This window comes from Neophocaena asiaeorientalis, unplaced genomic scaffold (genome assembly GCF_003031525.2).
Source record: "Neophocaena asiaeorientalis asiaeorientalis breed wild unplaced genomic scaffold, Neophocaena_asiaeorientalis_V1.1 scaffold500, whole genome shotgun sequence".
Classification (NCBI taxonomy): Eukaryota; Metazoa; Chordata; class Mammalia; order Artiodactyla; family Phocoenidae; genus Neophocaena; species Neophocaena asiaeorientalis.
This window is the reverse complement of record NW_020171810.1, coordinates 110,693-172,752: the sequence shown is the minus strand read 5'-3', so window position 1 is coordinate 172,752 and position 62,060 is coordinate 110,693. Positions and strand designations below refer to the sequence as shown.

General features: G+C 44.6%; 2 protein-coding genes across 3 annotated transcripts; both read left to right on the top strand.

The window, feature by feature from the left end:
• Positions 1-1,435: 1,435 nt before the first annotated feature.
• On the top strand, positions 1,436-8,563 carry ADPRH (ADP-ribosylarginine hydrolase). The gene is made up of 4 exons (XM_024764321.1): positions 1,436-1,474; positions 2,554-2,879; positions 4,657-5,017; positions 6,370-8,563. Exons 1-4 carry the CDS (start codon positions 1,443-1,445, stop codon positions 6,770-6,772), a joined length of 1,122 nt encoding a protein of 373 aa, XP_024620089.1. The 5' UTR covers positions 1,436-1,442; the 3' UTR covers positions 6,773-8,563.
• A 2,573-nt stretch (positions 8,564-11,136) lies between these two features.
• On the top strand, positions 11,137-49,509 carry PLA1A (phospholipase A1 member A). 2 transcript variants are annotated; one of them, XM_024764478.1, is made up of 12 exons: positions 11,137-11,222; positions 15,953-16,065; positions 23,747-23,948; positions 25,852-26,029; positions 26,555-26,663; positions 27,687-27,788; positions 30,230-30,319; positions 39,292-39,459; positions 41,233-41,322; positions 44,754-44,862; positions 48,229-48,393; positions 49,069-49,509. In XM_024764478.1, the coding sequence occupies exons 2-12, from the start codon at positions 15,993-15,995 to the stop codon at positions 49,151-49,153; spliced, it is 1,371 nt and encodes a 456-aa protein (XP_024620246.1). In that variant the 5' UTR covers positions 11,137-11,222; positions 15,953-15,992; the 3' UTR covers positions 49,154-49,509. The 2 variants fall into 2 exon arrangements, with proteins under 2 accessions (XP_024620246.1, XP_024620327.1); XM_024764559.1 differs by lacking the exons at positions 11,137-11,222; positions 49,069-49,509 and having other exon boundaries at positions 15,822-16,065; positions 44,754-44,866; positions 48,229-48,316.
• Positions 49,510-62,060: the final 12,551 nt, after the last annotated feature.

Below are 62,060 nucleotides of genomic sequence, written 5' to 3'. Positions count from 1 at the left end.
AGAGGGCTGCAGGGAAGCAGCTGTCCAGATCTCAGTTGTGAATTTATAGTTCGGGGATGAGCCTATAAACTGGATAAGTTAGAGGAGTTTAGAGAATATCAGCGTTCTGAGAGCGGGAGGCCAGAGCAGTACGGTGTCAAAGCTAAAGGAAATTTCCCCACGGAACGAGGTGGTCATCGCCCCTAGCCTCACTCAAAACTCATAAAAACACATTCGGGTGGAGCCAGAGGAATTACAGAAAAGAAGCTGAGGACTTTGGAAGAGGGTATAGAGGGTTAAAGATTGGTCTTCAGAAGCCAACTAAGCTTAGACTCTGAAGCACTCAGCGCAGAGACAGGAACCCAGGCTGCCTCGCTAGCTCCCCTCCTGCCCCGCAATCCAATTTACCATGGGAAGGTTGAGATCCAGGATGGGTGGCTTGTCCACAATCACACACCTGATTCTGGGCAGAGCCAGGACTATCAGCCCAGAACGCCAGTTCCTAAGCATCATTTATAAACAATAAAAGATGTAAGTAGGGCTTCCCTGGTGGCGCAGTGGTTGAGAGTCCGCCTGCCGATGCAGGGGACACGGGTTCGTGCCCCGGTCCGGGAAGATCCCACATGCCGCAGAGCGGCTGGCCCCGTGAGCCATGGCCGCTGAGCCTGCGCGTCCGGAGCCTGTGCTCCGCAATGGGAGAGGCCACAGCAGTGAGAGGCCCGAGTACAGCAAAAAATAAATAAATAAAATAAAATGTCAGTAATGTTTTAGAAATAGCCTTTGGGAACCAGTTAACTCAGCATGATCAGTAACTCAGTAATGGTCTGCTCAGTCTGTCATCATTTTTCTCAGGTGCTTGCCAGTCTGTATTTCCTGGCCCATAGCAGTGCAGCTGGAGGAGGACTCTTGGAAGCCCAAGGACTTGAACTTAACCCTGAGTAAATAGATTTTAGGGAAGAGGAGGAGAGGAAGGCATCTTGGATGGGGAAAGAACTTGAGCTGAGGGAGGATGAGCTGGCCCACCAGCGTTTGCAAGTGTTCTCCTGGCCAGGGCAAGTAGAGTGGCTGATAGAGTGGGAGCAGACAGTGGAGGGCTTTGGAGGTGAACGCTACAGGCTATAGGGCACAATGGGGAACTGGAAACGCACCGACAGGGAAACCAGCACTTTACTGGGGATTAGATTCATGGAGAGAGTGTTAGCTGAGACCCCAGGACTCTAGAACTCAATCATTTAGAAGGAAAACAAAATTTAAATATTGCTGTTGAAAGGAAGGTTGTGGGAGAAAGTACAGTCTTCTAGTTCAATTAACAGAAAAATCATTTTCCCTGGTTGTGTATGAATAATAAAAACACTGCTTACTATGTGCGAAGCACTGTTCTAGGTGCTTTATAAAAATTAATTCACTTATTCCTCATAACAAACCCACGAGGTTGTTACTGTTTTTGCCACCACTTTACAGGTATGGAGGGTGAAGCACAAAGAGGTTGCTCGAGGTAAGTAGGTCTGTGCTGAGGCAAGGGCCCAGAATCAGAAGATTTGGGTCCCAGTGCCTCCATTTATTGCTTCTGTGAATTTACCCCCTCTGACCCTGCTTTCTGGGTTTTTTTTTTTTTGGAATTTTATTAATTTTTTTATACAGCAGGTTCTTATTAGTCATCAGTTTTATACACATCAGTGTATACATGTCAATCCCAATCGCCCAATTCATCACACCACCACCACCACACCCCCGCTGCTTTCCCCGCTTGGTGTCCATGCGTTTGTTCAGTACATCTGTGTCTCTATTTCTGCCCTGCAAACTGGTTCATCTGTACCATTTTTCTAGGTTCCACATATATGCGTTAATATACGATATTTGTTTTTCTCTTTCTGACTTACTTCACTCTGTATGACAGTCTCTAGATCCATCCACGTCTCAACAAATGACCCAATTTCTTTCACTTTTATGGCTGAGTAATATTCCATTTTATATATGTGCCACATCTTCTTTATCCATTCGTCTGTCGATGGGCATTTAGGTTGCTTCCATGACCTGGCTACTGTAAACAGTGCTGCAATACCTGTGAAGTGCATACTGTAATCCGGGCCTACTTATGAGGCAGGATGTGCGGGTGCTTTGCAAACAGTGCATTGTGATACCAATGGAAAGTGTTAATATTTAAGTGAAGGAGGGATGCATTCCAAGGCCAAATTCAAACCAAAATGAGAAAATGACAAGCTTGGTTTGACTTGCAGAATTTAATGGGCTTGCCACCCACGGAGAGGCAAAGATGGAATCGTAGTTAAATTGTGGGCTTTGGAGTCAGATGGATCTAAGTTGGAATGCCAGCCCGGCCATTAATTAGCTCTGTGACCTAAGTCACATAACATTTCTGATACTGCATGGCTGATTTACTCATCTGTAAAATGGGCCTATTCCACTCCCCACAGAGCAGTTGTGAGGATTAAATGAGATGTCCTTAATACTGTGCCTGCAAGGTGTGAGTGCTCAGTAGAATGTAGATAGGGCTATTATTTTTTCTGTTTTTTTTTTTTTCCTCCCCATCCTCTGTGTGTCTTTATATTCCCCCAGAGATAGCCTCACCATGAGCGGGGAACTGATCAAGAAGTATGTGGCAGCCATGGTGCTGAGTGCAGCTGGAGATGCCTTGGGGTACTTCAACGGGAAGTGGGAGTTCCTCCGGAATGGGGAAAAGATTCACAGGCAGCTGGCCCAGCTTGGCGGTTTGGATGCCATAGATGTGGAGAGGTGGAGAGTCAGTGATGACACGGTGATGCATCTGGCCACGGCAGACGCTCTCCTGGAAGCCGGCAAAGTCTCGGACTTGGCTCACCTGTATTCCATCCTTGCTAAGCATTACCAAGACTGCATGGGAGACATGAATGGCCGGGCACCAGGTGAGAGCAGCCAGTGGAGGTCCTGGGCAAGTGGAGAATAAACAGGCCCAAGGAAATCATTAAAAATGTTGAATGAGATTTAAATATCAAGGAGACATTAGTTTTTATAGTTGTTTCAGAAATAGAAACAACCTGAATGTTCTGTAATTTATTTAATTATGGTGACACATCTGCAGCCATTTAAATTATGCAGATAACTATTTACCAATATGGAAAGATATTGTATATTAAGTTAAAAAAATTAGGTTACAAAACACTATCTTATGAACCCATTTTCTTTTTTTTTTTTAAACATCTTTATTGGAGTATAATTGCTTTACAATGGTGTATTAGTTTCTGCTTTATAACAAAGTGAATCAGCTATACATATACATATATCCTCATATCTCTTCCCTCTTGCATCTCCCTCCCTCCCACCCTCCCTATCCCACCCCTCTGGGTGGTCACAAAACACAGAGCTGATCTCCCTGTGCTATGTGGCTGCTTCCCACTAGCTATCTGTTTTACATTTGGTAGTGTATATATGTCCATGCCACTCTCTCACTTTGTCCCAGCTTACCCTTCCCCCTCCCCTTGTCCTCAAGTCCATTCTCTAGTAAGTCTGCGTCTTTATTCCCATCCTGCCCCTAGGTTCTTCATAACCTTTTTTTCTTTTTAGATTCCATATATATGTGTTAGCATACGGTATTTGTTTTTTTCTTTCTGACTTCATTTTGTATGACAGACTCTGGGTCCATCCATCTCACTATAAATAACTCAATTTCATTTCTGAACCCATTTTCATTAAAAGTATATATGTATATCTCTGTTGGGAGAGGTCTGGAAGAATATACACAAAGATGTTAATCATTGTATGTGGGTGATAGGGGTATTTATAGTTTCTTATTTTCGTTTTACTTATTTATAGCTTCTGAGTTTTCTTTAATAAAGAAAAATTTTTTTCCTTTTAAAGAAGACTGGAAAAGGTCGTGTAGAGACCCCTTTTCTGGTTCCAGGTTGCTCACAAGTGGTTCCTGCTCACTTTGGGAACTTTTTACAGCCACTTGGGCCACCAGCTGATGTGAATCACCTTTCCCCCAGCTCCTCCTGTATTAGTTAGCTTGACCTGCTGTAACAAAATAACCTCAGACCGGCTGGCTTAAACAACGGACATTTATTTTCTCACTGTTTTGGAAGCCAGAAGCCTGAGATCAAGGTGTCGGTTTCATTTCTTCTGAAGGAGACCTTTCTCTTTGGCTTGCAGACAGTTTCCTTCTAGCTGTGCCCTCTCACAGCACACATTCCTGGTGTCTCTTTGTGTCTCCAAATTTCCTCTGCTTATTAGGACACTGATCAGACTGAATTAGGGCCCACCCTAACATTCTCATTTTAACTTCATCACCTCTGCCCTATCTCCGATTAGGGCCCACCCTAACATTCTCATTTTAACTTCATCACCTCTGCCCTATCTCCAAATACAGTCACATTCCGAAGTACTAGGGGTTAGGGCTTCAACATATGAATTTGGGGGAATACAATTCAGCCAATAACACCTCCTGATGAAAAGCTCCCTGCTCCATAAACCTAGGGGCGTCTAGTATAAGTACTCTGGTGTAAGTAAGGCACAATGTTGCTCTGGGATTTGGGGTTTGGGGTTTGGAGTTTGGGGATATTCATCATCCTACTTTTTCGCTTTCCCTTTCCATCAAGGAAAGCTGGAGATGGGGCTTGGTTCTCTCATCCTGCGGGGGCTTCGCTTTGGGGTACACTGACCCATGCCCTACCGGACTCTCCCCAGGAGGCGCCTCAATGCAGAACGCCATGCTGCTGGAGCCAGACAAAGCCGATGGCTGGAGGATTCCCTTTAACAGCCATGAGGGTGGCTGCGGGGCTGCCGTGCGGGCCATGTGCATCGGTCTCCGGTTCCCTCACCGCAGCCAGCTGGACACCCTGATCCAGGTGAGCGTCGAGAGTGGCCGGATGACCCACCACCATCCCACAGGCTTCCTGGGAGCCCTTGTGTCTGCTCTTTTTACAGCTTATGCTGTGAACGGCAAGCCTCCCCAGCAGTGGGGAAAAGGACTGATGGAGGTGCTACCGGAAGCTAAAAAGTACATGGTCCAATCAGGCTACTTCGTGGAGCAGAATCTTCAACACTGGTAAGTTCGTAGGTGCACGCTCCTGCTAGAAGATGGTTGAACCTGTGTGTGCACATGCGTGCATGTGTATGCCTGAAACTCATAGATCATAGCAACCATCCTGGTTCTCACCATCCAGTTCTGTCGTCCACCGCATCCAGCTGCCTCCCCACCCACCTGCTAAGGATTTCAGGTACAGTCCCAGTGGTGGTGGCCACCAGGTCGCCAAGTGAAGACCTCAGGGAGGTCTTCCCTCATGTGTAGGGATCCTGTTCTCTATAGTTTTTGTGGCTGTTCTTATTTTTTTTTCTGGCCACACCACGTGGCATGCAGAATCTCAGTTCCCTGACCAGGGATTGAACCCATGCACCCTGCAGTGGAAGCACAGAGTCTTAACCACTGGACCACCAGGGAAGTCCCTATGGCTGTTCTTTACTGAGATGAACTTCCCTGTTTATTTCCTGGAACTTGTTTTTTCAGTGTTGTCTTGACACACAATACTGTGAAATCCTTGGCTAAAATTATCTAGAGATAGGTTTTTCCACCAGCTAATTAATAAGTGGTAAGGCCACATCTTCCCCTTTTCTTGAATTCATTTCACATTCCCTTTCTTAGAATAAAAAGGTCCAGGGCTTCCCTGGTGGTGCAGTGGTTGAGAGTCTGCCTGCCGATGCAGGGGACACGGGTTCGTGCCCCGGTCCGGGAAGATCCCACATGCCGCGGAGCGGCTGGGCCCGTGAGCCATGGCCGCTGAGCCTGTGCGTCCGGAGCCTGTGCTCCGCAATGGGAGAGACCACAACAGTGAGAGGCCCGCGTACTGAGGCTTTCTAATGAAATCACCCATGGTCATGATGTTCCAAAGTTCTCTCTTAAAAAAAAATAGTAACCGTATAAGGGGATGATGTGTTAATTAGGTTGATGGTAGTGATCATTTCGTTATGTATATGTATATCAAATCATCATGTCATACAACCTTGAATATGTACAATTTTTGTTAAGAAAATAATATAAAGTAAATAATAAAATAAAATATATAATGACAGGCTAAATACATAAAGTTCACCCTTGAAAGTTGACACTTGCCATGATTCTTAACTCAGGAAAAACAAACCTTTATTTCTCACCTTTAACTTGCTGTATATCTTCTTTATGTAGCAACAGGTATCAATGCCTTATTGACATCATTCCTTAGCAAAAATGTATTGAATGAATGTCACTTAGAGCTCATTTTGATTTTTTTATATCATATGATTTTAGTACCAGAAGTTGAAGTCATCTTGGAGCTTTCCCTGCTCACGCATCTTCTGGTACCTTTCCTAATGGCTTTTGACTTTATTTTTTCAATTGACTGTAGATTTTTTTCCTTCCTACAGGTCTTACTTCCAAGACCAATGGAAAAAGTACCTAAAACTCAGAGGGATTTGGGATGGCAGATCAGCCCCTACCTTCCCCAAGCCTTTTGATGTGAAGGAGAGGGATCAGTTCTACACCTCCGTGAGCTACTCTGGCTGGGGCGGCAGCAGTGGACATGATGCCCCCATGATTGCCTACGATGCCATCCTGGCTGCAGGAGACTCCTGGGAGGAGCTTGCCCACCGAGCCTTTTTCCACGGTGGAGACAGTGATTCTACAGCTGCCATTGCTGGCTGTTGGTGGGGAGCGATGTATGGTTTTAAAGGAGTGAGTCCCTTCAACTATGAGAAGCTAGAATACAGAAACCGGCTGGAAGAGATAGCTAGGGCTTTGTATTCTCTTAGGTCAAAGGAAGATACGTAACTACCCTTTAGGGAGAAGTGACATTCATTTCTGGTGGTTTCTCCTCTTGTGTAGTCCCTTTTCTGCTCAGTTTCACTTTTTTCAAAGTCAAGAGTCTTAACCTTGTACTCAGGGAATTTTGAGATAACAGTCCCTTGGGTACCTGAAGGTCAGTCTTTCCAAACTTATTCTGTCCTCGCCCCCCACCCCAAATCTACCCCTCTTCCTATCCTGAGGAGTCTTTATCTCAGTTCATGGCATCAGCCTCTCCCAAATTAGAAATCTCATAGCCTCATATCGAGTCTTCATTTTTACCATCTGATCTTTCGCTAAGTTTTTTTCTGTTTGCTTTAGGGTGGGTTCCCCAAAGTGGACTCTGAGACAAGGATTTGAGTGCAAGTAGTTTATTTGGGGGGTGATTCCAGGAAGCACTGTTAGGAGAATGGGGAAGTGAGACAGGGAAGGGAGGGGAGCCAGGACAAGGTGCGTTAATGAGCATGTTACCAACGTGGGCAGTTGGGACTCGGTCCGTCTGGGTCCTCTGCGTAAGGCACTCAGAGTTGTCCCACCGACTTCTATCCGATGTTGGTGGAGGACCACTCCCAGGCGTGCTAACTCCCTGGTGCTTCCTGGCCTGCCTCTTGCGCTAGCCAAACGTGAGTGTCCTCAGGTAAAGTCTCAGAGATGTTTGCAGTGGCAAGCTGTATGGCGCATGGGAACAGTGAGGGGTATATGTGGGGTCCCAATAGCATCTGCTGGTTGGTTCTACCTCCTAAATATCCTTCAAATCTGTTATTCTTTTACCTTTTTGCACCAAGTATGTTTCAGCTGGATTTCTGCAATCCAAGCTACTCAAGTCTGAGGAGAGGCTGCTCCTAGCTGCGCCCTCTCATTTCCTGGGCATGGCACTTGACATGGTGCCAGTTTGTTGTTGCCTATTTGCTTGCCTTTATTCTCCTCTAGACAGAACCTAGCCTGGTGCCTGGGCACACAGGAGATACTCAATCAGTATATATTAAATGAATGTTGTTTATTAGCCTCCTATCTGGTGCCTCTAATTCCAGTACTGCCTTCCTCATCGCCCTCCAGAGTGATCTTTACAAAGAACAAATTAATCATGCCGCTCTTCTAATCATGTACAATGAATACTCACCCCCTTTCTTCATTCCTCGGCGCTCTTCCCTCTCCTCTTTCCCTTTCGAGCCCCAGCTCAGGTAGCATCTCCTAGATGAAACCTGCTCTGACCGTTCAGGCTCCTCACTACACCCACAGCCTTCTGTCTCTAGCCCTCTCACCACACTGATCTTGTTGTGTGGTGATTGTGTGTCTTCTGGGGACGATCTCAGGCTACTTGTGAGGGCTTGTGTCTTATTCTTTTTGTGGCCTCCCCGTCTGGCCCATTAGAGAGACTCAGTATTTACTTTGGAAGTTCATCAATTTGTGTTGATGTGAATGCTTTCAACACGCAGTGTCTCATCTGCTTCGGACGCCCTCTGCTTCACGATCGTCAGGAGTGACCTGTGCCGGCCTGAAAGAGATATAGAGGGCTTGATGCTTTAACCAGGCCTGTGTGCTGACTTAAATGAGACAAAGCTCTCAACTCTGTATGTGAAGCAGGACTCCAGCAAAGGCATGAGGTTTATTATTCTTTTATACGTAAAGAAGAAAATTCCAAAGCTCTTTTTCTGGTTCAAAAAACTCTGATGTGAGCCGGGACGAAGTGAGAGAATGGCGTGGACTTATATATACTACCAAATGTAAAATAGATGGCTAGTGGGAAGCAGCCGCATAGCACAGGGAGATCAGCTCCGTGCTTTGTGACCACCTGGAGGGGTGGGATAGGGAGGGTGGGAGGGAGACGCAAGAGGGAGAGGATATGGGGATATATGTATATGTATAGCTGATTCACTTTGTTATACAGCAGAAACTAACACACCATTGTAAAGCAATTATACTCCAAGAAAGATGTTAAAAAAAAAAAAGCTCTGATGTGTATTTATATATTTCAGAAAACAGATGTGTTTTAAATATTACAACTAGGACAGCAGATTCTTCAGCAGGACAATCAGAATTGCAGACTTTAGGGGTGGGGATTTACAATTTACAGAACATGGTAATAACCTCTTAGATTCAGGTGTCTTAAATTCAGATGTAAAAGAAGACTTCTTTGTAGAAATATTTTGAGGACAGTTTCAGAATAATAGAAAGCAGTCAGTACATACATTTTTACACAAGATTCTTGAACAGAAGATTAACATGGAGACTCTCATGACTGTTTAGAATTTCCCACTGGATAAAAACTGACATTATAGTGCAGAATAGTGTGTGCTTTTCTGCAGCTGTAGGAGAAGAGGAAACATCTTTTCCTGGTCTTTCTGGGGTTTCTTTTACCAATAATCAGGAGAGCCTGAAGTTTTAAGGTGGAGAACTAGAATTCAGTTAGCACTGCCCAAACAGCAGAACTGAGATGCTTAAACGTTACAATATAGAAAAGGGAAGAAGAGTATTTTAACAAGTGGATTCTGTAGCATGACGTGTTTTACCTCTGTAACTGGTTTGGTGAATGGTCTGAATTTAGTGAGAAGTAAACATGGAATGATTTTCTTTTTCTCTAGCTACTGCCTTCATACATACTGCATTGAAGCTGCTTTTCCTGCCCCTAGCATCAACTTTTTGGTCTTGGGATGGGGGTGTGGTGGTGGGTATTAAAAACCCAGTCCAGTCCATCCCAGTCTAGCTTTTTAAAATTTCAGCTTTACTGAGGTATAAATGACATGTAAAATTGTAAGATATTTAAAGTGTACATTTGTGGTGATTTAATATACATTGTGAAAGGTTTCCCTTCATCTAGTTAATTAACATATCCATCACCTCACATGTTTATCTTTTTTTGGTGAGAGCATTTAAGTTCTACTCTTAGCAAATTTCAATTTCACAATATAGTGGTATTAACTATAGTCACCATGGTTTACATCAGATCCTCAGACCTTATTCAGCTTATAGCTGAAAGTTCGTACCCTTTTACCAACCTCTCCCTATTTCCCTCACTACCACTGCTTCCCCCAACCAGCCCCTGGCAACCAATTTTCTACTCTGTTTCTATGAGTTTGACTTTTTTTTTTTTTAGCTTCCACGTATAAGTGATATCGTGTAATATCTGTCTTTCTCTGTGGCTTATTTCACTTAGCATAATGCCCTAAGGTCCACTGATGTTGTCACGAATGGCACGATTTCTCATAGCTGAATAGTATTCCATTGTATGTATGTACTACATCTTCTTTATCCATTCATCAGTTGACAACCCCTTGAGTTGTGTCCATATCTTGGCTATCATGAATAATGCTGCGATAAACATGGGACATAGATATCTCTTTGTTACCCTGTTTTCATTTCCTTTGGATATATACCCAGAAGTAGGAATCCCAGTCCAGTGTGATCAATTCTAACACTTTAATGTCATGTCCTCCTTTCCCCCCACCATAGTCAGTCCCGGGCCCAGAGGACTTAGAGGAGAAATGGAGACATGGATGCCTCTTTCATTCCTTGCCTCCCTCTCTTGGGGTTCCCTGTCCCTCTCCAGTGTTGCCCTAGACCACCCTCACCAGTGGAGCCCTGATGGGAAAGGGTCAAGCCAGTCGTCTTCTGAGGGCTCTACTCAACCCAAGGGAAACTCATCCTTCCCGGTCACATCCACCACCGAGATTGCAGGCTGCCCCACCTGCTGCTGTCTACATTTCCCCCATCCATCTCAAATAGGACAGATTAGGAGGACGGATCAGGCTGCCTAGCAGACAGCCGAATTGGTAGCAGATGCCGCCGTCACCTTCATGCAGTCACCCTCACTCTCAGCTGGTAGCCCCCCTCATTTGGCTTTGTTGTGAGGGTGAGGTAGAGCACCACCTTTCCTTCCCTTTCAGGAAGGGATGGGAAACCCCCCCATAGAACTTAGGATTCTTGGGATTTTTTCCTTCAAACGGCTGATTTTCAGCTAGGGGAGGTGGGGAAGGGAGGTCTCCTAGAGCAGTTCTGCTGCCTCCTAGTAAGTCCCACTGGGATTTGTCTTTCCAAGGCCTTCCAGTCTCTTTAGAATGTAGTGGCGGAGGTGTGTGCATGGCGGTGAACGGGGTCCCGGCAGGGTAGGAGGGTGGAGACGTAGCATTTTTTCTTTGCTAGTAGGACTTCAGCTGCAATTGGAGACAAGAGATAGCGTCTTTTTAAGATCCTGTTCTATTTGCTATGCAAATTCTCACTCTTCACAGCAGTCACAATTCAGAAAGAGATCAGACTTTCAGACTCCTTCTTCTCAAACCTCAAAACCTCCTCTCCAAACCTGACTCTCAATTGGCAGCTTTGCTTCCTATTTCTCTGAGAAAATAGAAGCCATCGAAAGAGAACAACTGTCACACCCATCCTCACCTCTGTCTCCACCTACCCGCACCTGGGCTCCTGGGCTCTGCCTTCTCTCCTGACTGTGAGTGCTGGGGTGTGTGTGTGTGTGTGTGTGTGTGCGTGAGAGAGAGAGAGACAGACAGAGAGAGAGAGATACAGAGAGAGAGAGAGAGAGAGAGGAGGGAGGACCAGAATGAACAGAGGAAAGAGACAACAGACTTAATTATATGCATAATGTTAGAGTAAATTTAAAAGATGACCTGAATGACAGTATGAACTTGTTATGCTAATCAAGTTAACATCTGTGCTCTGAAAAACAGAATAGGTCATGAGTAACATTACAGGGATTAATGGTATTTTTTGACCTGCTAAATGATGGTACTTCATTTGCTTTCTTTGGTACCTAAGATTGCTAGATGTTACTAGAAGTCTTGGCAATATATACGTTTTTAAGATCTGCATTGGCCTCATCTGCCCTTCTGCAAGCTTCTTCAACCACACATTCTCCATTTCCTCTTCTGTCTCCACCTCTCCAGGGCAAGTAAATGTGCATCTTTTTAAAACAGCCAGAGCTACTGGGGGTGGTGAGGGAGGGAATGGAGACTCTGATGATTTCACTCACAGTCAACCATCCCAGTGGATCAGCTCCTCAGGGAATGGGGTCTGGTTAAGGACCCAGGGGTCATCTAGGCACGGCAGAGAGGGCAGTCTTGCCATCATTTTCTCATCCCTGGGGTTTCGGTTTGGGGATATTGACACCTAGGGAGTTGGTGAGACTCTCTCCTTTGGGGAAGGAAAGACAAGAGGAGGAAGAAAGAGTTGCTGTGCGTCAGGTAGTTTACTAGAGCTTGTTAACAGGTGAAGAACTGGGGCTCAGAGAAGCTGCCATCCATCTGAAGTCACACGGCTGGGATGACATGGAGCTGGAGTTTAAACCCAGGTCTGCTTGTCTCCAATCCTACCACACTAATTGTTGGCTATAATTAGAAAATGTTTCCTTAGACAAAGCCAAAATGAAACCCAGGAGTGAGATGGTGCTGGCAGCAGCCTGTGGCCTCTCTCCACCTTCCCACAACTATGAGGTGACATCAGAAGGAAAGATGGTGGTGGGTTTGAGATGCACGTTGGGGGCAGGGGTAGGAGTGGGCAGAGCTGAGCCCAGCTGAACCCGTGGAATGGGCAGATGGGTCACTTCCAGCCAGTTTCTTCCACCACTTAGAAGGCACGACAAGGGGACCCCCGGGGTGTCCTCTTCCTTCGAGCTTCTCGGGGAATCGCCCTACAGTACTGCACACCCGGCAACAAGCTCTCAAGGTTCACAAGTCATTTTACTTTGAAGTTAGCAGATCTCAGGGAACAAAAACTAAACCATAGAATTTGGCATTAAACTGTCATTTAAAAGCTGCAATTTTCAGTCTTTCTCAAAATTTGGAGGCCTGGAGACACCTGTGATACATTTTCCTGACAAGTGTAAAGCAAGGGTCTACCTGTTCTTCCAAGGAAAACAGAGACAGAATATAGACAGCTTAAAAATGAAAGCAAAGTTATGTGGTTTGGGGCACAAAGGGCATGAAGTATTCTCTTTACAAGAGTTTAGATGGCCTTACATTCGTGTATTATGGTTTGTTCTGAGAATGGGTGTGTATGTGCGTGCATGCCTGTGCACGCACGTGTATACACATGCAGTACATATAGAACACCAGGAGTGGAGGCTCCAAAATCATGGTCTTCACCTCAAATTGGAAAGGAACCTGGCAAAAGTTCAGACTTCCTGAAAATCGAGTAGGATAGGGGCTTGAGCCATCTTGGGCTGTGCACTAAAATTTCATGAGAAGCTCTAATGGGTTTCTATGCACCCTTAAAAAACAAATGAGGCAGGCGGAAAGAATTTTGTTTAGTGTGAAAAGCAAGGTGCAGAGGGTTTTTGTAGTGGGTCAGCAAGCGTGTAAAAAGTTCAGAAAGGATGGGATAGAATAAACTGGTGAGACTCAGAATTATAATTTCCTAAGATTATTTTATATTAGTTAGTATGTTAGTTTATATTCCCCCCACTCCCAACCCCACCCCTAAACTGAAGGCCGTGCTTCTATACATGTGTGCATGCACTCATGCACACACACATAAAAGCTTATTCATTTATGGAACTGTCAGCCCGGGATCCTGAAGGAAGGTGAGGAAGCTGGGAATCTGAGCTGGGAACAGGCAGGCAGGAAAGGCCGAAAGAGATTCTATGGATTCCAGGGGTTGTAGCCAGTAGCTTCCTCTCTTCCCCTCCACTCCCTTCTCTTCCTCTCCTCTCTTTCTTTCAAAACAAGTGTTTAACGAGCACCTATTATGTGCCAAGCACAGTTCTAGACAGCAGGCACACAACAGGGAGCCCTGAGCAATGAGCACTGGATATTGAACCCAGTGTCCTTGGTCTCTTGCTTGCCTCCCTGTGTTCCTAGATCCTAGGCAAGTAAAGCCATCTGACTCCACTTCACCGTGGGGGCCTCGGTGCGGTCTTGGGATCAGACCCCTTCCCACTGCCCTCTCTAAATGAACACACCATACCAGAGGTACCATGCCTTTCCTTAGCAAAGATTGAGCACTGGCTGTGTGGCGGGCACTGTGCTAGGCACTGGGGACACCTCACTGAACAAAAGAGACCAGAATTTTGCCCTCCCGAGGCTGACATTCTCCCTGGGGGGGGCAGACCATATACACTGATTATAAGGTGGTGTTCCCTACCAGTGTCTCCTGTAGAAAGATCTCTATCTTCACCTTCTAAAACACGTCACCTCACTTTCCAGGAGGACCTCGCTTTCTTGGCCCCCTGAAGCAGTGCTCCCCAGGTCTCTGGCCTCTGTGAGCTTTTAGTTTCTTCACTGGTGAAACGGAGATGGCTGTGGTTAGAATTAACAGAAGACTAGTGGCTCTGGCGTGCCTACAGTCATCTGCGGAGCCTGCTCGAACTGCAGAGTCCGGGGCCCAACCCCAAGGAGTCTCATTCAGTGTGTCTGGCTTGGGCCCAGTGGTCTGCCCCCCTTCCCCTGGGTGATTCTGAGGCAGGTGGTCTTGCCCAGGACCACTCCAGCCCCATGTGGAGAGCACTGCACCAGACGATGTATGTGACAGGCAGGGCACCCTCTACATGTCAGCCGTGTTGATGTTGCACAGGGAACACTGTGCTGGAAAAGCTGGAATGACTGGCCTAACACGCCAGCTCTGGGTGTGATGGAGTGGCCAGGAGAATGCAGTCCTCAGTCTCCTGCTGTGAAGAACCTAATTGACTGATGGTCCTGGTTGCTGCCCTTCTAGATCTAGCCTCGTCTTTGTGCTGAGACTGCCCCCAGCTAGTGGCTGAGCAGCGCAAGGCCGCTAACACAGCTCATTTTCACAAGAGACCTCAGCTTGAGGCTTCCCCACTGCCTTGGCCAGGACATTCCAGGAACTGCATGGTGTTCTGGGGCTTCCTGTGCAATCCTCTTTCCTTCTCCCTGACCTGTGCAGGTGTCAGCTCTGCAGCAGGGTCTAAAGGGTCTCCCTACTGCCTTCAGCTCCCCTTTTTATTCGTCACAGGTCTTATCCCTGATAAATCTCTTGCACATCTAGTCCCATCCTGGCTTATTTTCTCTGAGGACCTGGACCTCTACACCTGGCTTGGTCTCTGACTTCAGAACAGCCTTCAGTAGTGCCCTTCCTGGTGGCAACAGCACCTGATCAGTGGCATCACGTGCAGGAGGGGAAGAAAGGGCTGGCCCCTCCAAAATCAGTTTATCTCTGTCTTGGGCAGGCCTGGCACAGCTTGGTGCAGTGGTTGGTGCCGCCTGTTGGCACAGTGGTTCAGAGCATGGCCTCGGGAGCTAGGTTGTCCTGCTTCAAATCCCAGCTCTGCAGGAGCTTGTGCAAGGTACTTAACCCCTCTATACCCTGAAGCTGTATGTAGATAGTACTCCCCTCACAGAGCTATGGTCCAGAAAGTTCCATACTGCCCTGTTGGTGGGTTCTCTGCCTCACAGCAATGTGCTACAATTAAGGAGAGCTGGGCAAGTATGGTGCCTCCCCCTTCCCCTGACCCATCTAGAACTAGCGCTCTGTGGTTTCTGCCACTCCTTTGGGTGAAGAGGCCATGCGGTATACTGGAAACACCCTGGTTCCAGGCCAGCTCTGCCATGTCCAGCAGAAAGGTCTCCATAGGTCATTTTCGTTCTCTATTTCTTTGTTTCTTATCAATGAATTCAAGACACTGAACGACTCATCTTAGAGGTTGGACTTCTAGCCCCAAGTTTCTATCAAAGGATAGTACTCTCAGAGGCCAACTTCATCTTCTTTCGTTATTTCCGTTAAATGTACACGAAACATATTAATACATTGTTGGTTCAGCTCTGTGCTGGGCACTGGGGACTCAAAAATGAAAAGAGAAGGTCTTTGCCCTCAAGCCACTCAGAGTCCTCCTAGGGGGCAAACACGTCCACAGATGACTCTGGGACAATGTGGGTTTGTGATCCCCTAGAGATGAAAGACTTCTGCCTTGGTTTTTACTAACATTTTATAATGGGAAGTGGGAGAGGTGCAGGAAATAGTTTCCTGATGATGTTTGGCTCAGAGAGGAAGGGCAATGTGTTTCAATGTCCCCTGCTTAAAAAAAAAGAAAAGAAAAAAGTATATTTCATTTCATTGAGAAGAAGAAACAGAAAAACTGGGGAAGTTAGACAAATAGGGAGAGACCTGTTACAGGTCATGAGGCCAGTTAATGATTAGTGAGACCCAAGTGGGAGTTTAGTGTTCAAAACTGTGAGAGCCTGGGTTATGAGATCTCTTTGTCATTAGGGGTCGGCTTCACCCCAGCTCTGAGACTTCCAGCTCAACGATGGCCCCAGACCCCTGGGAGGGCTGCTTCTGGTCATGGGGGCTTCTTCTGTGGCTCAGTGTTGGAAGTACAGGTAAGTCGGGGCTGGGGCCTTGGGTGGGACTTCTTTCGGTCAATAATTCTATTTTTTCAAGCCATCTATTTACGTAGCGCTAACCTTTGGAAGGTCCCCTAAAAGCCCTCTCCTGAGATGTATTTAAAAGAGGGAGAAAAAAACCTTCAATCATAATGGGAATGACAGCACTTTCTTAAGTCACAAAAATTGAACTTCCTCTAGCTGTTTTACTCATTTTTCTAAAATCTGCATTACTCCTTTTCACCTTGCACAAGCCAGGAAGAGTATAAAAAAAAAATTAATTCCAAAACATGATTCATTTTCCCCCTGTAAATATCCATTGTTCCAAGATATATTTAATTTTAAAATTTAAAATTTCCAAACTAACAACAAGTTTGTCATTGAGATCGTTAGAGGTCCTTTCTATTCTTGCCGACCCAGCTCAAGTTCAGGCTTGTCATCCCTCTTGGCAGTACTATGATAACTAGTCCTGTTCACCACAGATAACCAATGACCTTTAGCACAGCTTCCCTCAGATGCCATTTGCACGGTGCCTTACCCAGTGAAAACCCCACGCACCACTCTCCCTTGCTTAATATAGCAAATCTAAACCCTGTTATGGCGTAGGGAACCTCGGAAGAGTAAAATTCCCTCCTCTGACCAGCAGTGGCATCACCCTTGGAAAGCTCCCTTCCCTCTGCCCCCAACAGCAGACTGCCTTTGTGTCATGTCCACGAGACATTTAATTCTCATTCCCCAGCTTTAGGGTGTGTCATTCTTTATGCCTGTAGTTGCTCACACTACCTTTTTGTTCATTTCTGCTCTTCACGTCTTCCAAGAAGGCCTCCATGATTCATACTTCCCTTGCAACACCACAGGCCCCTGCTCACCCCTTCCCTGCATCAACGGTTGGCGTTGAAAAGGTGCTACTTAGCTTCACGTGTGCTTTCTCCTAACGCAATCATTTATTTGAGTGCATGTGTGTGTGTGTGCGTGTGTGTATGTAAAGTAACCATATCTCTTGTTTTATGAAGTGGCTGTTTATACACCATATACTAGATCTAAAAGGATTCATATCTTACACATTTTTGATAAATGTGAGAAAAACTGCCCTGCAAAGTAGTTATAACTGTTGATTTGTACGTGAGCACGTCTGTTTTCCCACCCTCTCCAACAACACTTTGTATTATCAAATGTTTTTCATACTGTCAGTCTCATAGAAAAAATAGTATTACACTGTTGTCTTAATTTTTATTTCGTATTGTGATTTGTGCTTCTGGTGTCTTGTCTAATCAATCTTCTTATAAAAATAATCTTTCATATTTTCTTCTAAACTCTATGGGTTTAGATGAAGATCACCAGGGACAAATCTTGTGGTCATGGGGTATTGTTTTTTTTCCTACTCCTGTGGGGTATTTTTTAATATGATGTTGAATTTTATTTGCCAACATTTATTTTTATTTTTGTATATATTTATGTTTATTATTTTGTATATTTGTTCATAAAGGAAATTTATGTATCATTTTTTTCCCTTGTATTGCCCTTCTCTGGTCTTGATACTAAGATGATTATAACCACATAAAATAAGTTTCTGTTCTATGAAACAGTTTTATATAAGATAAAGGTTACTTGTAATTTAGAGGTTTGGTGGAGTTCTCAAATAAAACCATCTGGCTCTAGCGTATTTTAGGGCCAGAGAAGACTCTTGATTACCAGTTTGATTTTTTCTTTTTCTGGTGCTAGTAGGTTTATTTGGATTTTTATTTCTTCTTGAGTCAGGTTTCAGGAAATTATATTTTTCATTGCTTTTAAATTTTCCAATGCATTTGTCTGGGAATTTTTAAGAATATCTTTTATACTTAATGTTCTGCAGTTTTACTATCATCTGCCTATTTGTATAGATTTATTTCCTTTTTATCTTGCTCATTACCCTGAGTATAACTTGTGATTAGAGAACTCATATCTTTTTTCAGTTATGGAAAATTCTTAGCAATTACCTTTTCAAAATATTGTTTCTTCTATTCTCTTCCTTTAGAGAACAGCTACTAGTTAAATGTTGGAGCCTCTCCATCTATTGTCTATACTTTTTAACTGCACTTTCATATTAAAAACTTCTTTTACTTCTTCTGTACTAGACATTATAGCATTGATTCCATTTTTATTTCCATGACTATCTTTTTCATTTCCTTTTTCTAACTAGCTTTTTACTATATATCTTATCATTTATGCCCGTTTTTATTTCATAACTTCTTATGCTCTGTCTTTATTTTTATCCTTGTACATTCTCAGCATACTTATTTTAAAGCTTTGTCAAAGGTTTTTAAAACTTTATTTCACCTGGAAAGAATTCATCATCCACTTATTGGCTTTATCGACTATCTGTGTAAACATTTGATTACTTTATATATTTGTTTTCAACCTTTTTAAAAAGTAAATTAGTTACTGAAGTACAACATACATACAGAAAGGTACACAGGTTAATGAATTTTCAGAATGATTTCACCTGTGTAACCATCATTCAGATCAAGAAATAAAATGTTACCAGATTCTTAAAACCCATTCCCTGTATCCCATCTTACTCACTACTGCCCCAAAGATAACTCTTATCTTGACTTCTGACACAATAGATGTTTCATTTTAATTTTCAATGAAAAGTTTGTTTTCAGTCTCTTCATCTCTCTGTCTCCCCACCCGAGCCCCCATCTTTGCCCTCTCTCCTCCAGAAAGGTGCGTTATCTCAACTCCTGTGAGTGAGGCCTTGTCTTTCCATCCTGTCTCCCTAAATAAAGCTATAGCCCCAGTAAAAAGTCAATAGCTGTTTTTGTTTGTATGGTTTTTGTTGTTAGCTTCCTTTCCTGAGCTGGGGATCCCCTCTCCACCACTGGCTACCACTGGTGGGTCTTCCACACCTGACTTGGAGCACTTTTGGACCCCGCTTACCTCACAAAACTGAATTCTTACAACCACTGTCTTCTCTCAGACCTGGAACCCAACACCATTTTGCAGTTCTATTCTTGTTCCTGTTTTGGAGATATTATTTTTATATTTGAGATTGTCTATGTCTTTTTCTCTCTCTCTTTTGGATATTCATCTGTCACTACTCTTTGGCTAAAGTGGTGCTTGGCGGGATGGGGTATCTGTGCATGATTCACTGTGCCACATTCCATAGTCTTGAATGACGGACAGTTCAATCCTATTGTCTGCAAATATCGGCAATTTTTTCTTCCCCTTTTCAAACCTTATAATTTTTATCCTGTTTTATTGTCTTGTTTTACTAGCTAGGACTAGAACTTCCAGTCCAATATTTAATAGAAGCACTGATAGCAGACATTCTCATTTGCTCCCAGTTCTGAATGGAATGCTTCTAACATTTCACCAATAACTATAATCATTGCTATAGGCTTTGGGTAGGTACCCTTCCTTCCTTATGTTAAGGAGTGTTGGGTATTGAATTTTATCGTGTGTTTTTTCCCTACATCTATTGAGTTGAGCATATGGTATTTTTTTTAAATTTGTTCATATGTGAATTACATTGATACATTTTCTAATGTTAAACCATCTTTTCATTTTTTGGATTAAACCCTGCTTGGCCGTGATGTATACTTGTTATCCTTGAAGGATTTGACATTTTATCTAGGATTTTTATGTCTGTGTGTAATAGTGAAACTGGCCTTTATTTTTTCTTTTCTCCTTCTTCCCTTGTTCAGTTTTGACATTTTGGCTATTTTCATAGAATGAGTTTGGATTCTTTCTCCCCTTTTCTATTCTCCGGAACAGTATGTGTAAGATAGGAATTGAAGAATTGTTAGAATTTCTCTGTGAAATCTGTCCTGATAGAGGTTTTTGATGAATAGATTTAAAACTACTGTTTCAATTCCTTTATACTACAGTTTTACATTTGATTTTCTGTTTTTTCTTTCTTGACTAAGTTTTAGTAAGCTATAGTTTTCTAGGGGATTATCAATTTTCTAGGAAAATATCTATTTTTTAACTGTTGGATGGGTATAAACATGCTATTTTGTGGTTTAAAAAATCTGCTGGGCTTACATCCCCTTTTAATTCTCTATATTGTTTATTTGTGACTTCTCCCTTTTTTTCTTACTATATTATCAAAAGTACATCTAGTTTCTTTTTTTTTTAAAGTACATCTAGTTTATTATTCTTTCCAGAGAACTACCTTTTGGTGTTTATTGTGTGTGGCAGGTTCTATTCTAGGCAGTAGAGTGAACAGAATGGATAAAAATCCCTTCCTTCTTTGAAAGTATCTTCTAATGTGGGGAAATTAATAAACAATACATTTAATAATAAACTGGTAAATAAAAAGTCTTCATTAGGTGATGATTGCTATAAAAATAAACAGATCAGGTTAAAGAAAATTGAGAGAATGGAGGTGAGGCACATCGGCAGATTGCAATTTTAAATAGAGGGTTAGGGACTTCCTTGGTGGTCCAGTGGCTAAGATTCCACACTTACAATGCAGGGGGCCTGGGTTCGATCCCTCGTCAGGGAACTAGATCCCACATGCCGCAACTAAGACCTGGAGTAGCCAAATAAATAATAAATATAATAGGGGGTTAGAGGAAAGAAGATGACATTTGACAAGCAAAGACTTAAAGTAGGAGAGGAAATTAGTCACATGGATGTTCAGAGAAAGACACTTTGGGCAGAAGGAATAGCTAGTGCAAAGACCCTCAGGTGGGAACCTGTCTAGAGAGAGGAAGAGCTAGGAGGACTGGCTGGAACAGAGGAAGCAATAGTCAGACAGGCAAAGGGCTCCCCAAGGGGATGATCTAAGATATTTAGGGCTTTCTTCCACTGTTAGGACTTTGGATTTTATTCTGAGTGAAATGCCTTGGTGGCTTTTGCACAGAGATGTGACATGATTTGATTTACTTTTCTACTACTGTGTTGCAAATAGACTGAAGGGGGACAAGAATGAAGGCAGGAAAAGCATTACAGGCTACATAATTTTGAGAGATGATGGTGGCTTAAACCAAGGTGGTGCCAGTGTAGGTAGTGAGAATGGTTTAATTCTGAATATTGTGTTCTGAGGATTTACTCACCATTGTACGGGGGTGGCAGAAAACAAAATGTCAAAGATTTCTCCAGGAAGGTCGGCCTGAGCAACTGCATGGACTGAGCAGCTACGGATGCTGTTCATATTCATTGTTTTATTTAATTTCAACTACTTCCTTTTTTTTTTTTAAAGATTTATTTTTGGCTGCATTGGGTCTTCATTGCTGTGCGCGGGCTTTCTATGGTTGCGGCGAATGGGGCCTACATTTTGTTGTGGTGCATGGGCTTCTCATTGTGGTGGCTTCTCTTGCTGCGGAGCACGGGCTCTAGCCGCGTGGGCTTCAGTAGTTGTGGCTCTTGGGCTCTAGAGAGCAGGCTTAGTAGCTGTGGCGCACGGGCTTAGTTGCTCCATGGCATGTGGGATCTTCCCGGACCAGGGCTCAAACCTGTGTCTCCTGCACTGGCCGGCAGATTTTTTTTTTTTATCCACTGCGCCACTAGGGAAGTCCCTTAACTATTTCCTTTATATTTCTTTCCCTACATTTTATTTGGTGTTGCTGTATTATTCTTTTTCAGCTTTCTGAGTTATGAGATTAATTTACCTAATCTGTGTCTTTCCCCATTTTCCCCTGATATTTACATTTATGGTTATAGAATATCAGCCTAGTACTGTTTTAGCTACTTTAACTCAGGTTTTGATATTGTATTGGTTTTATTGTTATTTCGTTTTTAATATTATCTAGTCACCATTGTGATTATTCTTTAACTCATTCATTACTTAAAAGGGAATTTTAAAACCTCCAAATGTGTCTTTAAATAACTTTTGTTACTGATTTCTAATTTTATTACATCTTATTTAGATAACGTTGTCTGGAATATGTTGATTCTGCGATGCTTGTTGTGCCTTGCTCTCTGACATACTATGCTTATTTAAAAGGACTCTTAATTCTCTGTCTGATGGATGCAAACTTCCCTACATGACCAATAGAGCAAATGTACTCATGTATGTGGTTCAAGTGTCATGCTCAAGCAGAGTCCTTTCACCTTTTCTTCGAAGAGTTGGGGGAAGGCAGATGAAGTAGTCGTCAGGCATCGTTCTCTCTTGTGTTCCATGGGGGCTCAAGTTGCCACAGGCTGAGGAGCCTGAGGGCCTGCACAGTCATAGTGGGCTTCATCGCTGGGGTGTCCAAGACCTGGCTGCTCAGAAGGGAGATACAAGGGGCCTCAGGGACCAGGTCTGGGACTTAGCTGCAGAGGTGAGGAAACCGCTGTCAGCACTCTCTAAGGGTGCGGTTCCCTCAAGCTGCTCACAGTTCCACAGCCCAGCACACTCCAGATCCACTTGCTTGTTGTACATGTGCTCCTCCATTACCTCTGAAGGCAGATAACCATTCCAGAAACCTGAAATAGCTGTCTTCCTCGTGAAGAGCCCTGCACAAATCAGTCTGCAATCTGGACCTGTCCTGATTCTGCAGATAGTTTTGTCCCATGGCAGGAATGTGAGGTAGCTGCTAATAGCACCAGGACTTCGGGGCTGGGGGGCCAGTGCGACAGTGTGTGCCCTGCTGCCCCAGCCGGTCTCTTTCTGTAAGACCAGCTGGGTGTCAGGTGCTCCCCCCTATTTATCACAGGCGTGAGGGTGGGCTGTTGGGTATTGAAGATAGGCCAGATTTTTAGCTCCCTGGGAAGCAGGAGTTTCATGCTGCTGTTTCAGTTCAGTATTGTAGAAGGCCTTTCAGTGACCTTGACCATAAAATATCCCGTTTAAACGTACCTGTTGGAAGGCACTGTAGAATACATAGAGCTCATTAAGGGTCCTCTCTACTATCTGGCTGGGCAGCCATGTGCTGGGCGCTGGAAGGCTCTGGAGTGGCTCTGGGCTGCTCATAAGGAAAAGAAGTGATGAGGCTGGAGGGGGCAGTTTGAAACCCTCTGGAATGGGGTGCTCAGACCAGAATGAGCCTAGTCCCCAGGGCAACTGCTCATTTCATAGCCCAGAAAACTGTATTATTTAGCTAGGACTGCTGTAACAAAATGCCTGGGTGGCTTAAACAACAGAAGTTTATCATCTCCCAGTTCTGGAGGCTGGAAGTCTGAGATTAAGGTGGCAGTAGGGTTTGTTCCTTCTGAGGGCTGTGAGTGAAGGAGCCATTCCAGGCCTCTCTCTTTGGCTTGTAGATGGCTGTCTACTCCATGTGCCTTCACATCATCTTTCTTCTCTGTGACCAAATTGCCTCTTCTTATTAGGACACCAGTCATATTGAATAAGGGTCCACCCTAAAGGCTTCATTTCAATGTAATTACCTCTGTAGGGACCCTATCTCCAAATACAGTCACATTCTGAGGTATCAGGGGTTAGGACTTCAACACATGAATTTATGCAGGTGTCGGGGGATAGCCCATGACAATATCCATTTCACCATGGCCTTTAATCTTCTCTAGCTGAGCAATATTCATATTCTTCTCTGGTATTTTATACATGAAAAATATACACAGATTTTGGTTACAGAAGTGATGCCTTTAATAAATGGGTCTGATTATTACCCTTGCTGATTTATGATGAATGCCTATAAGCCCTTGTTTCTCTCTTCCTTTCAAGAACACCTTTTTTCCTTTTAAGAACAGATGACCTCACCTTGGATGTTTCTTGGGTTTTTATTTGTTTGTTTGTTTTTTCCTCTAGGAGATGCACCTCCTACCCCACAGACAAAGTGCACTGACTTCCAGAATGCTAATCTTCTCCAAGGCACCAATCTCAAAGCCCACTTTCTCCTCTTCACCCCTTCTGATCCTCTCTGTGGGCAACTCGTGGAAGAAAGTAGTGACATCCGGAACTTGGGGTTCAATGTCACTCTAGGAACCAAGCTAGTTATCCATGGATTCAGGTGGGAGCCAAAAAACCAATAGGATCACCTCAGCTAAGAGCTAGAAAGTGACCATAATGCCATAGGAAGTTAGTGGGGAGCAAAAGAAGAAATGGATTTACTGCCTGTCACAGGTCCCATTGCTCACCTCCTGCTGACTTTGAAGATGTCTCATAGCAGCCTGAACACACATCCTGTTGTTCTTTCTTGTTGGTCACATATGTTACTCCTCTGCTAACTGTAAATATGTGTGACCCTGGACACACTCTCCAACTGTAAATATGTGTGACCCTGGGCAAGTCACTTTAGCACACGGAGCCTTGGTTTCCATATCTGAATAAAAGGGAAGTTGTAGAGATGGTCTCAGTGATCCTTTCCTCCCTGAAGTGTGGGTTGCATGATTCATCTCAGGGGTAACATCGTGGTGTTTTTATCCAGGGTTTTTTAGGGTTTTTTTGCGGTACGTGGGCCTCTCACTGTTGTGGCCTCTCCCATTGCGGAGCACAGGCTCCAGACGCACAGGCTCAGCGGCCATGGTTCACGGTCGCAGCCGCTCCGCGGCATGTGGAATCTTCCTGGACCGGGGCACAAACCCGTGTCCCCTGCATCGGCAGGTGGACTCTCAACCACTGCACCACCAGGGAAGCCCTTATCCAGGGTTTTATCTCCTCTTCTTCTCTTCTTCCTGGGTTTCATGACCTAAGAAACTTCCACTTCCATCACTCCCAGAGGTTAGCGTTTCCCAGGCGCTACACACTTCTTCAACTTCTTTGAGGCCCTGCAGGCCAAATTTTGTTGTAATGCATAGTCTCTGAGTCCCAATTTAATCACCACCCTTCCTTCCAACATCTTCTCCCCAAAGCCCACTGAGAATGCCGGAAACAGAAAAAAGTTGGTGAGAGGAGAGAGGGAGAGAACGTGGTGAAAGAGTAGCACTATGGAGCAGCTGGAGTTGGGGGCCCTGATGAAGAGGTGGACAGCAGGGCACTGCACAAAGGGTCACCATTTCCTCATCTCTGGGTTCTCTCTGCCTCTCCAGTCCCTCACTCCAGGTCCCAGCCACATCCTCCCTCAGGCATCCCTTCTCTCTCTTGTGCCGAAGTCTCTTCTCCGGCAAATCTTGCATTCAGCCACTACCCAAGGCTGAGTGTGTGCCCTCAACCCAGAGATAGTTAGTGGAGCTGAAGAGCTCAGCAGCCTCACTTATGCTGCCCGCTCCCAGATGCCCCAAAGCCACGTTCCCTGGCATACACCCAGCCTGGGCTCCCCTGTCCATGCAAGCAAGCTCTGGGCCATTGAGAAAACTTCTTCCCCATTCCCAATCTCTTGGGAGAGCTCTCTGAAATTTTTCCTATTCTTCTTTTCCTAGAAAAGTCCTATTATACTCTAAGTTCCAGAAGGATAAGGAATATATCTTATTTTTCTTTATTTCTCACAAAGCACCTAGCATACTGCCTGGCCCATTTGTTGAATGAAGGAAAGAGTGAATGAATGAATGAGTAAATGAAAACATCCTCAAGGAAAGTGCCTATACTATAGAATGAGAATTAAGATTGCAAATCTTAACTCTAATACACAAAGCTATCTTTTCTTTCCCATGAGTAACACAAGCAGGGTCAGTGCAGTGGTTTGTGTGATCTATGCATTACACAGAGGTACCTGACTGAGGGCCAGGGGCTGAACTCTGACCTGAGCTCTGAGCCCTGGCCTCAGGCTACATCCACCTGGAACAAAGGTACTCTTTTATAATTTACACACAGGCTCCACATGTGCAGGTAGGAGCCCTGCTAACTTTGAGATCCCACCCTGTACTTGTGACTTTCTCTGGGTTTGTTCTATTTATAGAAATGTCATTGTAATTTCCATGACAATGGATGCTGGCTGGGAAGATAATTTTCCTATCTTTTCTTGGCCCCCCATCTAGGGCTTTAGGAACAAAGCCTTCCTGGATTGACAAATTCATCAGTGCCCTTCTGCAGGCAGCAGATGCTAACGTGATCGCTGTGGACTGGGTTTATGGCTCTACAGGTGTCTACTTCTCAGCCGTGGAAAATGTGGTTAAGCTGGGACTCGAGATCTCCCGTTTCCTCAGTAAACTCCTGGTAGGTATAGAAGAGCTTAGGGTGAGTTCTGGCTGCTAACAGGGGAGCAAGGGGTCAGAAAGAAGGAAGTGACATGTGAGAAGGAGCTTTAGGTGGAAGCAGAGCCACCCAGTAGTCTGTGGGTCTTCGGTTCAAATCTCAACCTAGCCGCTTGCAGTGCTGACCTTGGGCAGGTTTTTGAACCTCTCTGAGCCTCCCGCTTGCTCCTCTGTAAAACATGCCACTGCATGTTACATCAGAGGTGCCAATGGCTGACTCTTCTAGGTCCTCAAGAGGAAATGGCCATGGTCATGCCTCACATACTTTGGACACCAAAGGGAAAGTGAGTGGGTTGTCAAGGTGGGGAGCCCAGGGAGAGGGCAAGTGATTAACAGGGTGAGATTCTGCACTTTTTCCCAAAGCACGTGTGGCTGGTGTGTCATGCCCAAGACCTTCTGCTTCTGATGCCTCAGGGCAAAGTGTTATCCTTGTAAGGCCAGGGGCTGCTGTGACACAAATGTAATTCACTGTAAATGCCCATTCTAGGTGCTGGGTGTGTCAGAGTCCTCAATCCACATCATTGGTGTCAGCCTGGGGGCCCATGTGGGGGGCATGGTAGGACATTTCTACAAAGGCCAGCTGGGACAGATCACAGGTAACATTCTTCCCTGCCCATCCTCTCAGGTTGAGAGAGAGAGAGAGAGAGATCATGACCTGGAAGAGCCTTTGTTAAGGCAGGCAGAGGGAAGTGTTGGGCCTTTGTTCTTATGATCAAGTCATCGATCACCACTGAAATTTACTTATTGTGGCCCTTTTGGATAAAATGGTATTGTGTTGTTATTGCATGATCTCTAATGTCAGTGTTAGAGGCCATGTATTTCTTTCTGAGCCTCAGTTTCTACAACTGTAAAATGGGTTGTAGCAGCTCATATATCCTTGGCCCACTATGGAAATCACCTGTAGACAGTTTTGCTAAATACTTGCAAAGTGCTGAGAACTTTATGCTTCAGGAGCTACCCTCAATCAATAAGGGACCAGAGCTGTGTGGTAAATACCCTGGCTTCCTGGCACTTCATTGAGACAATTCTGAGTCATGTTCTACAGAATCCTTCAGAGGGACCCCAGTGGGATGAGACCTAAAGAGATAATCTATTCATTAAAATTTTCTTTCGTTCTCTGACTCGTTTTTCCACTCCCTCACTACGCTTTCTGTGATTTTCTCCCAAATAAGCTACTTGAACTTTAAATCCTTGTCTCACAGTCTGCTTTTTGGGAGGATGAGGAAAAGGGATCCAAGCTAAGGCCTGGGGAGAGTAATATTTACTTTGCTCTGTTGTTGTAAGGACTAGAAAGTGTGGAAGTGCCCAGCACAAGGCCTGGCACATAATAACTACTCAAAAAATTATAGCCGTTGTTATTACTACCTGAGGATTAATATTACTGACATTAATCCTTGCCAAATGGTTGGTGTTAGCAAGCACATTTCAGAGCCAGAGAAACTGGGTCATTGAGAGGTTAGAGACAACAGAGTAGAGCTTCCTGGGAAAGGTGGTCCTGAGCTAGTTCTCTCGCCCTTGGGTCCTTGTTGGGGGACTCTGATCTGAACCGGAAGGGTTGCCCATGTGGGTGTGCAGTGGGTCCATGGGGCTTCCTGTGGCTGACATGTCTGTCCTTGCAGGCCTGGACCCTGCTGGACCGGAGTACACAAGAGCCAGCCTGGAGGAGCGCCTGGACCCTGGGGATGCCCTCTTTGTGGAAGCGATCCACACAGACACGGACAGTGAGCTGGGGTGGGGGAATGAGCACAGGGCAGAGGCCAGGAGGCTGGTATTTATCTGTGTGGTCCTGGGAGGAGACCCTTCCCCTCTAAGCTTCTGTTGCAGTGAGGAGTTTACTAGCATGATCTTGAAAGTCTCTTCCAGCTCTGTCATTCTCTGAAGACTGAGATGAATGATTTTATTTTTAGCCAGCAGCAGAAAGGAGGATTCTCATTTGTGGACCAAAACTGTTTGGTCATGAGTCTCACTCTGATTCAACACTAAGCTTTGTCTGAGGTAGTACTCAGAGGGCACTTCTGCCTGGGAAAGTCTTTCTGCTTTTTCAGGGTGAACATGCCTGGCCCCAGGAAATTGGGGCATTCTACTCCTGGCACAGGTACTCAGACCTATCAGGACTTCCCTCCTCCCCAGAGGATAAGGCCAGCCCTCAGTCTAGTGAAGAATGAGAATTGCCCCCTCCAGTAATGAGTGGCACAGTCAAGAACCCCCAGCTCTGAATCCATCGTGACCAAATTAAGCTCTTCTGACCAGCGGGCACTCCTCCTCATTTCTACTCGACGTCAAACACCCACAGAGTCTGGTGCCAGGCCCCATGCTCAGTGTGTTGGATACAAGAAGAAATTACATTTGTCTCTGACCAGAAGAGTTTGCTGTTCAACTGAGAGATGGCCATGTCTCATTCCATTTGGCTAAAAGCCTTCTTTTAGCATTCAGGACTCACGGATTCAGGATTCTGGAAGAAACTCATGCAATCATATTATTCAACCCTCTTTCCCACCTCCATTTCACAGATAGGAAACCAAAGCCCATAGCCCTCTGCTTAGCTATTAAGTTAATTAAACATGTCAATTAACAAGGTTAACGCCTTATATTCCTAAATTTGCTAAATAGGTGACTCATTGGTCCCTGTTTACCTGTGCTAGGCCTCTCAGTCCCCTTTAAAGTTGGAGCCACTTCCTAATGTGATTAAAAAAAAAAAGGCATTCCATTTGTTCAGTCGGTCTTTATGATCTATGTAGCAGGCACTGAGAATACTACAACGCACAAGGCACCAAATAAGATCCCTGCCCACATGGAACTTACAAGCTAGTCGGCAAGCATTCGTTCACTAATTTGTTCAATAAAGAAGTATTTGGCACTAACGTGTGCCAGGTACTGTGCTGGTGTTGGGGATACAGCAGGAAAAAAGACGGGTAAAGGCCCTGCCGTGGTGGAGCTTACATACAAGCGAGGAGTCAATTCCACCCTGTGATTATGATAATGAGGGATATGGGAGAAGTGTGACTCAGCGGCAGGTTCAGGGTCTACTTCAAATAGGATTATTGAGGGAAATCCGGCCAAGGAGGTGATATTTGAGGTGAGACTTTGTGGATGAGAATGAGCCAGCACTGGAAAGAATGGGGAGAAGAACACTCTAGGGGGAGAGGACAGCCAAAATGAAAGCCTTGTGGGTGGGGACAGGCAGAAGAGCCACGTGGTTAGAGCGCAGTGAGTGATGTGCTGAGAAAAGGGAGCAGGACCAGGCTGGACATGGCGAGGAGTTTAAACTTTATTCTATGATCAGGGAGGAGAGGGCGGCGATTTGGATTTCCTTAAAAGAATACTCTGGCTGCTGGGCAGAGAATGGACTGCCAGTGGGCAGTAAGGGAAGGCTCACTGGAGGGTGTTTGCGGTGCTGGCCTGGGTGAGGGGGACGATAGTGGCATGGGCGAAGGTGGTGGCGGTAGAGATGGAGAGTAGAAAGACTCAAAATATATTTTGGAGGTAGAGCTGACCCGACAGATGATGGGAGAGGATGAATTCTAGGTCATCACTTAACCCCTGGATAGATGACGTTAAGCAAGTAATACACGCTCAGTTGCTTACAACTGTGATAGATAATATGAACAAGAAAATCAGGGTCTTTGGCAGCTGAATCTGACCAAGTCTGAGGGGTCAGATACAGCCACAATGATGAGATGCAGGCTACAGCCTCTCAAACTCATCTCTTTGTAGCCAGATTATATTTCTGCTCAGTCATGAAAGCACAAAAATATGTGGGAGACTGGAAATGTGGTCCCACACACACATATCTGAACTATCACTTGTAGCCAAATAGAAACTATTCAACAAGGAAATTTACCGAACTTCTTATAACATGTACTGATTCATAAAAACTTATATTAAGGGATATTTTTCTTGATTTTATTAGGCAAATATGAGTATCTTCTTATAAATTTATTCTTAGCTTCCTTTCAGCACGGCAAAACCTGTTTATAAAACCATCTGAGGGCTAGTTCTGTAGTCTCCCAGCACTTAGGAATGAAGTGGGCACCCATTCAGCACAGAGAGGGGGTGGGCCCCCAAGGTCAGACCTCAGGCTCTGTGGCCGGTGGACCTTGCTATGGGACCTGGAAAATAGGCCCCTGCAGTAAGAGGGTAACGGGGTTCTGCCTCCTTGCAGATTTGGGTATTCGGATTCCTGTTGGACATGTGGACTACTACGTCAACGGAGGCCAAGACCAACCCGGCTGTCCCACCTCCATTTCCGCAGGTCAGAAAGCCAGAGAGAGTTGATGTGTGGCTGCCCCAGAGACTGGAATTTACCAACAGGCTTTGTGTTGAGTCAGCCAGTATGGGCCATAGGGGGTCTTCCTTACAGTATCCTTTGCTGTGTCCCATCAAGCTTACTCAGCACTTATTAAATGGATGTCTTTGGAGCCCAGGTATTCTAGGGGAGGAGTGCCTGAAATTAAAAGCCTGCTCCATATTTAGGCTCCCTCCCCACTTCTTAGGCCCTACTGTGATCCAACGTCACTCAAGCCAATAACTTCTCTTCTTCCCGGGCCCCACTTTGTGGCAGAGTCCACAGTGGCTACATCCTCTGCAGAGCCTCGTTGTGGCAGAAACAGACTGATGTGCCCAAAGCTGCTAGCTGAAGGGTCAATTCACTGCATGACCATTTCCCCAAACTAACTAAATTCAAGTTCTCTAAAATTGCTTTCAAGATAATCTTCTTGAATACATTCAGTGAATATGCATTTCTTCTCTTCTAAATTTATTCTTCTGGAATGTTCTTTTTGGATATATTAATTGAATATATTCTTAGCATAATTTTAAATTTATCAAAAGCTAAGCGTTGTGGCTTCCCTGGTGGCACAGTGGTTGAGAGTCTGCCTGCCGATGCAGGGAATGTGGGTTCGTGCCCCGGTCCGGGAAGATCCCACATGCCGTGGAGCGGCTGGGTCCGTGAGCCATGGCCACTGAGCCTGCGCGTCCGGAGCCTGTGCTCCGCTATGGGAGAGACCACAGCAGTGAGAGGCCCGCGTACCGCAAAAAAAAAGCAGCTAAGCGTTAAGGATTGTGTAGTCTTCTTATATTCTTATGAATATAGCCAACCTATCAACATTTCATATAGGAATTTTATTTTGATTTTTGATTACTATGTTTTTAACCTTTTCCTGCTTTACCAAAATTTTAACATTTTAAGGATTCTTTTGACAACTGTGTTGAGTAACCACTAATCCAAACTTACCAACTTTACTGATTTTCCAAAAACATGTTTCTTTTAACAATTCATAAAAATTTTCAGCAATTCTGATCAGATGGGATGGTTTGATTTTAATGGCTTTTGAAAATTTCTTTGGCATTTAAATTGGCCACTTTTTTTTTTCTTCATAACACAATCTGAGAAGGGTTTAGTTTGTGTCTCCCAGCTCCCTCTTGTAGCTAGAAGGAGGTTGACCATAGACAGTTTTCCAACTCTGGGGGAAAGGAAAGTCAGCAAGCAGCTCAGACTTGGTTCTGGTCCCAGAGAGGGGGTCCCAAGGTGAAAGAAGAGTCTGAAGACCCTAAACCCTGGAGTTATGGCTCATTATAGACCTCTTAGCCCCAGCAAATTGATTCAGTGTGAATTATTACAAATTTTAAAATAGTCCACAAAAGGGGGAAAGTGGGGGTGGGTGGTGGTGATGGTGGTGTGATGAACTGGGAGATTGGGATTGACATATATACACTAATATGTATAAAATAGATAACTAATAAGAACCTGCTGTATAAAAATAAAATAAAATAAAATTCAATAAAATAAAATAAAATAGTCAACAACAACAATAACCAGAAAGCCAAGTGTTTGTTATATTGGGACATTTGGCAAATTCAGTGTATCAGTCACTTGGTGAGGTGAACCTCAACACACTGGCTTTCTTTTTTTTTCTTTGGGTTGGTTCCAATTTTTATTATTGTTGTTAATAATAATACAATGAATGTGCTTACACACCAAGCTTTCCCCTTTCTTTTTTTTTTTTTAACATCTTTATTGGAGTATAATTGCTTTACAATGTTGTGTTAGTTTCTGCTATATGACAAAGTGAATCACCTATATGTATACATATATCCCCATATCCCCTCCTTCTTGCATCTAACTCCCACCCTCCGTATCCCACCCCTCTAGGTGGTCACAAAGCACTGAGCTGATCTCCCTGTGCGATGTAGCTACTTCCCACTAGCTATCTATTTTACATTTGGTAGTGTATATATGTCCATGCCACTCTTTCACTTCGTCCCAGCTTACCCTTCCCCCTCCCCATGTCCTCAAGTCCATTCTCTACGTCTGTGTCTTTATTCCTGTCCTGCCCTAGGCTCATTAGAACCTTTTTTTTTTTTTAGAGTCCATATATATATGTTAGCATACGATATTTGTTTTTCTCTTTCTGACTTACTTCACTCTGTATGACAGACTCCAGATCCATCCACCTCACTACAAATAGCTCAATTTTTGTTTCTTTTAATGGCTGAGTAATATTCCATTGTATATATGTGCCACATCTTCTTTATCCATTCATCTGTCGATGGACAAGTAGGCTGCTTCCATCTCCGGGCTATTGTAAATAGAGCTGCAATGAACATTGTGGTACACGATTCTTTTTGAATTTTGGTTTTCTCAGGGTATATGCCCAGTAGTGGACTGCTGGGTCATATGGTAGTTCTATTTTTAGTTTTTTAAGGAACCTCCATACTGTTCTCCACAGTGGCTGTATCAATTTACATTCCCACCAGAAGTGCAAGAGGGTTCTCTTTTCTCCACACCCTCTCCAACATTTGTTGTTTGTAGATTTTTTGATGATGGCCATTCTGACCAGTGTGAGGTGATACCTCATTGTAGTTTTGATTTGCATTTCTCTAATGATTAGTGATGTTGAGCATCCTTTCATGTGTTTGTTGGCAATTTGTATATCTACTTTGAAGAAATATCTACTTAGGTCTTCTGCCCATTTTTGGATTGGGTTTTTTGTTTTTTTGATATTGAGCTGCATGAGCTGCTTGTATATTTTGGAGATTAATCCTTTGTCAGTCGCTTTTTTTGTAAATATTTTCTCCCATTCTGAGGGTTCTCTTTTCGTCTTGTTTATGGTTTCCTTTGCTGTGCAAAAGCTTTTGTTTCATTAGGTCCCATTTGTTTATATTTCCATTTCTCTAGGAGATGAATCATAAAGGATCTTGCTGTGATTTATGTCATAGAGTGTTCTGCCTGTGTTTTCCCCAAAGAGTTTTGTAGTGTCTGCCCTTATATTTAGGTCTTTAATCCATTTTTGAGTTTATTTTTGAGTATGGTGTTAGGGAGTGTTCTAATTTCATTCTTTTACATGTAGCTGTCCAGTTTTCCCAGCACCACTTATTGAAGAGGCTGTCTTTTCTCCATTGTATACTCTTGCCTCCTTTATCAAAAACAAGGTGACCATATGTGTGTGGGTTTATCTCTGGGCTTTCTATCCTGTATCATTGATCTATATTTCTGTTTTTGTGCCACTACCATAATGTCTTGATTACTGTAGCTTTGTAGTATAGTCTGAAGTCAGCGAGCCTGATTCCTCCAGCTCCATTTTTCTTTCTCAAGTTTGCTTTGGCTATTCAGGGTCTTTTGTGTTTCCATACAAATTGTGAAATTTTTTGTTCTAGTTCTGTGTAAAATGCCATTGATAGTTGGATAGGGATTGCTTTGAATCTGTAGATTGCTTTGGGAAGTATAGTCATTTACACAATGTTGATTCTTCCAATCCAAGAACATGGTATATCTCCCATCTGTTTGTATCGTCTTTAATTTCTTTCATCAGTGTCTTATAGTTTTCTGCATACAGGTCTTTTGTCTCCTAAGTTAGGTTTATTCCTAGGTATTTTATTCTTTTTGTTGCAGTGGTAAATGGAAGTGTTTCCTTAATTTCTCTTCCAGATTTTTCATCATTAGTGTATAGGAATGCAAGAGATTTCTGTGCATTAAGTTTGTATCCTGCTACTTTACCAAATTCATTGATTAGCTCTAGTAGTTTTCTGGTAGCATCTTTAGGGCTCTCTATGTATAGTATCATATCATCTACAAATAGTGACAGTTTTATTTCTTCTTTTCCAATTTGGATTCCTTTTATTTCTTTTTCTTCTCTGATTGCTGTGGCTAAAACTTCCAAAATTATGGTGAATAATAGTGGTGAGAGTGGGCAAACTTGTCTTTTTCCTGATCTTAGTGGAAATGGTTTCAGTTTTTCACTTGATCCTTTTAATGTGCTGTTGGATTCTGTTTGCAAGTATTTCGCTGAGGATTTTTGCATCTATGTTCATCAGTGATATTGGTCTGAAGTTTTCTTTTTTTGTGACATCTTTGTCTGGTTTAGGTATAAGGGTGATGGTGGCCTTGTAGAATGAGTTTTGGAGTGTTCCTCCCTCTGCTATATTTTGGGAGAGTTTGAGAAGGATAGGTCTTAGTTCTTCTCTAAATGTTTGATAGAATTCACCTGTGAAGCTATCTGGTCCTGGGGTTTTGTTTGTTGGAAGATTTTTAATCACAGTTTCAATTTCAGTGCTTGTGATTCATCTGTTTATATTTTCTATTTCTTCCTGGTTCAGTCTCGGAAGGTTATGCTTTTCTAAGAATTTGTCCATTTCTTCCAGGTTGTCCATTTTATTGGCATAGAGTTGCTTGTAGTAATCCCTCATGATTCTTTGTATTTCTGCAGTGTTAGTTGTTACTTCTACTATTTCATTTCTAATTCTGTTGATTTGAGTCTTGACCCTGTTTTTCTTGATGAGTCTGGCTAATGGTTTATCAATTTTGTTTATCTTCTCAAAGAACCAGCTTTTAGTTTTATTGATCTTTGCCATTGTTTCCTTCATTTCTTTTTCATTTATTTCTGATCTGATCTTTATGATTTCTTTCCTTCTGCTAACTTTGGGGTTTTTTGTTCTTCTTTCTCTAATTGCTTTAGGTGTAAGGTTAGGTTGTTTATTTGAGATGTTTCTTGTTTCTTAAGGTAGGATTGTATTGCTATAAACTTCCCTCTTAGAACTGCTTTTGCTGCGTCCCATAGATTTTGGGTCATCGTGCTTTCATTGTCATTCGTTTCTAGGTATTTTTTTATTTCCTCTTTGATTTCTTCAGTGATCTCTTCGTTAGTCAGTAGCATATTGTTTAGCCTCCATGTGTTTGTATTTTTTATATTTTTTCCCCTGTAATTGATAGCTAGTCTCATAGCGTTGTGATTGGAAAAGATACTTAATACAATTTCAACTTTCTTAAATTTACCAAGGCTTGATTTGTGACCCAAGATATGATCTGTCATGGAAAATGTTCCATGAGCACATGTGAAGAAAGTGTATTCTGTTGTATTTGGATGGAATGTCCTATGAATATCAATTAAGTCCATCTTCTTTAATGTGTCATTTAAAGCTTGTGTTTCCTTATTTATTTTTATTTTGGATGATCTGTCCATTGGTGAAAGTGGGGTGTTAAAGTCCCCTACTACAATTGTGTTACTGTCGGTTTCCCCTTTTATGGCTGTTAGCATTTGCCTTATGTATTGAGGTGCTCCTATGTTGGGTGCATAAATATTTACAATTGTTATATCTTCTTCTTGGATTGATCCCTTGATCATTATGTAGTGTCTTTCTTTGTCTTTTGTAATAGGCTTTATTTTAAAGTCTATTTTGTCTGATATGAGAATTGCTACTCCAGCTTTCTTTTGATTTCCATTTGCATGGAATATCTTTTTCCAACCCCTCACTTTCGGTCTGTATGTGTCTCTAGGTCTGAAGTGGGTCTCTTGTAGACAGCATATATACAGGTCTTGTTTTTGTATCCATTCAGCCAGTCTATGTCTTTTGGTTGGAGCAATTAATCCACTTATATTTAAGGTAATTATTGATACGTATGTTCCCATTACCATTTTCTTAATTGCTCTGGGTTTGTTATTGTAGGTCTTTTCCTTCTCTTGTGTTTCCTGCCTAGAGAAGTTCCTTTAGCATTTGTTGTAGAGCTGGTTTGGTGGTGCTGAATTCTCTTAACTTTTGTTTGTCTGTAAAGATTTTAATTTCTCCATCAAATCTGAATGAGATACTTGCTGGGTAGAGTAATCTTGGTTGTAGGTTTTTCCCTTTCATCACTTTAAATATGTCATGCCACTCCCTTCTGGCTTGCAGAATTTCTACTGACAGATCAGCTGTTAACCTTATGGGGATTCTCTTGTATGTTATTTGTTGCTTTTCCCTTGTTGCTTTTAATATTTTTTCTTTGCATTTAATTTTTGATAATTTGATTCATATGTGTCTTGGCGTGTTTCTCCTTTGATTTATCCTGTATGGGACTCTCTGCACTTCCTGGACTTAACTATTTCCTTTCCCATATTAGGGAAGTTTTCAACTATAATCTCTTCAAATATTTTCTCAGACCCTTTTTTTTTTTGTCTTCTTTTTTTGGGACCCCTATAATTTGAATGTTGGCACATTTAATGTTGTCCCAGAGGTCTCTGAGACTGTCCTCAATTCTTTTTATTCTTTTTTCTTTATTCTGCTCTATGGTAGTTATTCCCACTATTTTATCTTCCAGGTCCCATATCCATTCTTCTGCCTCAGTTATTCTGCTATTGATTCCTTCTAGGGAATTTTAAATTTCATTTATTGTGTTGTTCATTATTGTTTGTTTGCTCTTTAGTTCTTCTTGTTTCTTGTATTTTCTGCATTCTATTTCCAAGATTTTGGATCATCTTTACTATCATTACTCTGAATTCTTTTTCAGGTAGACTGCCTGTTTCCTCTTCATTTGTTTGGTCTGGTGGGTTTTTACCTTGCTCCTTCATCTGCTGCATATACCTGTTTTCTCATTTTGTTTAACTTACTGTGTTTGGGGTCTCCTTTTTGCAGGCTGCAGGTACATAGTTCCTGTTGTTTTTGGTGTCTATGCTCAGTGGGTGAGCTTGGTCCAGTAGCTTGTGTAGGCTTCCTGGTGGAGGGGACTGGTGCCTGTGTTCTGGTGAGTGGGGCTGGATCTTGTCTTTCTGGTGGGCAAGGCTGTGTACGGTGGTGTGTTTTGTGGTGTCTGTGAACTTAGTATGATTTTAGGCAGCCTCTCTGCTAATGGGTTGGGTTTTGTTCCTGTCTTGCTAGTTGTTTGGCATGGGGCGTCTAGCACTGGAGCTTGCTGGATGCCCTATGCCATGCCCAGCTCCGTTGGGTGGAACAGGGTTTTAGCATTGAGATGGAGATTTCTTGGGGAGTTCTCGCCAATTGATATTATGTGGGGCCAGGAGGTCTCTGGTGGTCCAGTGTCCTGAACTCAGCTCTCCCACCTCAGAGCCTCAGGCCTGACACCAGGCCAGAGCACCAAGACCCTGTCAGCCACACACCTCAGAAGAAAAGGGAGAAAAAAAGAAAGAAAGAAAAAATAATAAAAAAATATATTTTTAAAAAGTAATAAAATAATAATAATAAAAACAAGAGAGCAACCAAACCAATGAACAGATCCACCAATGATAACAAGTGCTAAACTCTATACTAAGATAAATATAAAAATCAGAAACAAATCAGTCACAGACAGCAAACCCCAAGTCTACAGTTGCTCCCAAAGTCCACCGCCTCAATTTTTTGTTGATTCGTTGTCTATTCAGGTATTCCACAGATGTAGGGAACCTCAAGTTGATTGTGGGGATTTAATCTTCTGCTGCTGAGGCTGCACAGAGAAATTTCCCTTTCTGTTTGCACAGCTCCTGGGGTTCAGCTTTGGTTTTGGCCCCGCGTGTAAGTCGCCCTCAGGCATCTGTTCCCTGCCCAGACAGGAGGGGGTTAAAGCAGCGGCTGATCAGGGGGCTCTGGCTGTCTCATGCTGGGGGGAGGGAGGGGTACAGTAGTTATAATTGGAATGCAGGGTGAGCCTGTAGCAGCAGAGGCCAGTGTGACATTGCAACAGCCAGAGGCGCACCATGTGTTCTCCCGGGGAAGTTGTCCCTGGATCATGGGACCCTGGCAGTGGTGGCTGCACAGGCTCCCGGGAGGGGAGGTGTGGATAGTGACGTGTGCTTGCACATAGGCTTTTTGATGGCTGCGGCAGCAGCCTTAGTGTCTCATGCCCGTCTCTGGGGTCTGTGCTGATAGCCGAGGCTCGCGCCCATCTCTGGAGCTCGATTAGGCAGTGCTCTGAATTCCCGAAACAATGGTCTCTTGCCTCTTAGGCAGTTCCAGACTTCTTCCCGGACTCCCTCCCGGCTAGCTGTGGTGCACTAGCCCCTTCAGGCTGTGTTCACGCAGCCAACCCCAGTCCTCTCCCTGGGAACTAACCTAAGCCGGAGCCTCAGCTCCCAGCCCTGACCCGTCCCAGCAGGTGAGCAGACAAGCCTCTCAGGCTGGTGAGTGCTGGTTGGCACCGATCCTCTGTACGAGAATCTCTCCACTGTGCCCTCTGCACCCCTCTTGTTGCGCTCTCCTCTGTGGCTCCAAAACTTCCCCTCCCACCACCCTCCGTCTCCTCCAGTGAAGGGGCTTCCTAGTGTGTGGAAACGTTTCCTCCTTCACAGATCCCTTCCCGAGGGGCAGGTCCCATCCCTACTCTTTTGTCTCCATCTTTTCTTTTTTCTTTTGCCCTACCCAGGTACGTGGGGAGTTTCTTGCCTTTTGGGAAGTCTGAGGTCTTCTGCCAGCGTTCAGTAGGTGTTCTACAGGAGTTGTTCCACATGTAGATGTATTTTTGATGTATTTGTGGGGAGGAAGTTGATCTCCACGTCTTACTCTGCCATCTTGAAGGTCTAACGCATTGGCTTTCATAGATGGACTGTGAACTGCGGGGGACTCCCTTGATTGTCTTGTTGCTGGGTTGTGTATAATGAGGTTGTAAAAAATTGGTTGTGTGGGTGATGCTGAAGAAGGTAAAAATGTGCAGACAGATATCCGTTTTGAGAGGGAGGATTGGGATCGCCAGCTCTCTGTATGTTCCCATTTTCTGAAAGAGAGTTTTTATGATCGTGGAAGAATGGGTGTGTATGTAAACAATTTTCTTGGTAAATTAACTAAGTTACCCAGGAAAGTTAAAAAGAAAAGTGAGAGTGTAGTAACCATGTTCATTAATATTTTTAAAATGTGGCTCCAGGGACATCCCGTGTATTTATAGCCTGTTGGAGTATAAAATTCAATAAAATTACAGTAAGTAGCATGGAGGGAGTTTCCATTTGTCTTGAACTGAAACCTTCGTTGTGTTCTTTTTGCCCTGTTCAGGCTACAGTTATCTGATCTGTGATCACATGAGGGCTGTGCACATCTACATCAGCGCCCTGGAGAATTCCTGTCCATTGATGGCCTTTCCTTGTACCAGCTACAAGGTCTTCCTTGCTGGACACTGTCTGGATTGTTTCAACCCTTTTCTGCTTTCCTGTCCAAGGATCGGTAAACACTACCCCTTTGGCTTCCTTTGACAGTTTGGGGAAAGTTCAAGTCTTGTCACCTCTTTAAGTCCTGATCTCCTATGGTCAAGAGGTCTACCCGAGCAGGGTAAAGAAAACTTAAGCAATGAGTCGTTCAGCCTGTCCTCACCTGGAAGGTGGTGTTTAGCTCTCTGCGTCCCACCCCTCACCCTCTATACCGCTGCCTGATGCCATACTGGCTCTGCACACAACCCTCACACACACACACACACACACACACACACACACAGGCACTGGCTTGTCCATTGATGGCCTTTCCTTGTACCAGCTACAAGGTCTTCCTTGCTGGACACTGTCTGGATTGTTTCAACCCTTTTCTGCTTTCCTGTCCAAGGATCGGTAAACACTACCCCTTTGGCTTCCTTTGACAGTTTGGGGAAAGTTCAAGTCTTGTCACCTCTTTAAGTCCTGATCTCCTATGGTCAAGAGGTCTACCCGAGCAGGGTAAAGAAAACTTAAGCAATGAGTCGTTCAGCCTGTCCTCACCTGGAAGGTGGTGTTTAGCTCTCTGCGTCCCACCCCTCACCCTCTATACCGCTGCCTGATGCCATACTGGCTCTGCACACAACCCTCACACACACACACACACACACACACACACACAGGCACTGGCATGTAAGTCCAGCCTCAAGATGCTCTCCAGAAGCACTGGTATAGTCCAGATTGTCTGTACCCACTCTCAGACCCGATGCTCACCATAGGTCTTCCTCGCTAGGCCAGCCATTCTCCAATTCCTGATAGGCTGTAAATCCCCAAGGCTGGCACACTGTGCCCACCTTAGAGGTGGGAGACCACATCCCAGCTGGAGGGGTTCCTAACTGCCGAGTGGCCTGGGCACACTCCTGGATGATCCAGACCAGTCTGGAGAGAAGGGCTTAGGAAGGCTGAGGCTCCAGCCTCAACTCACCCTGTGCAGATCATGGCTGTGAAAATCCTGGGGTCATCCAGTGTGGAGGGCTCCAGGAAAACGCCTGGGTAGTGTAAATGGGTCTTCCCCCTCCCTCACTCTCCCACTTCCCACTCCTGGCTGCCACTCAGAACCACAGCAGCCTGCCATTGCTTATAGAAATGAAATGAATATCAGCTTGACAAAATGTTAAAGTAGGGGTGGTTTCCCATAATAAAGCGAATCAATATTACTTCCTACTCATCGGGCATATGTCACTGTTTCCCACAGATGTGATGGACTGGATGGTTTAACAACCACTTCACACTGCCCCGCCTCATCTCTCACTAGACTTTCCCTTTTTTCCAAACACCACAGTGATGCTAACTACTCATACTGCCAAGAGTATTTCATGTCTCCTCACCCTGTGTCCCTTTGCCCAGACAGTTCTTTCTGCCTGGAATGCCCTTCTCTGACTTGTCAACCCTTATTCTTCAGCTCAAGCACCTCCCTGTGCTCCAGTGCACAGGATACAAATGCCACTAAAACAACTGTCATATAGATTGTTTTGCAAGTTGAAGACGTCATTTCAAATTTCTTATAAATACTCCCTGGGAATGGACCAGACAATCTGCAGAATGTATTTGTTGTCTACCTGTATGTATATTCCCATCTGGATGGGGTCGCTTGTATCCCAGGACTCACCGCAGGGCACGGCACATCATGAGTATACAGTGGAGTTGTCTGTGGAATGAATGGGTGCATGAATTAATCGATACATGGCTGGGTGCTGTGGAGCCCTGAAATGGCCTCCTCAGGGCTCTGCTGTCTTTGCTTCCCTATCTCCAGGGCTGGTGGAACAAGGTGGTGTTAAGATAGAGCCACTTCCCAAGGAAGTGAAGGTCTACCTCCTGACCACTTCCACGGCTCCATATTGCGGTGAGTGCAGGCAAATGAGCTGCTCAGCTCTGCCAGTGTGCTGTCCAGCTGAGTCCAGGGCTCCGTCTTGGGCTGTGTCCAGCCCAGCATGGAAGCTGAAGTGGGAGGTGAAGACCTGGGGCAAAAATGTCATGAGAAGGGAGAGGTGGGGGACAGCAGCTACTGGTCTTAGATAGAACCAAAACTTTTCAGAGGTAGCCCAAACCACTGCTCTATGGATGAAAACTTGGCGGCATCTTACCTTACTGTCGGTACACTGGTCCTCATTCCTCCCCACCCCACCATGGAAACCTGCCTTCCAGTGTAGGTTCTCTCTGGAGTGGTATTTGGGAGTACCTTTTGGATTTCTCCTACCTGCATGCATTTCCCCCTCCTTATTGCCCATTCTATGTGTCTCCCACTCTGGCAGCCCTCCTAGGTCGGGGTCCACGAGGAATACTGAACCTTCATATACATATTCCAGCTATTTACTATGGCTCCTAACCACTGCATTTCATTGAAGCTAAGATGCCAGCGATTGTGAGAGATGTTTAGTGTGAGAGAAATGGGCGTCTTAGAATCTATGACATACATTACAGGCCGAACCATCCTCCTTCCCTGTGCTATTTGCATTTTAACTAGGTTGACTATACTTCCTGATTTTGTTATTCTGTTATCCTGGTTCATTGTGTGTTCAGAGTAGAAGTACGCTGGTTTGGAGGGGACATTATATGATCACCCTAATTCTAAATGATTTTCTGATCAGCTGGTGTCTGGTTGGTTGGTGGAGGGATCTTTGTGGCTATAACTTCCTGGAACTAGAGGGCCTGGTGAAGTGTGAGACAGAGCCCGAAGCTCAGGCTCTGTGGTCACCCAGACCTGGATTTGAATCTCGACTTCTCCATTTACCAGCTGTGTCATCAGGAGCAAGTTTTTTTAACCTTTCTGAACCTCTATATACTTATGTGGAAAATGGGAAAAATAACAGTACCTATTTCAAAGAATCGATTGTGAGGATAAAATAAAATACATAGTACACAGACAATCACCAGCACAGTGACTGGAACTCAGTAAGTAATAACTCCCTTCCCTCTGTCAATGGGAGAATTTGGGAGATGAGGTGGGGGTGTTTCTAACTTCATGCCAGAGAGAATACGTGGCTACTTCTTAGGAATAAAGGGGGTTACAAGAGTCATCTGTGGGCTTTCCACATGTATCAGCTCCTCTGAGAACCCAACACCGAGCAGTGAGGGGCCCAAGGCTACAATGGGTGGGTGAAGAGGTCAGCATTCAACTCCAGGTCTTCTGACTCCAAAACCTTTACCTTTTCCAGGTCATCATCTGCCTCCATACTTGTGTCTCTGCCCCCTCTTCCAAGAACCCGCTCTTTTCAGCTGTATTTCTCAGTTAGGTCAGCCTGAGGGAGGACTTTGTCCAGACACCGCGTTTCTACTTCCAGCGGCAGCTCCTCTCTGTCCGCACAGCCAGGGAGCCTGAGGAACACCTGGAAGTTAAAGGCATTTTTAGGTCCCTGCTAAGGGTAATTCACCAGGCCATACATTTTCTGACTGTTTCATTTTTGTTGTGAGACTCCCTCCCCATTCCCCCAGAAGTATGGCTGTGTCTGTTCAAAAACCTCAGCGGACCTGCCTCTTCTGAGCCTTCCATTCTGAGCATCAGAGCTGGACCCATCCTCTCCTGGGGGTGGGAGGTACAGGACACCCACCAGGTAGCCCACCTGGCAGCTCCCGCTCTCACCCACTCCCGAGCCATCATGGCACTGAGCTCCCATCGCCCAGCACTCTTGGCCTGCAGTCACCCTTGGCCTCTGCCAGGCAGGCACCAGAATGGACAGAGAATCTTCTCCAAAAAATCATTTTTCTCACAATATTACTTTTCTCTTGTAGAGCAATGTTTCACCCGGAATGTTTTCTCCCCATCACCTCATTTAATCCTCATCATGTTCTGTGAGGTGATGTTGGGGGCTATTGATTATAGATGAAGGAACTGAGGCACAGAGAGGTTCAGTGACTTAGGCAAGGCGATACAACTAGTAAGCAGCAGGCCTGGCCTTGGACCCAGTTCCCCTGGCAAACCATCCAGGGCTCATGTGCTGTTTCCCATGTCATGTCCCCAAGCAGGTTGGATTTCACTACCAGCTCCCACCCACCCAACGTTAGCAGACCTGGCCCTCCTAGGGTTTTCAGGGTAATCAGAGAAGAGAGAAGCAGAACCTCAGGAAACTTTCTTAATCAGTGATACATGCTGATAAAGGAAGAAGCGATATAATATATCAAACTCAGCCCAGAGAATTAAATTCCTAAAGCTATGTAAGTTAGCCGTTTTTCCACATTGCAAATATCCACTCCAGTTCAGCCCTTGCCCGTCAACATAACAATCTGCATCCATAATAAACAACTGAGAAAGAGAGACAGAAGGGACGTGGCATCTGATGTTTCGCTCTGTGGAGCGGGGAGCACGTAGCGCTCTCTTGTCTTCTTGTGGGTTCTTGGCAGTGAGTCCTGTTACTAACCCCAAGAGCCCCGATGGACCACATCACTCCTCCAACTTAGAGCTGACTCTCCTTAAATTCACTTAGTCCCTCCTCCCAATGTTCACCCATAAAACATGACAAACGAAAAAGTACAGGTAGGGCAGAGCTCTAGCTATGTCCCAACCACCAAAGGAGTCTGTGAAAATGTTCGGAGACCGAAGTCACTGCATGGTGCCACCAGATGGGCTTACCCCTTAGTGAGGAAAGGATGGGGTGCTGGGGAAGCTGTAACCCTTCTTAACCTCTCTTGCCAAAGGGGCAGCAGGTCTGGGGATGTCACCGTGAACCAGGCTGCTCAGCCTGTCTGTGTCGACAATACCAGCTTTGAGAGCCTCAGTGTCTGTGCTGCCCAAGCAGGTGGAGATGCCACACAGGCACCCAGCCACCACAGGGAGGGCAGTAGTCATCTCCTGCACACATGGTGGTTCCCTGACACAGGGTGTATGCTAAGGGGGGGAGGGGCGTTGCTGTATTTTATGAGTTAATTGTTTAGTATAAGATAGACCCTTTTTGGTTCTTTCAAAATCACACCATCAGGAAAATGTCACTCGTTGGTAACAAAGAGTGACACAGTGCCAAAGAGTGGCACATTCTAGGATTACAAGTAATAATAAAAACTATCATGTATTGAATGATTCCTAGGCACGGGCACTGTCTAAGGACTTTATATGCATTAACTCATTTAATTCTCATTCAGACCTGTGGGGTACGTAATTTATTATCCCAGTTTACACTAGAGGAAGCTGAGAACCTGCGACAACAGGTAATCTGCTCCAGGTCACACAGCTGCTAAGAGCGAGAGCAAGATTTCCTGACTGCCCTGCTGCTCTCTGGGACATGTTGTGCATTGCACCCACTGACCTCTGGCCCAGTTATCTGCTCTGCTTTGGTTTCCTAGTGCATCACAGCCTTGTGGAGTTTTACTTGCTGAAGCTGAGAAACCAGGACACCTGCATCACGGTCACCTTCCTTAGCAGCAGTGTCGCCTCCTCGGTCACGATCACCATGTACGTAAGTGTCCCACATGGCTGGCTTCTCTCCTTCCATTTACATACATGCACGTATATGCCAGGACAGGCACTGTGTGATCACTGATGGGTGGGTGGAGCCAGCTGAGCTGGGGAGGGGGGTGAGGGTGGCACCTGCCACAGATGGACCCACAGACACAGGCTGGGCAACTGTTCCAGGTTCAGGATCAGTACGGGGTCCAAGTATAGTGTATTCAGACAATAGCAGACAAGCAGGCAGACAGCAGTAATGGAACGTCCCAACAGGTGGGGAGAGTTTGGGGATTGGGTCCCTGATAGGAAACAGCATCAGGAATCCAGGCAGGGGGCATTAGGGATGTCAGCAAGTAGGAAGGCCTCAGTCATTGGCCCAGGGAGGGCTGGCCAGAGCCTGGGAAGCACCTACTCCTGGGCGGAGGGATGGGAGGAGAGGGGAGCAGTACTAGATGGGTTTCTAGAACAGACTCTCAGGCAGAGGGTCAGTTAGCAAATGAGTGCAAGGTGAGGGCCAGCAGGGTTGATGCTGAGTGGTGCCAATCCCTGGAACTGGGGCTGATTTCCTTTCTTTGTTGGGTCACACTTGGGCCTCGCAGCTGGTGAGACCAGGCTTGAGGTAAGCAGGCAGAGAGCCTCAACTGCAGGGAGCCGCAAGCCTGGCAGGGGACAGGAACTCAGCAGCAGTGGTTCATGTTTCTTTAAAAAGTCATTGGGGGCTTCCCTGGTGGCGCAGTGGTTGAGAGTCCGCCTGCTGATGCAGGGAGCGCGGGTTCGTGCCCCAGTCCAGGAGGATCCCACGTGCCGCGGAGCGGCTGGGCCAGTGAGCCATGGCCGCTGAGCCTGCGCGTCTGGAGCCTGTGCTCCGCAACGGGAGAGGCCACAGCAGTAAGAGGCCCACGTACTGCAAAAAAAAAAAAAAAAAGTCATTGGTTAGTTACTCACAAGGCAGCAGGAGACAGACTAATCAGATAGATCACTGTCTCAGTCAGGGCTCAGCCTGGAAACCAGAGCCCAAGCCAGGCAGTCCAATAGAAGGAAATGAACACAAAGAGCTAATTACAAAAGTGTGGGGAGAACTGAAAACCCAAAAGGATGGGGAGGCAATGCAGAGATCAGCAAAAAGAGTCATTCCACCCCAGAGCTCGAGGGACAAAGCCAGGTGGTGTTGGTAGAACAAGGAATGGGATGGGGGGTGCAGGGTGGGAATGATTGGCAGGAGTGGGAAGCAGGGAGGAAATGCAGCTCCTTCAAATCACTGCCTGAAGCAGTGTGCCACCTGTGCCGGGGAGCCTGAGAAGTGTGGTTTGCAGGGGGATGGATGGAGCACAAACAGGGACGTGACCAGTGCCCATACACAGAAATGCACAATTGTCAGCAGTGGCAGGGGCTACGAGAACAAATAAGATAGAGCCTGACCAAGTGTGAAGAAACAATGTTTGAGTTGAGATCTGAAGGATTTGGAGGATCCTTCCCCCCAGACCAGGGGTTAGTGAGATATGACATGGGGAGCAGACAGCAGTGGGACCAGACATGGGGAGAGGAGGCTGGAGGGGCAAGTCAGGGTCAGACCATGCCACGCCTGGAAGGACAGGGTAGGGATTTTGGGTTTTATCCTGAGAGCAGTTTGGAGAGCTGCTGGGAATTTTAAACAGGAGAGTGATGGGATCAGATTTGGGTTTGGAAACATTTCTCAGGCTACAGTGATGGATATTAACTGTGCTGTCAGGGAAAGACAAGTTTCTGCTGGGAGGAGCTCACGTCTGGGCTCCCAGACACTCTCCCACCAGGCAGTGTTCCAACTCACCCAGGCCGCACAGCACAGGACAGCAGGCAGTCAGGACACCCACAAAGATCTTGGGGTGCCCACGTGAGCCTTGCGGATTATAGCTGAGTAATTTTCATTAGATCAGTTCAAGGTCACGTGACTTCTGCAAGGGTGTTTTTATCACCTTTCCAGCCCACTGGTAGATGAGCCGACACCGGCAGGAATCATGACAATGACACACAACTCTGGCTGCTTGTTAGAACCACCTGGAGAGCTTTAAAGAATACTGACAGCAAGCCCCACTCCAGACCAGTAGCAGTAGAATCTCCAGGTATGGCTTCAACCACTACACTGTTAGAAGCTCCCTGAGTGATCAGAATGGACATCCACAGATTCCTTCTTTTTTCTCCCCAAAGAGATTTGCATCATTGTTTTGAAGAAGGCTATCAGAACATGATCATCTTCAATTCCTTGGTTCTTGTTTCCTCTTGCAGAACAGAAATTTAAAAGAAGGGAGGGGGTTTATGTGTGGTCTTTCCCCTACTTTCTATAACTTTGTGAAACCCCAAGATTTCCTTCCAATGAGAAAATTTACCCAGGCCAAGTCCCCAGGCCACTCACTCACAGTGTCCTTTGTAGCCCTTCTAGTTTGCAAGCTCTCCATCCAAGCAGACTCTTAAAGTGAATAATCTTCTTATTTTTTCCTCTGAAATACTTCAAAACACTTTTGAAATCTAAAAAAAAAAGAGAGAGAAAGGAAGAAAATGGAACAGCTTTTAAACAAAGTTTTACCGAATCTTCCTCAAAAGGACAAAACAAACTATATGACTAATCCTTGGTTAGAAAGTACACAAAGAAGACATTTCATCAGTATGAAGAGGCCAGAAAGGAAAGGGAAACCATGCTCACTTTAGACAACACCCAGTGCCACCGCAGAGGGGAAAGCAGCGCCTTCCGGGCTCTCCCTCTTTCTCACAGTCCCTCTTTCTGAGCCCAGAGGGGACTGGAACAGGCCAGAGCAGGGCACAGGGGGGCGGGGGATGGGGGGGTGGCTGCTTAGACCTAGGGCTGTGTGACTCCAAAGCCACAGCTGGGAGGAGACCACACCTGGACTCCACCACAGCTCTGTCTGGCTTCGAGGCCTGTTGTTTGTTTGTTCATTTGTTTCCATCTACACTTTCATACTCAGTCTAAAATAGAGTAGTCCTCACACAAACTTCTTGGAACTGAACAACCTAGAAGAGGCCTCTACTTCCAGGTAGATGGACCTGACACTGAAGATATTCACCAATCAGAATTCAGATCTTCACTAACCTGAATTCAGTTCTTCACTAACTAGGACCCTTTTCCAGATGTGAAAGTCCAAGGGCTACTATTTCGCTGCAGGGTCCCCTTATTCACTTTCAAAAAGCAACACCTATTTTCTGCATCACATTCAAAGCTGTGAGGGTGTGGGCCGAGGGGCTGGTGAGGGTGATGCAGAGGACCGTGGAGCCCACCTTCCAGGAACTAACCGACCGGGCTACCCGCAGAGCCCCTAGGAGCCAAGGGGAGGCAAAGGCCAAACGTGTGCGGCAGTAAGTTACTTTGCCTTTCTCTTACAGACCTAGACAGCAACGCCACGGGAAAGGAATCATAGCTCACCCCAGCCCTCAGTGCCAGATAAACCAGGTGAAACTCAAGTTTCAGCCTTCCAACCGAGTTTGGAAAAAAGACCGGACTATCGTTATTGGGATGTTCTGCACTGCTCCTTTGCCCGTCCATGACAAGTAAGCCCCGTATCTACCCCGCCCCAGACACACCCACAAGGATCAATCCTGACCTTAGACGTGACACTTGTTGAGGTGCAATCTCATCACGGGTATGAGCTTCCTTGATGTGGAGGTGACAGAAGACCCAGGGTTTTCCTGAACCTCCTGCAGGGCCATCTTGGGTTGGGATGCTAAGAAGACAAAGAGGTTGGACTTTAATTCCCCATCCCCACTTTAATATAAGAAACTCCATTTTACCTGAAATATACATATCAAATATGTATAGATAATTATAACATACAATATATATAAAATATATATCTATATATATACATATATGTTTTATTACCTGCTATACTTAGTTTCTCTGTAAGATTTTATTGGAACAAACATTGCTCATTGCATATTTCCTCTTCTTTAGCCTCCACTGGTCAGTCATGGGTGTGGATCCAGAATCCCTGTCCCCTTTACCCCACCTCTAGTAGGCATTTAGAGTATTAGTCTTACCACACCTGGCCCTCAGAGAACAGGAGCGGGCTCGTGGTAATCCAAGAGTAATCATCCCATAGACGATTGTAGAATTCTTTCACCTGACATCACGGAAACACAGGCGCACGCAACTCTGGGCCCTCTCTCCCGACCAATCAGGAACCTGCCCTGAGGACACACCCTCTTGTTGCTCTTCTCTTGCAGTAGAAGGACCGTCTGCTTACCTGAGCCAGTGAACTTACAAGCAAGTGAGACTGTTTCTCATGACCTGAAAATAACCTGTATATAGTTATATAAGGGCAGGATACATCTCCCTGGATTGGGGGTGGTGGTTCAACTTATTCTAAGCCATTACTACTAAGAAAGAACACAAAATCTTGGTTATTTTCCCCATAATTAGCTACCTTAGGAGAGAGAGCTCATTTTACAGAGCTTTATCCCCATTGTGAATTTAAAGAAGCTTACAGAGACACCATTTCAACTTTCCTATTCATACTTAACTGCAATTGCCCCATATCCTTGGACATCTGTACCTAGGATTCAACAGAAACATATACAGGAAAAAGACTGTTTTTTTTTTTCAAATAAAACTCCATGGAATATCTGAATTGTTTGTTTTATTGGTACGGAATTCTGTTATGTACAGAAAAGGTGATTTACAGTCTGTGGGATTGGAGAAAACAGTAGATGCTGAATTCTCTATATTAAAATAGCAATTGTGGGACTTTCCTGGTGGACCAGGGGTTAAGAATCTGCCTTCCAATTCAGGGGACGTTGGTTCGATCCCTCGTTAGGGAACTAAGATCCCACATGCCGCAGGGCAACTAAGCCCCACGCGCCGCAACTAAGAGCCAAGGCAGCCAAATAAATAAATAAATGTTTTTTAAAAAGTAGCAATTGGAAAGAAGTGCTTGGTATAAGAGAGGTGATGGAGGGTGGGGAGGAAGATGGTACCACTCACCATCCCTTACCATTGCCTTCTCTGGGTAACTGGAAAGTTTGGGGGATCAGAGAGATCTTTTGGGAATATAGGTGGATTTTCTTTGGGTCAGTGTTTCCCAAACTTTAATCTTTATAAATAACCTTGTATCAAGCCACAGTCCAACAAGAAACAGATGGTGTGCTCAAATTGTGTAATTTGAGAATTTAATAAAAGAACTATTTATAAAGGTGTTCGTAGGAAGTGAGGAAACCACAAGGGGACAGTGCAGTTCCCTGGGACTGGGGCCAGTGGGAGCTACTACTGTCTTATGTCTGAAGAGGCCAGAGGAAGGAGCACCAGGGTCTGGAGACAGAGAGGTCTGTGGGACCTTTGGTCAAGGAACAGTCATCGGACAGCAATCCTGCAGGGAGAGAACCAGGGGAAAAGATTCTCCACCCTCACTCTTCTTTCCTCCCCCATTCTGCTGGTGCTCCCACTGAGTGATTGCAACTAGAAGCCAGAAGACAAGAGGCACGTTGATGTGGCCCTGGGGTATAGAGCAGGGCAGAGAAGGGTGAGAATGGCTGCGATGGCCGTGGGAACAGACAGAGAGACATGACACATACCTTCACTGCTTTCTCCTTAGCCAGGTATTCCTGGATTCCTCTATACTTAATGATTTTGTTTAACTCTTAAAAACCATTTTGACCATTTTTAAGTGTATAATTCAGCAGTATTCGCTACATTCGCATTGTTGTGCAGCCATTACCACTATCCGTCTCCAGAACTTTTTCATCATCCCGAACTGAAACTCTGTCCCCATTAAACAATAACTCCCACCGCCCCTCCCCCCAGCCCCTCGTGACCACCATCCTAATTTCTGTCTCTATGAATTCTACTCTTCTAGAGCACCTGATACAACCATACAGTATTTACTGTCGTATCTGGCTTGTTTTACTTAACATAATGTTTTCAAGGTTCATCCATGTTGCAGCATGTGTCAGAATTCCCTTCCTTTTTAAAGGTGAATAATGTTCCATTGTGTGTATAAACCACATTTTGCTTATTGATTCATCCATCAGTGGACACTTGGATTGCTTCCACCTTTTGGCTATCGTGAATAATGCTGCTATGAACATGCGGATACATACAATGCTTGAGACTTTTTTTTAAAAACCTAAGTAAACGGGCTTTGAAAGGAAACTGCTGACTCGCCGATTCACTCTCCACAGTAAAGGCTGGGTGAATGATGCAAGCAACAGGCTGCAACTGCTCCATCTGGTCCAAGTCACCTAGGGCACCAGGAGAGAGAGGGAGCCTTTGTCCGAAGGACAGGTGATGCCTTGTGAATGCTCACAGACACACCTTGTTTTCTGCACCATCCATCCCAGTCAGTAGGAAAACAACATGTTTGGAGAAACTTCTTCAATATGCAGGATTGGAGTTCTTTCTTTTTTTCCAAAACCCAAACCCCTCTTTTTTTTTTTTTTTTTTTTTGTAGTACACTAATATCTCTGATGTATGCCTATATATGAGAGTTCTTTTCACTTCATATTATGGCCAACACCTAATACCATAAACTTTTTTTTTTTTTTGGCAGTACCCAGGCCTCTCACTGCTGTGGCCTCTCCCGTTGCGGAGCACAGGCTCCGGACGCGCAGGCTCAGCGGCCATGGCTCACGGGCCCAGCCGCTCTGCGGCATGTGGGATCTTCCCGGACCGGGGCACGAACCTGTGTCCCCTGCATCAGCAGGGGGACTCTCAACCACTGCGCCACCAGGGAAGTCCCCCTCTTTTGTTTTATCCCTCCCTTTACTCCACCCAGGTTCCCAGCAAGAACCTCCCTAGAGACAGACCTACCCTGGGCTGTATGAGGCTGTACTTCCTGTTCTCTTACTTTAAGTCACTGTTAGACTCCCTCACGTTTTATGTTGCTCCCCATCAGAAACTTCAGATCATTACCTTAAATGGAAAACCAGTGTTCCTTATCATAAATTAATCCTAAAAATAAATACAATGAGAGCATAACAATGTTTAAAATTCCAGCTAGATACCGTGGCTTGCTGCAAGCTCTATGCCCCAGGCCTGTTTTTTCCTTATTAAAAAGAAAAGATTAACAAGTATAAGGGAGATGTCAAAAACTTATCAACACCAAACAGAGACTTTCTTCTATATATGTAATCAGTGGACTGAAAGAAATTTAGAGCCGGACTAGCAATTTCACCGAGATTTGATATTATTTAATGCTGGGTCTATGTGCTACCTTAAACTGTCTCGCCCACACTCTAGAAAACCTGGCTTTACGTAGGTGGAATGTGTGTGGGGTTAGGAAAAAGGGAGCGGTAACAGAACTTGCTTGATGGCAGGGCAAAGGCAGAGCATGGGTTTTCCCTCCACACCCTTGTCGCTCCCAACCCCTGCCGAGAAGTTTCTTGAACAGAGACTACCACGCAAGTAATTCAAGAGTCAACCCCTGCCCTTACATGGCACTGCACACATGAATTCCAGAGGCTTTCTCTCTCTGGTCGCTCTGCTCTGAGTTTGTTCAGTTTGTACTGCAGTCCCAGGACTGGGCTCCATATACCAGGCCTTCTCCCCCAGTGTACACCAGAGGCACACGTTCATTTGTTCTTTGTTGTAATCCTCCATTGCTTCACCCAAGAGCCGCTTTAGGGTTACCCACAATAATTCAGCTTTTAAAGGTCTGTATTCTTATTGATCCAGCTTGCTTGCCTTCTTGTGGAGTTGACTTTTTGAACCTGAATGAACTTTTCATGTAACCCAGTTCCTTTACATATTATTATTGTAGTTTCTCCAACCTGTCGGGAATTTTTCACATCCTAATCTTATCCTTAAGAATACTTAGCTCTCCCTCCAAGCTTTATGTCATTTATATCTATATCTATATGCAGATATATGACATTTTTTGTAGACTCCTTTTTCATAACTATAGCTAATAACTTGAAAGGAGAAGGTCAAGGGTAGACACCTACCTCTAGAAGCATCTTTAAGATCAGTCAATACTCTGAACCTTCACGTATATTTCTAACTCATGTTTATCTTGGCTACTTACATATTATGAGAAAAGTTCCAATTCTTTATATTTACAACAATCCCCTGATTAAAATATGATTAATTTAACTTTAGCATGACTTAATTCCCAGAAATGTAGGCTCCCAATAATTGCTACTTTATTTCCTAAATACATGCAAGCAAACTTTTTAGTGATTTGTTCCTGGACTTTGCTGGGAATCAACATCAAACTTCCTGATCTCTAATTTTAAGAGTCTCTGCTTTCTGATTACTGGAGCAAATATATTCATCCACCGTCTTCTACGTCTTCTCTTTGGGATTATCTAGTGATGAGTGAATAAAGACCCCAGTTACCCCACAAGGTCTTCCTAAAACAACATTATAATTCAGGGTCTGAGTACCAGGATTGATTTAAAGCAGTTGAGTGATTTCAATCTTGGTCTTCATGTTAATTTCCCTCCAAAATCCACCCCACCTTACTATATATATATATATTTTTTTTAATTACAAAAGAAATACATGTGCATTTTAACAAGTCAGACTGTAGACACATAGTTTCCGTGGCCCCGAGGTAATAAATGTTAATAGCTAGGTGTATGTCCTACACATCTCTCCACATTAATACAAATATATACACACATGATTGTTGTTGTTTTTTGTTTTGTTTTTTTCTAAACAAAAATGAAATCATAGCACACACATCATTCTGCAATTTTCCTTTGTTATTCACAATATATCATGAATATTCCTCCTGGGCTATACATAGACTTAATTTATTCCCTGGATGTATACATTCCACAGCATGGGCATGTCATAATTTAGCCAACCGTTTTCTTGGTGATGAATATTAAGGCTGTTTCTAGTTTTCTTCAACTACAAATGATGCTGCAATAAGTACTTTTGTACATCTATTCTCATACTGGTGCCTTCATTTCTATATGATAGATTTCTTTGGTGAGAATAGCTAGGTCAACAGATATATCAAAAGGTTAGCAGTGCTGGATCACTTTCCAAAAATGTCATAAGAATTCACATACACTCTGACAGTGGTTGAAAGAAATAGTTTCCTTGCGATTACTTATTCAAATAATTGCCTCCCTGAGATAAGTAGCCCAAATCACCAAATTTCTCCTGTGGAGTTACTATGTGCTGTTCAACACTTCCCAAGTTGGCCGACCAGTTACGCATCTGTGAAACTGGAATGATGGGCTCTCCTACAGAAGTATAGGGGCCTGAGATTTTACTACCTTTTTGAAATGACATTCATTCATTCAGAGTAGTCTTCAGAGCAGTGAAACTCCCTATGGGTGAACTATGATGAACTTTTTAAAATAAAGCCTTTTTTTTTATGATTGTAAAATTCAACTAATTCAAAAATTTTTAGTCAATACAGAATGCTATGTCAGAGAAAGTGAAAAGCTAAAACTTCCTGAGCATTTAGTATGTGCCAGGTAGCATTCTAATCTCTTTATAGAAATTATCTTATGTAATCTTCCCAACAATTCTGTGTATTACTTCATTTTTCATATAAGAAAACTGAGGGACAGGAAAATTAAACAACTTCCCCATGGTTAGACAACTAGCAATGAGTAAAATCAGGATTCACACCAAGCCAGCTGACTCCATCATCTAGGCTCTAATTGCCACATTATAGTTAGACAAGTAGACTTGCTCAGGTTGGTTTCTTGTATTTAGATGTCTTAACCAACATATCTAAAGAGAGATCTCCTCAGTCTGGCCCCACTCAATCTAACTAAAGTTACCTGCCATTTCCCTCAATGTGCTTAAGCCAGGATCCCCTAACAAATACTGTGGACAATGCCATCTCCAAGCCTTTGCACCTGCTGCCCCCACTACCTCCATTCAGATTCTGCCAGTCATACTGGGTCCACTTCCAGTTCCCCGGGAAGCCTGCAACCCACATGTCATTGCAGTTGGTACCCGTGCAGCCTCGCAATGGCGGTTTATAGCTTATTCCATGTTGGTCAGGTTTCTATGATGGGATTGTAAGGGCCTTAAAGGCAAGGACTATATTTTCTCATTCTCTGTGTCTTCAACGTTGTAAGCATGCAATAAAAGCTCCTTGAATTGAATTAAAGACAAGACTCTAATTATGTAGACAAAGGCAACGAGAGAAGATCAGGCACAGAGAAGAGTGACTTAACTCTAAAGGTCTTTTCGTAAGTTTCAGGAATGGCCTTCATTTATGCAACTTGTTGTAAAATTTCACCTGCCGTTGTTACACTTTAACCTTTAATATCTCTACAGGAGGAAGCTCTGGTTGTACATGTAAAGGAAATTATATTGAAACATAAGTCTTCCCAAATTGCTGCATTCTTATCCAGTCCTTGATGTCCTTGTTAAGTGGTCCTAAGTGACATTCTGAAAGTGACATACTGCTTTCCCCAGCCTTAAACACACCTCTGACCTCACTCTTGAGCACACCCGGGCCCAGGGGTGACCATGATAGCCCTGCCTCTACCCCAGCAGAGGTGGCTCCTTCCCCTTAGAGGAGAGCTTTGAGGTGATAGGACTATTGCCATGCCTGAGTCCTTCCATGCCCCTTTGAAAGCCCTGAAATCCTCCCCGATCCTCAGTATTCACCCTCTCGTTTATGAAACCATACTGTTTGATTTATGTGCCCATTCAGTGTCTTGACAGCAGCCCAAACTCAATCCATGCAAAATCAAATCAACATCTCCCCTAAAGTTGTTCCTCCTCTCCTTACTGTAATAGCCTCCACCATCATCTGCCAACCAGGCTTGAAGCCTGAGTCATCTTTGACTCAGAACATCACAGTGCTCAAAAACAGAAAAAAAGCTCATTCCCCTCCTTCCTCCTAATACTTGATTTACACTCAGACACTGTCACTTTCTTCAAAATTTGCTTGATATGTGTCCCTTCCTGCCTATTCCCTCAGACATGTGGTAAGACCCTGGATCTGGTACCAACCTCGAACTAGTCTCTTTTCCTCCAGCTTCATTCTCCTCTAGTCCATTCTATTTACCTGTGCAGATAATTCCTTCTATAAACTCTTTAAACTTATCATTCTCCTGCTCCAAACTTTTCACTGATGTCCTTAGCTTAAGGGCTTCATTAACTTCTTAACCTAGAATCCAGGAACTTTCGTTGTGGCTAAATCCTTATCTTTTTTCCTTTATTTCTTTCTTACTCTTTACCAGAAGAAATCCTTAGCCCCTGCTGGGTTGATCCACTATAATTATTATTATTGTGTTCTTTAAATAACCTTTTATATTAGTCATCAAGCCACAGAGTGTCAGAGGAGGAAACCAAGGCCCAGAAAGATTAGAGGAATTGCCCAAGGTCGTCAGCCAGTAGAGGAAAACATAACCCCTCTCCCATTTATATTGCACTTCCAAACCTGGGCTGCACTTCTATTGGCTTTTAATAACTCTAAATGACCTTCATTACACATAAGTGTGAGCTTTAATAACGTTTTGAAGATAAACAAAGGACAGTGTTTATCTGGAAGTAAATTCCTGCTGCTGCCTTGAAGTTCTGGATCTCTAACATCAATCCAGGACTAAGCCAGTACAGATTCTTATTTTAGACAGAGCTGGAGGGTGGAGAGGTGGAAAGAAATCTAGGTTTAGATCCTGGGAAGGTCAGCCCAATATGTGGGCACCCCTCTTCATGGCACTGGGGTCAGACTGACTCAACTAAAAATGCCCCTTCTTTCTTGCAGTCACCAGGAGTCTCAACTTTAAAACTCCCAGTGTTCACTCAAGCCCTCCTGGTTTGGGCTTGAAACTGAATCCACTCCAACCTCAAGATCACTCCCTTTGACTCTCAACCTAACCTTCCATTCAGAAGTCACCCTCTGCTATATTCCTTATCTGGAGAATACAATGAAATGGGTAAAACTGGAGGCAAGTAATCACAAAAGCAGAATGTTCATTCATTCATTCAGCAAACCTTTACTATAAGCCAGTGATGTACTGTGTACCAGGCACCGTTCTGAGGGCAGTCTTCTTAACGATACAACATACTGAATGCTTACTATGTGTCAGGCATGGTTTTAAGTATATATATATATATAGAGAGAGAGACAGAAACAGAGACAGAGACAGAGAGACAGAGACAGAGAGACAGAGAGACAGACAGAGACAGAGACGAGAGAGAACTCTTACAACAAACATATGCAATAGGTTCTTTTTTATTGCCATTTTACATATGAACAAGCTGAGGTGCAGAGCAGTTAAGTTACTGGACTGTGAATGACACAAGGCTAAGTGGCAGAGCTGAAATTCGAACCCAGGCAGTCCAGCTCCAGAGCTTCATATTCTTAACATTATGTTGATAGGGCATCCTAACCCAATGTCTACTTGTGTCACCCCCATCTCCTTTTTAAAGAAAACTTAATTTAACAAACATTTACTGGCAATGACAAAGTGTCTGGCCATGTGCTACATGCTGAGAATGAAAATACAAAGAAGACAGAAAGGACTGTTCTCTTCAGAAGCTCACACATAAGTGAGCCATCATGTGCCAATGCTGGTGGTCTTATAATTTACTTTAAAATACTTCAGCTGGACAGTGTGATAAATGAGTTGTCTTTAGTCACCATTCTTGGAATGTTTGATCATTTATCCAAATCAGGAGTAATACTTTAGGGGCAGTCATCTGACATTTCATCAAAAGCTCACAGTCCAGAGGCAGCTACTATAATCGCTTCAATCCTCTTCATGTCCCCATGTCCACCTCTCAACCCTCAGAATCCCTGGGAAGCTTTTACAACTACAGATTCTAAGCCTAGGGGCCCCAGAAATTCAATTTTAACTGGTTTGCTATAGGCCCAGTTTTATATTATTTTATATATTTATATAATATATATTATATATTTAGTTTTAAACTTTTTATTATGGGACATTTCAAACACATACAAAATTAGAAATATAGCATAATGAATCTCCATGTACCCATTATCCAGCTTCAACAACTATCAACACTTGTGGCTGTCTTGTTTTATGTATGGCATTGGTATTTTTTTAAAAGCTTCCCAGTTTATTTTAATATGCAGCCAGGGTTGAGAATCACTGCTCTAAACAAATAATTTCAATGCAACAACTAACCGCGCCCCTCCCTCACCTTTCCTATAAAAGGGCTTTGCTGAAAGCTTTCAGAGAGTTCGGGGTATTTAAGGCATGAGCCACGTGTTTCCTCACAGGGCCTTGCCATAAAACTTTCTCTGTTCCAAACTCCTGATGTTTTGGTATTGTTTGGGCTCACTGTGCGTCGGGCACACGGATTTGTCTTCAGTAACAACTGCAAGAAACAGGGAAAAGAGAAGAAACCAAATCAGAGAAAGGAGAAGGAGTCGCCAGTGTTTTCCTCTCAGACACTTCATGGGGGAGCAGGCATGAAGGCCAAGCTGTCCAGGGTCAGGAGATGGGGGGCACTAGGCCTGAGCCTGGAGACACCAGACAGAAAGGACCTCCTTCCTCAGTCACACATGAGTCAAAGAGTTCTGGCTTGAATAGTGGACAGAAGCCAAAGAAAACTGCAAAGCAGAACTAGACGTCTCTAAAATCCCACGTGTTAATCTGACCCAAGTTGAAATGGGTAGCAACTGAGTTTAGCAAAGCTCTAACCGTTACCACCTAAACACCAGACCTGTAGCCCCATGTGAGGTGCCGGGACCACGGCCACAAGTCAGAGTCCACCCAGCCCTCTGGTGCCTCCAGAGGGAGTCTAGGGGGAGAGGAGGGCTGGGCAAGGTAGCCCCAGAGGATCTAGGGTCCTGTGGGGACTGGTGATACAGAGCTGGAGGGAAATGGCGAGAGTGCGGGAAGGGAGGGGACGTTGGCACTAGTCATGAGGGACGAATAGGGTTCAGGGCTGGTGGGAGGGGCAGAGGGCAATTCCAGGCCATTGAGCAGTTGGCAATTGCAATCATGTGCTGTGCAGAGGAGGACTCCTGGGAAGCCTCACGTCAGATAAGTGAACCAAAAGTGAAATAAAATCCCATGACCTCCAGGGAATTTCTGAGTAGGAGTCAGTGTATAAATTCAATGACGATTAGGAGTGAAACTGCTGAGGGCATTGCTCACACTTCTTCAGTCATCAGGATTTGCGGAGGTGTCTACAGGAAACCAGTGTGTCCAGAACATACAGGGAAGAAGGCACAGAGCCTCTAAGGTGGACTCTACTCCCCGCCCAGGCAGTTCTCCCAGGGTCCCGCACAGGTGCCTGCCTCTCTCTCCCTTTCGCCATCACACGCTCTGGCCTCTGGTAGGGGCGGGGCAGGCGCGCAGCTCTTAGCCCGAGACTGTTATTGCGAGACGTTAGCGCAGTAGCTAGAGGTCAGGTTCCGCCAGCCGTCAGCCTCGCAGGGCTCTCTCGGCAGAGAGTGCGGTGAGAGGCGGATCCCGGCCTTCTCCCTGGGGCCCTCCAGGGCCCTTGGCCTAGGGGCCGGTGAGTGAGCTGGGGAGCCCGGGGACAGGCTGAGGGCTGTGTCCCGCAGAGCACCAGAGCCCTCGCCACGGCCGACCACTGGCCGGGCCCAGGACCCAGCTCTGCGACCTGATAGCGGTGACAGTCTCCATGGGTCGCAGTCCATGGAGGCCTCAGCAACTGGAGTATATGGACACTGCCATTAAGGTAACAGCTTCAACCAGCTTCAGTCTTTCCGTTCAAGTTTCAAAAATTGACACAGCTGAGACCGGTTGTCTACCCCTAGGAGGCGGCCAGAGGTCAGGGTTAGGCTGCAAGGACGTCACCCGTCGTTTCTTCAGGTCCGTCTCTGTGGTGGGCTGTTCTCAAAGAAGGGCGACTGTGAGCTGTGAATTCGCCTGATTGGTGTCCGCCACAACATGTACTCCTTCACAAATGATTTTGTGTAGGATCTCAAATGATCCTACACAAATGATTCTCTCCAGTGTAAATGAAAAGCCTGAGGGCCGGCTGGGTCCTGGGTGCCCGGCGTCCTCAGTGGTGATGGCTGGGCAGGGTCTGGGGACCTGGTCCTGAGGGCACCACCAGCTGAGATCTGCCTCGTGGGCCGGGCCTGGGCACTGGTGGGAGGACCCAGCCTGGGTGCTGGATGAATGCTCCCGGGCAGGGTAGCCGGCCCCCGCAGGGACCTCGTCCTCTTAGCCAGGACCTGGACCTCGGAGGGTGAAGGTTGAGCCTTGGGACCTTGCCCTTTCTCGTCAGAACAGAGAATAACATTTGTTTTGGTGGAGGTTTACCGGAACATCGTGACCTGACCGTGACCTGACCTCAAGGACAAAGGATCTGACACCAAGAAGTTTGCAACAACTAACCGCGCCCCTCCCTCACCTTTCCTATAAAAGCGCTTTGCTGAAAGCCTTTGTGGAGTTCTGGATTTTTAAGGCATGAGTCACCCATCTCCTTGCATGGACCTGCAATAAACTTTTCTCTGCTCCAAACTACGACATTTTGGTATTGTTTGTCCTCACTGTGTGTCGGGCACACAGACTTGCATTCGATAACAGTATCTCACAACCCACTGACCATTTCAACAGCCTTGATTATTCTCCTGGCTTTGTTCTCTCTACTCAAGTCCCTCAGAACTTGAATATTTGGGAAACAGCTATGGTCTGCCAGGCGCTGTGGTGTGCACTGAACACAATCTCCCTCCATGCTGCTTTGAGAGCACCATTTCCCGGCTCACGTCCCACTGCGTTGTGACTGGAGCTCAGATTCCACAGCTGGTCACTGAGAGCTGTTGCTTCTCTTCTGCAAGCATGCCTTACTTGTACCTCCAGCCCACAGACTCACGTGCATCTTTTACCTGGATTTTTTTCTGCTTTGACTACCTTTCTCTGTATTTTAAGGCACAGCTCAAAGTCAGCTTCTTCACGAACACCTCCTGATCCCAGAAATGGGAAGTGACACCTGCTGAACTTCTGTAGCTGTTGTAGTGGTTTCAACTACTCATGTAAGGCTTAACACAATGGACTGGAGTAGTGCTTATTTGTATATGTATCAGGGATCCAGCTTCACCTTAAAGTGGTTATGAGCCACAAGAAGCCTGTTAATCTTCAGAGGAGTCAGGCCCAGGGAGCTTGACTTAATAAGGCCTTGGTGGAGATGTGGGAGAGTGCCTATAACTCATGTATCTTTTCTAGATCTGGAGCTCCTTCAGGGCAGAGACCATGATTGATTCACCCAGCAAAGCATGTGGTGTCCAGAATAGTGTTTGACAGCAGTGGATATTTAGTAAGTCTTCATGAGATAAAAGAATATTTATTGTCCTCTCCTTAGAGCAAATCTGACTATATGTCAAGCTTTATTCCAGAATACATGAAGTTGTAACCCAAAGATTTTATTTTCACATGTGTGGACCTCTAGTATGGGATTTTGTAAGAGGTTCACAAATCCATATAATGTCATTTATTTGTTTATTTGTCATGTATTTATTTATTTATTTTTGTGGCAGTCCTTGCTGATAGTTTTATTTTTTAAAGAAAGGAATACATATCACTTTCCAAAGTTAGCTTAAATGCTATCCTGCCTGGGAGGAAGGATAATGGGCTAAATGACTTCTCAAGTTCTTTCTTTCTTTCTTTTTTTAGGATTTCAATCCATAATTTTTACTTTAAAAAAATTTTTATTGGTGTATAGTTGATTTAAATTTTTGTGTTAGTTTCTGCTGTACAGCAAAGTTAATCAGTTATTATACATATACATATATCCACTGTTTTTTAGATTCGTTTCCCCTATAGGCCATTACAGAATGTTGAGTGAGTTCCCTGTGCTATACAGTAGGTCCTTGTTGCTTAACTATTTTAAATATTGTAGTATATACATGTCAATCCCAAACTACCAATCTGTCCCTCCCCACTATTTCCCCTCTGGTAACCATAAGTTTGTTTTCTATATCTGTGACTCTATTTCTGTTTTGTAAATAAGTTCATTTGTACCATATTTTTAGATTCCACGTAAAAGTGATAAGGTCTGATCCTTTTGAAAACAAACACACGCACGTTAAAAGCGTTTCACATCCTGAGGAACCTCTGTTATATACCACATGTGTGTAACAACAGCCCTGCCTGGGCAGTCCTCCCGCTTGGGGGGTGGCCCCGCACCCCAGGTAACATTTTTGAGTCTCAGTTTACAATGTACAAGGAGCTTTTTTGTTGTTTATTGCTTCATTCACTCCCTACAACAGCCCTCAAGGATTGACAAGAGAGCTGTTGGATTTGTCAAGACTGACAAAGGGCTTCTATTGTGAAATGTACATGGAAGAGACAGA

Excerpts from the sequence above, each read along its gene's own strand:
- PLA1A (XM_024764478.1), top strand. The coding sequence starts at position 15,993 with ATGGCCCCAGACCCCTGGGAGGGCTGCTTCTGGTCATGGGGGCTTCTT. Across the intron at positions 26,664-27,686 it reads CCAGCTGGGACAGATCACAG|GCCTGGACCCTGCTGGACCG; the intron begins GTAACATTCTTC and ends CTGTCCTTGCAG. Across the intron at positions 30,320-39,291 it reads TCCCACCTCCATTTCCGCAG|GCTACAGTTATCTGATCTGT; the intron begins GTCAGAAAGCCA and ends TGCCCTGTTCAG.
- ADPRH (XM_024764321.1), top strand. The coding sequence starts at position 1,443 with ATGGAGGGTGAAGCACAAAGAGGTTGCTCGAG. Across the intron at positions 1,475-2,553 it reads GCACAAAGAGGTTGCTCGAG|AGATAGCCTCACCATGAGCG; the intron begins GTAAGTAGGTCT and ends ATATTCCCCCAG. Across the intron at positions 5,018-6,369 it reads GAGCAGAATCTTCAACACTG|GTCTTACTTCCAAGACCAAT; the intron begins GTAAGTTCGTAG and ends TCCTTCCTACAG.